The following is a 60,948-nucleotide window of genomic DNA, read 5'->3' as shown; positions in this document are numbered from 1 at the left end:
TGTTTGTTTAATGTTATAATTATTTGCATACACGCTTTTGATTTAAATAAGATATACTGCGCACGTGTATGTTTACTTTCACTGTTAAATTTATTTTACATACACGCGTGTACATTGAATAAGACATGATATGTGGTGAATCAGCGTAAATGTTTAATTTAGTCGAAAAGTTTTTAAAACCCAATTCACCCCCTTCTTGGGATCACACAAATTCCAAAAATTGATATCAAAGCCTCGTTGCAAAAGGCTTAACCGCTTATGCTAAAGATCGCTACGGCTCAACTTTTCGGTGTATCTTAATTTTGAGGGTCAACACTTTGCAAATCTTCCATTGTTTTCACTGTGTAAATTTTACTATGTGTTTATTGAAAATATTGTTGTTCGATTGATTGGAGGTTTTGGAATGAGCTTCGTACACGAAACCATATCCCATGGAAAAATGATTTTGAAAAATGCATTGTTCCTATATTTGAAAAAGAAATGAATGTGCATGACATAGTTTTTAATACATATCATATGAGTGCCATGCATATTTCATATTGTGCCTTAGTTACTAATGGTTTTTATTAGATCATGTTTAGTACTAGTACAAAGGAGTTTTGGGAACCATAAGAATTTTGAAAAATCAAGAGAGAAAAAGACACCACTCAAAGCTTACACATCTAAGAAGGAGTAAAGCATAAAAGTATATCTATCCTCCTTCTAATTTATTGAATGATTCATGTTTTGATTCACATGATATATTTTGTGTTTGATTTTTGTTATGAATCATACAATAATATTGTGATAATTGCATATCATCTTATGAGGTGTATTTTAAAAGATTTTTTTTAATACTCATAGGATCTTTATTAGAATATAATATATAAAGGGAATATAATGCTTTAAATGTCTAAATAGTGTTTTGTGCTTAAAATTTCAAATTTTAGAATACACTATTGCTTTATTAAGATCCGTAGAATAGCATGCCAATATGAAAACTAAAGTGATATGTCCAATCTATGCTTAATATATATCATCATGATTGGTCAATTTTAGAAAATGCATGCTTGAGTGAATCCCCTTCAAATAGACAAAATATTTTTAATTGCTATAAGATTCATGATACTATATATGCTTAAAATTTAAAACTCTTGAATATAGCATGATTTGTCCATCAGCCCTAAATTTACAATGGAACTTAAAGCTCATCCCCATTTTGAAATTTTTGTTATGCCAAATATTGTTATTGAATATAAAATTCTTTGATTGCATAACTACGGGGGAGCAAATAATTTTTATTTAAATCTGTTGTTTGAGCTGAATGCTACTATCCACTGTGTTTGCTAAATATTATATGATTTGATGGATAGTTTATATTTAATTGAACTGCTGAACTACTGGATTGCATGCTTGTACTGGATGCCACCTACATGGCTGATGCAGTGATGAGAATTGCATGCTGGTAGTGAATATAGGTTCTCACATGCCCTATTTATATTGCTTGCTTGAATCTATCATGTTTAAGGTACATGGGAAAATGGGAAAAAGTCCAATTTACAAACGAAATGCTGCCGAAATTTTGGTAGAACTTTTTCGAAAAATAAAACCATGTATCAAGATAATTAGTTATTGCATGCCCAAATATTTTTGAAAGGATGAGTGAATGATAAATGAATATTTATTCTCATTCGTAGTTAAAAACGCATGCATAATAACATATAGGGAAGACTATACTGAACATATGATAAAATGCCTTAACAGATAACCAATATAATTGCATTAAAAGGACTGCTTATACTGTCTAGTATACTTAATGAAATCAATTTTTGATTAGTATAAGCAACACATTTCCCTTCTTAGGATGCACAGTAATTGCATAGGTTAGTACATGTAAAATCCAAACCGCTATATATTTTGAAGACATGTACACATGTAGTTTGTGTCTTAGGATGAACTTAGTTTATGGACACCATTTGATCAAATTCTTTGGGTTATGTACTTTCACTCCGGACCCAAATGGTAGAGCATCATCCCTTTTAAATTGAACGTCCCATATTTTGATGATGGTCCATTGACTAAGGAATTTGCATGACTTAGGGGGAGTTTTTCATTTTGCACATACTCATTGTGTTTTGAGTTGTGTCATCCTTTTTGAACTCCTATTGCATACTTTTGAGTATAGTCTTGATTAACTATCGTGCTTTTAAAATGAAATGCAATATGTCATGCATATGCGCTGATGATTAATATTCGCTGCATGCTGAAATCCCCAGAGAAGGATGAATATTAAGGAATGGTTTTAAATGACTATCATCCTTGAACTTAATGCAAGTATGTATACATGCAAATATATAGGGGGAGCTTAAGCCCAACTTTTAAGAAAAATGAACTTAATGCCTATAATCTCTTCCATGCTAAGTAATATTTAGAAGGATGAACATGTGATGAATGTACTTGAATGAAATTCATCCTTGAGCATAAATAAACCTATGTGTGTGTGAGACTATACCGGGGAGTTTAAGCCCCATCCTAGAAAAAAGATTTGAATCACCTGACCCATGGACTCATATTTTTCATTGCTTCTACTTTTTGAGTCTATTTTTTTTTTTTTTTGTAGCATGAATATCATATCTTGTCTCTATTGAATCATTCTTTGATATGAATTGTTCACGATATGGATGAACACCATGCAAGACCTATTGCTTGATATTTAGCGCATATGTGTTTAAGGACATTTTACTGGTGAGATTCATTTATCCAGTAAAATCTGAAAAAAGTACTCATACTGTTTAAACTCTTAAACTTTCAAAAATTTGTTTCAATATAAGTTGCTAACAGATTCTAAGCACGTATTCAAAATTGATGGGGGAGCATATTTTCTCTAGATCTCTATCTTGTTATGCTCACCAAATTTTCTGCTTAGATCTGTGTTAGTTTTTTTTTTTTTTTTGGTGGCATGTGCTTTACTGTAATGTTTTATTGAATATCATAAATGAAAATATTGTTTTGCCACAAGTTCGTTGGATTTGCCATATGATCCTTGCTTTAAATTTACTTTATTTCTTTGGATTTATATGGTTGTGTTTATTTTTCTGGTCATACTTTGTGTTGTGTTTAAATGCTTAACCAGGAAAATGATGCTTGCTTGAGTTTGAATTAAAGTTTCTTTTTCAACAAGCATAAGCCCCTAGTATTTATTGAAAATTTTAAGGGGGTATACTTTTATACATACATATATTTATACATATTCATTTATAAAGGAAGAATTGAACTCATATAGAATATTTCTATATCTTGCTTATGTGTTTTATGCTTCATGACTTGTGCTATCTTGTTTTAAAATTATTTATCATGAAATTTCTTTTAAGGGTGTTGCATAACTGATTCATGGATCTTACATGAAATGCATGTGAACTAGTTAGACAATTCTTATGCTCAAACCTATTTTTTATATATGCCACATGCTTCAAATTCAAATCTTTTGCAGGTCTTATGAAATGATTAAATTGCCATGGTTTGTGTATATTTTTTGCCTAACTTTGTTTTTCATGTCATTTTCATTTTGAATAACCAGTTATTGTTTTATGAAAAATAAATGCCAAAAACATAAAGGGAGAGTGTTTTCTAAACAAATTGATTTTTTTTTTTCAAAAAATGAGAGTTCTCTTTGCTAAGCCTGTTTTAAATAATAAAATTTTTTCTACTTAACTTAACCTTTTTTACTGATGCTAAAAGGGGGAGAATATTTTGAACAAAATGATAATGATAAAAATATAGGAGGTAAAATTTTTGAGCATGTGCTTTAATGCAAAAATTTAAATGTATGATCTTTTGTAATGTCTTCTTTCATGAATATGCTTGAGTTATTATGTTTATTTTTAGATTATGCATATTCTTAAGGGGAGTCTTTTCAAGTTGTACCCATTTTACTCTTGGGTGTTTGTCATCATAAAAAGGGGGGAGATTGTTGGCTTTTTGAGTCCGATCCCTGTTTTGATGTTGACAAACTTGTAACGACTTGCTATTTAATTGAGTTTTTTTTTTCTTTTTTTTTTCCTCATACTATATACTATAACATTTATAATACTCTGATACCAACTGAATTAAACCCAACCATCAACCTAAGCAGCGAGAAGTAGAAATCAAGTATACATACCATATATAATTATATATAATACTAGAATGCTAACATGTTTCCCAAAATATACATATATAACTGTTCCCCAAAATACCCTCAACTGGCTAAGGCTATACAAAAATACTCCCAACAATACTCACTCTACTGTTAGGGCAATACTAGGGCCCTTCTATCTGCGAGCCTGATCTGCTCGTCTATTTGGATCACTTGAAAAATGTTAAAGTAATGGGATGAGCCAACACTCAATAAGACGAAATATGCTATTGCTGGTGTGTGGCAATTGAGTTACAATACTATGAAAATCTATTACTATATAATCATGTATCACTGAATCTGTGAAATACAATACTAGTAATATAACCAATCACCTTTCTCCTGTTGCTTAACATTTATGTATTTTAGGTTTCTACTCAAAATACTTCTAATATATATATATATATATATATATATATATATTATGTTTCTATAAATTTGTATAAACATAGTAATAACTGTAAATTTCCCTGTGGATAACTGTGTCTCATGATTTAACCCGTAATGATTTGGTTGTGCAGCCCGTAAGCGGGATCTATCCTGGCTGGCCGTCCAGGATAAATCACTATACTCCATAGGTTTGATTAGCCCTCCTCAACCCATATATGATGGGGAGCCTGTCTATTAGTGGACTCTATACGATTGACCTTTATACCACGTATTATCTGAATAGGTGGTTGCACTCTATATGTAGTGACCCGAAGAATAATAGTATTTTAGTAATAAAAAGGGAGAAAAATGGAAACAGGAACAGAAGGAGGCAGTAGACTTCGTAAACGAATGCTCTGTGTTCATCGACGACATCGCTCTTTGGAGATAATAATAATTTCAAGAAATTTCCAGGCCTCGTCGACAAACATAGGGGTTTTGTCGACGAGGGTTCTTCAGGACCTCGTCAACAAGGTCCCATCTCATCGACGAGAAAATACCAAGAGGATAATTTGGGCTACTCTAAATTTCGTCAATAAAGCCCACAGTATAAATAGTCATAAACTCATTTTAATCACAGAAAATCAGCGCCGCTCTCTCCTCTCTTTCTCTCTCTCTATCTCTCTCTCTCTCTCTCTCTCTCTCTCTCTCTCTCTCTCTCTCTCCTACTACCTCTCCCTCTTTTCTCTTTGATTATGGTCCCATTAGTCGCCAGATCGACGATCTGAGGCCACCACGACGTTCCTGTCGGAGTTCTCTTCAAGTCTGTCAGAGCAGATCGTTGGTGAAATGAAGTTGGAATTCATCCCAAATCCAGGGTAAGGTCTTTCATTCGGAATTTGCTTTTCTAGCAATTGTAGAAAATGCTATAGACGTAGAAATAATGACATTTTGTTCTGACGAAAATTATTTTCAGGGTGTCAAGTAGGAAATCCTGCGGGTGTAGGACCCGTCTCAGTAGGGGATTTTAGCAGGAGTCAGGTAAGGGAAATATGCTATGCTAGGAAATTTTACTATGTTTCAGTAATAAACTATACGTTTTTATTAGATGATTATTCACGATAGAAATTTATACAGTTATCATTTATGTATAATATGTTTAAAATTACTGTGTGGCTTGAGAATATGGATATAGTAAAGAAACATGTTTTACAGTATTTTTAGGATATGTTTTACAGAATAAACATCCAATGGTTACGTTTTATAGTAATTACAGAATACCATGATTATACAGTTTTCAGTACCATAATTATACAGTTTCCAGTACCATGACTTACAGATTATAGTTCAGTTTAGAAATACAGACAGTTACAGTTTATTTCATTGTCATGGTAAATACAGTTATTTCAGAATCATGGTAAATCATATAATTGTATATAGAGATGTACTATATAGTATCAGACCCTGTTGGACCATACAGTTACAGAGCACGGTACTGTAGCTACAGATATTTCAGTTCAGAGTGCAACCACCTATTTAGATAATATGTGGTAGTAGGTCGATCGCGCCCAGACGTGGACAGGCTCCATCAGATATGGGTTGAGGAGTGACCGATATGACTAAGGGAGTATAGTGGTTTATCCTGGTCGGCTAGCCAAGGTAGATCCCGCCTACGGGCTGCGCAATCCTGTCATGAGGGGTTAAATCATGACACACAGTTATCCACAGATAATTTTTCAGTTATTATTATGTATATACAGATTTGCAAAGATAGAGAATATATTTATGTATATTAGAAGTATTTTGACTAGTAACCTAAAATTACAGATATGTTAAGTAATATGGAATTGGTAGTGGTTTCTGTTATTTGTATATTATTCATAGATCTAGTTATACATGATTATATAGAAACAGATTTTCATAGTATTGTAACTCATTTGCCACACACTAGCAATAACATATTTTGTCTTACTGAGCGTTGACTCATCCCAATTACTTTAACGTTTTTTAGGTGATCTAGGTAGGCGAGCAGATCAAGCTCGCAGATAGAGGGGCCTTAGTATTGCCCTGATATTAGAGTGAGTATTTTGGGAGTATTTTTGTATAACCCTAGCCAATTGAGGATATTTCTGGGGAACAGTTATATATGTATATTTTGGGAAACAATTTAGCACTCTGGTATTGTATATAATTACATATGGTTATGTTTATTTGATTTTTGTTTCTCGCTGCTTAGATTGATGATTGGGTTTAATCTAGTATGGTATCGGAGCATGTTAAATGTCATAGTATAAAAAAAAAAAAAACCTATTTAAATAGCAGGTCGTTACACTATATATTATATGTAGTTACGGTACCGTGCTCTGTAATCTGTAACGGTCCAACAAGGTTTGATACTATATAATAAATCTCTATATACAACTATCTGTTTTACCATGATTCTGTAATAACTGTATAAACCATGACGCTATGATAAACTGTATTTGTATTAACTGTATTTCTGAAATGAACTGTAAAACTGTATGTCATGGTGCTGTAAACTGTATCTGTATCAATTATATAATCATGGTATTCTGTAATTACTATAAAATATTTCCTCTGTCTGTATACTCTGTAAAATATAACTCTGAAAAATACTGTAAAACATGTTTCTGTACAATATCTATATTCTCAAGCCACACAGTAATTTAAAACATAATATTCATAATCAATAAACTGTATAAAATTCTGCTGTGAATAATAACCTGGTAAAAATATATATTTCATACTGAAAATCATTTTAGAATTGTCTAGCATAGCATATTTCCCTTACCTGATTTTTGCTAAAACCCCCCTAGTAAGATGGGTCCTACACCCACAGGGTTCTTCACTCAACACCTTGAAAATCATATATTCCAAAACAAAACGTCACTATTTCTACGTCTACAGCATTTCCTACAACTGCTAGAAAGTCAAATTCTGAATAAAAGACCTTACCCTGAATTTGGGATGAATTCCAACTTCATCTCACTGACGATCCGTTCTGGTAGACTTGTAAAGAACTCCGCCAGAAGCATCGTGGTGGCCTCAGATCATCGATCCGGTGACTAACAGGGCCGAAATCGAAGAGAGATGGAGGAGGAGCCGTAGAGGGGAGAGAGAGAGAGGGTTTCGACTGAAATTTCTACGATTAAAATCAGTTTAGGGCTATTTATATTGCGAGATTCGTCGATGAGCCACGTCACCTTGTCGACGAGTCCTGTAGAAAGTTTGTCGACGAACCTGCACCCTTGTCGACGAATTTCAGGCTTCCAAAAATCCTCTCTTGGCATCTTTTCGTCAATGAAACTTGCCCTCGTCGACGAAGTCGACTGCCTCCTGCTATTACTGTTTCCATTTCTCTTCCTCTTTATTATTTAAATACCATTATTCTTCGGGTCATTACAAAACCACTAGTATATTATGTGTGCATTTAGTGTGTGAACATGTTTTCATTTCAGCATGAACAGAAGATACCGAAAAATAGAAGCCTAGACGGGACTTAAAGCATACACACAGCTTGACGTATCCCATGAAGAAAGAGCAAAAAATGAAGACATTTATTGTATTTGTAATGCGTTTAAATTTTTTATTACTTTGGTCTGTAATAATGTATGCATTTACATTATATGAATTGAATGCTCAGACAAAACCGTAGACAGACCCTAGGGCCGGTCAACCGACGCCAGATTTTTGACTCTAAAAAGACCTTAGGTCCTTATACAAATCCACAAAATAGTTCCCATAATCACTTATAATATCAGAGGAACAAATTGAAGTGTAAATGAACTTAATAAGCAAAAATGTGAGAGGTCGGGCGACCGAACCCGTTGTGTTCAAATCACTTCGGTCGCCCGAACGACTGAGAAGTCAGCGGGTTGACCTGGTTTCGGGCGACCGAACCAAAAATGAGCGTATGGTCTCCGGGCGACCGAACTCTTAAAAGGACACTTTTCACCAACTCGGGCAGCCGAACCTTCGCATTCAAAAAGGCCTCGAGCGATCGAACTTAGCTTCGAGCACCCAAACTGCGGACATAATGTTTCTAACTTTTGTTCAGCCATTCGAACATAGACTCGGGCTACCGAACCTTTTAAAATGCCTTTTGAGCTGAGTCTATTCGGGCGACCAAACTAAAGTTCAGCCACTCGAAACCTTTCGGGTTGGAAATTTTTTAAGGGCTAAAACATCATTAATTTTCAATTAATCTTTTCCAAAATGCTGAGCGTGTCCCCAATGGTCATAATTTTTAGAAAATCTATAAATACCCCCTTATTACTTCAAATTAGTAACTTTGATTAACTTTAAAAACCTCTTAAATTATTTCTTAATCAAAGTTCTCCCAAACTGATTTCATTACAAAGAATCTTTTCCTTGGGAGAAATTTTTATACTCTCCAACTCTCTTTATTATTTTTGAAAATCGTTTTGAAGAGAATATTTTACTTTGGACATTTATTTTACACTCATTTATATTTACTCTCATTTGCAACCTCATTTATTTAAATCATTTTTGAGAGCAACTTTAATATTTCTTCCGGTTATTTTTTCTTCATAAACAATTTTTTTGGAAGAAATTTTTTATTACACAAATATCTTCTTGAACTTGAACTCTAGTTTCTCCAAACATTTTTATTAGCAAAAATCTTTGTTGGAGAACATAATAATCATTTTGATGTTTTCATTTGTGCATTAATTATTTAGATAGACACTCTTACTCTATTGAACACATATTTCATATCATATTGGAGTGCATATATTTGAGCTTTGTTGTGTACATTTTCGCTTGTATGTTTTAGAAGTATTTTCATGTACAAAAATAATTTTCATGTACTCGTTGGGTTCAGCCTGTTAATTGAATTAGGGAGTTGTAGCCCCGTAAGTGAGACTGGTTCAGTTCAGCCCGAAATTGAACTGGGGAGTCTCAGCCTCGTAAATGAAACTAGTTCGGCTCAGCCTAATAATTAAGCTGAAGTTTTCTTCGCCCTGTAAGGAGATGATGTAAACGACTTTTGATCTACCTGGTTAAGTGAGCAAGTTTAGTGGAATCCTTGGGGGGTATGCCCAAGGCAAGGACGTAGGCATTATTGGTCGAACGTCGTTAACAAATCTGTGTGTCATTCTCTCTCTATCTTATTTAAATTCCTGTACTTAAATTTCAGCATGTGTATGAATGTTTGTTTAATATTATAATTATTTGCATACACGCTTTTAATTTAAATAATATATACTGCGCACGTGTATGTTTACTTTCACTGTTAAAATTATTTTACATACACGTGTGTACATTGAATGAGACATGATATGTGGTGAATTGGCGTAAATATTTAATTTAGTCGAAAAAATTTTAAAACCCAATTCACCCCTTCTTTTGGGATTACACAAATTCCAACACCCTTACATTGTTATCCTGTGACAGTTGGAAAGCATATATATTGAACTGCATTTGTGTAAAGTTGTACTTTAAGGTTTAATTCATATTCCTCATATGTGCTAGGATAATGGACATGAATATTTTAATTGTTGAAGTCTCTTAAATTGTCAAGATAACTAAACAAGCCATTTGACTAGATTTGCTTCTTTTGATTGATTTACAATTTAATATAATAATTTAATTAGTTTGGGATGAAAATAATTTAATAGTTACTGTATTGAAGGTCGAATCTGAACATGCATGCTTCTCCTCATTACTATGTTGCACTAAATATGCTTGAAAGACTAGTTATCCCTTGGTTCATCGAAATAATCATTTCTTGGAATAAAATAGAATATAATTTAAATTTTAAAAATTAAGAAAATAATTATTCCTAATACATTTTCTAATTATTTTATTCAACGTGTAAAAAGAATTTCACATTATTATTTCTCTAATCTATTATTTGTTATAGATGCCAAAAATTTTACATTGTTATTTGTTTTATGGTAATAACATAATTTCGTCTATAATTAATTATAATTAGCCTATTTTAACTAAATTATTTTTATGAATAAGCGGGAAATAAATATAACCCTAAATTGTTATTCTGTCTTAAATACTACCCATGTATGTGTGTATACGGAAAAATAAATATTATTCATTTAGATTTTTAATTTCAAATAGAAATGTTAGACTACACATCTCAAACAATAGACATTTCATATATAAAAATGTTATGCGAATTATGTGATATTTAATGTACTATGTATTTAACAATTCATAATAAAATATTACATTAAAAAAATATAAAGTTTCGCAGCTATACGGTCCAATAATACATAATGAACGAGGGGAGGGTAGTTTTGTAATGCAGCAGCTGTATGTCCTGCCCGGGCTTGAATCCGTGAGCAAGCTTTTCTTTGCTGCTACGCAAAAGAATCATCCTGGACTTGGGCCTGCAGAGTTGGAGCAATGACCGATGGAGAAGACGTAGCGCGGCGCCGCACGGCGGTGGCGGAGTACCGTAAAAAACTCCTACAGCACAAAGAACTCGAGTCCAGAGTACGATCAGGTCGGTCTCTCCCATACGCACACCAGTTCGAAAACTCTAATTTCTTCAACTGGAAACCCTAATTCAATTCTCCTTCTTTACTTCGAATTTTTATTTTACGGATTTTTTTTCTATGTTTGCATTTCTGCGCGACTGGAAATCTGGATTTTCCGTCGAGCCTTCATTTCATATGGATATAATGTGTTTGATTTGGACACAATTTTGGCTGTAATGGCGGGGCTTGTGAAGGAAAACGTTGTTGATGTTTTAAGGAGGATTTGTGTAGTCGTGCTTGGCAGAGATTTGTAACTCGCATAACATGGGACTTAAGAAATTCTGTTGGGGTTTTTGGGAAGTGAGGGAGAGGATGGGAAGAGTGATGTGCTCATTGCATTATCGCTTTCATATCTCTCATGGTATTCAGGGAAACAACTAGAGCTTTGGATTGTGAGCTTAAGGTATTATGTTCACTTCAGATGAGAACTTAAGAAATTGTTCTATTAATCATTTTATGCAAATCAATTTCTATACAATCCTTGAGATGGTTGGTTCCACGTGCATCTTGGGTGGAGTTCATGAGGACTTTTTTCCCTAATTTCTGGAGATTGAAAATGTGAGTAATATTTGAAATCGCACTGTGTTTTCTTATTAACGGTATTTTACTGGTCGGAAATTGTTCTTGAATGAAGGGTTTATTCATTTTTTATTTGGTTGAGGTGAATTCCAAATTATTTGAATTGTGTAATCATCAATTACTAACATTGGCGATGGCAAACAACCCATAGAAACTTGATTATAATTTGATTTGTGACAATCACAAGTACAAATTTTCATATTCTTCATATATCTTGAGGCTATTGGAAATAATTCTTGTGGCATAGAGTATTATATCTTGCTCTACCCTAAAATTATCACTTGCATGTGGATCCTTTAGTTCTCCTTGAACAGCAGGGATGTCAATTGGAAGTGCACACAAGCCCAATACCTGTACCTAAATCTGTGTAATGTAAAAATTAATGTCAACTATATTAACTCCCATTGGACTTTGATGACAACAACAACAACAACGAACCAAGCCTTAAGCATCACTAGGTGGGGTCAGTTACATGAATCCTTTTCCACCAATTTTCATAATCGTGGACAATTTTCTCTAATAATTTAAGTCTATTAAATCCTTTCTATCTCATTCCAAGTTATTTTAGGTATACCCAGTAACTAGCTCACTCCTAACTGAAACACTATTAGCATGTTCAAATCATTTGAATTGGCCCTCTTTTATCTCTTCTTCTTTAGGTGTTATGCCTAACTCACCACGAATATATTCATTCGTTAAATTATCTTTTAACATTATACCACCTATCCACTTAGGATTCGCATTTTGACACTTTTACTTTTTGGATATGTTGTTTTTTTAGTGTTTAACATTTTGATTCACATAGCATAGCTAGTCTTATAGCCACCTTTTTTTTTTTTTTTTTTTTAATTTTATGGGTATTTTACAATCACACAACATGCGTGAAGCACTTCTCCATTTTACCCATCTTGTCTCAAGTCTTTTTATAGATATTTGAATTCTTCTTCAGGTTGCATACAAGGTATCGAAATCTAGTAGTGCTCTTGACCATCAATTTAATCTCTTTTCCATATCCCTCCTACCATGAGTTTATATTTCATACATTCTGTCTTATTTTTGTTTATCCTAAAACTTTTAGATTCTAAAGTTTCTCTCCATTATTCTAACTTGTATTTTACTACCTCCCTAGTTTCATCAATCATGACTATATCACATGCAAACGACATGTATCATGGAAGCTGATTTTGGATTCACCTTGTAAGTTCATCTATCTATTATGATTGAAAATTCTCTAGATTCTCCACATATAGTTCTAGTGCTAGTCATTATTCTATCGTACATATTCGTAGACTGTAATGACATCATCATACCTTCTGCATACTCCTCTCTTTTCCCTAAAAACCCGCCATTGAACTTCTCTAGCTACCTATCATAGGCCTTATCTAAGTCAATAAAAACCATATACAAGTCCCTCTTCTTTTTCCTAAACGTTTTCATTAATGTTGCTAAAAAATATATAGCTTCTATAGTTGATATCAGAGGCATAAAACCAACCCAATTTTCTAAAACCTCATTTCTAATTTTAGTATTTGTTTAGTTACTCTTTCCCTTAGTTTCATTGTATGACTCATAAGTTTCACTAAACTTTAGTTATTATAATTTTGAATATCTCTTTTATTTTTGTACATAGGTATTAAAGTGCTTTCCTCCACTGGTCTGGCTTTTTTTTTTTTTTTGGTGTGTTAGATAATTAGTTAGTTATCCATAGAATTTTGTTATCTCCTAGGCATTTCCAAACTTCAATGGGGATGTCATTAGCCTGGAGCTTTTCCATTTTCATCCTTTTTAATGCGAATTTAACTTCATCAACTCTAACTTTGCTAATAAATCTCAAAATTTTAGCTTTTTCCTCATTTTTTCAATTCTGAATTTAAGCCTCCTACTTGGTTTTCATTCATCCCATTGGAGTTGGCATACTATTTTTCATTTCATACTATTTTTGTCAAAATTTGTTTTTCTTAGTTGCAATGCATTCATGCTGCTTTAACATTCTGTGAAGAATTGTTGGGTATTTTGATTAACTTGAAATAGTTGACTGGTTTGTGGTGTTCATTTACCCTGAAATTTAGCAATTATACATGTAAGGCTACAATAACTTTATATTAGTGCAGTGCGAGAGAATTTGAGATCCTCTAAGAAAGAGTTCAACAAAACAGAAGATGATTTGAAGTCTCTCCAAAGCGTTGGACAGATCATCGGAGAAGTACTCAGGCCTCTTGACAATGAACGATGTAATTGCTCTTCAAATCTTTTCTTTTCAGTGAAATTTTGAGGAATGATTTTGTGGTTTTGAGCCTTCCATGGTTATATATGTATTGTCATTGCCTCGCCCTTCTTTTCTTTTAATTAAGGTCCCCTGTTTTTTTTTTAGTTATTATTTATTTATTTATTTATTTTTAGCTACTGAGCTCTTTACAGCACTGTGCATATTACAAGTTGTGAATTCAAACCATTACTTGGAATGATTCATGATGCATCTATATACTTTGCCTTCTTGGCTTGCCCAATGGGCTTGGCCAATTCAACTTGGGCTGGGTGTGGCCCATCCCCCACCCAAACCTGACCTGACTGCTTTTCAAGCTTTGAACTTGAAACCTCCAACACAAATGTCCCATGATCAAACCATTGGGCTGTCTCCTAGAAGATTTATTGTTATGTTGAGTAACTGGCCTTTTGTTTCCAGGGTTTTTTTTTTTTTTTTCCCTGATTTATTTCTTTGGGTTGTGATAATCATAAAATGTAAAAGAAAGCTCACAAACAATTGTTTTGACTGTTTGGTTGCATGTTCTATATTTTAGTGATTGTCAAAGCAAGCAGTGGCCCCAGGTATGTTGTTGGGTGCCGCAATAAAGTGGATAAAGAAAAGCTGACTGCTGGAACTAGAGTGGTTCTTGATATGACAACTCTTACAATCATGCGGGCTCTTCCACGTGAAGTAAGTTATTGTGGTGTTTTGATTGGATTATAATGCTTGAATCTGAAATAAATTTGACCATTGATGTTCATCCTGTCAATCATGCTTTTGTTATTTAGTTATGATAGATAAATTTCAAGAAGAGAAACTTTCATGGTTAATGTTGACTATTGTGGTCTAATGTGGCTTCACAGGTTGATCCCGTTGTTTATAACATGTTGCATGAAGATCCTGGCAATGTCAGTTATTCTGCTGTGGGTGGTTTATCAGATCAAATCCGAGAACTCAGGGAATCTATTGAACTTCCTCTCATGAATCCTGAGCTCTTCCTTAGAGTGGGAATTAAACCTCCCAAGGTGATTGATGCATGATTTTATTTTTCTTTTGACTTGGTCTGTCCTTGTGTGTGTGTGTGTGTGTGTGTGTGTGCACGCGCACGTGTGTGGTACCATGCGTGCGTTTCTGAGAAGAGGGTTGGTTTATGGGTGGCATTATCATTAAGAAAATATCCATGTTATATGTCTGGATAAATCTTGTTTAAGAAGCCTTCAAAATTTTTTGTATCAGGGTGTTCTTCTTTATGGGCCTCCTGGTACTGGGAAGACATTGCTAGCTAGAGCCATTGCCAGTAATATAGATGCCAACTTCTTAAAGGTTAGACTGTATATCGAATCGAACTTCTGAGTTGTCTAACTGTATTATTGACCTCTAAAATTCCATATACTTGGATTCTCATCTGATTGCAGGTTGTTTCAAGTGCCATTATTGATAAATACATCGGAGAAAGTGCGAGGCTGATACGAGAAATGTTTGGATATGCACGTGATCACCAAGTAAGAGCTGAAATGCCATAAAATAATAATCTCTTTGTAGTGTTTTATGATTCTATAAAATTAAATTCTGATATCATGATTCTATTTATCAAGCCCTGCATTATTTTTATGGATGAGATTGATGCCATTGGTGGACGCCGCTTTACTGAAGGAACAAGTGCTGACCGTGAGATTCAAAGAACGTTGATGGAGCTACTTAATCAGCTAGATGGATTTGATCAGCTGGGGAAGGTACTTTTTGGTTGATCACCACTAGATGGTTACTAGAAACATGCATGTGCATTTGCTTTCACATGCATGAAAGTGTGTGATCAGCAATATTTGAACTTATTGTGACCATGTAGAAGATAGCATTAATGTTGCAAGTCACTGTTGATGACTTCTAACTACATTAAGTGGTGAGTTTGACACATTTGACATGATTTGAAAAATTTTACTTGCAAATGTGCAGGCGGCCATCTAAGTGGTGAATGATCTGAATTAGCCTTGGCATTTGTCCATGTGGCTATAAGCCCTAGAAAACACCACTATCGTGTTTTTCATTCATATAATGTTGCTTGTGTTAGCTGTGCTTTTAGTAGTATGGAATTTTTCTCTCTGATAAGAAAAAAAAAACAAAAGAAAAAAAAAAGGAATTTTTCTCACACCGATGTGAAAGAGAGAGAATGGGAGCCTAGGTGCAATGATAGAGTTGTGGCTGTGTGACCTGTAGGCCACAGGTTTGAGGCATGGAAACTTCCCCTTGCAAAAATGCATGGTAAGGTCGTGTAGTATAGACCCATCATGGTCCGCCCCTTCCCTGGACCCTGTGTTGGAGCTTTGTGCATCAAGCTGGCCTTTTGTTGTGAAAGAGAGTGCTTTTGCTTATTTCAAGGTTGTGCATCCATTAGGCATGTGTGTGATGTGCCTTATTTCTCTCCTAACATACTAACACTTATTTTGAGTGAAATTGTTTGCTCAATTTAATTTTACCTATTGACGTGAAATCTGTATGGTAGGTGAAAATGATAATGGCGACAAATCGGCCTGATGTTCTTGATCCTGCACTTCTTCGTCCAGGACGGCTGGATAGGAAGATAGAGATTCCATTGCCAAATGAGCAATCAAGAATGGAAATCCTTAAGATCCATGCTGCTGGGATTGCGAAGCATGGGGAGATTGACTATGAGGCTGTTGTGAAGCTTGCAGAGGTTAGTCATAGAGACATGAGTTTGTATGAGCTATTTGTTGCAACTTTCATGGCAAGAAATGTGTTACGTGCTTCAATCGTTTCAGGGCTTTAATGGGGCCGACCTTCGTAATGTTTGCACGGAAGCTGGAATGTCTGCTATTCGTGCTGAGCGCGATTATGTTATTCATGAAGATTTTATGAAGGTAAGCTCTTTCCTTCTTTCTCAATATTGAACTTCGTGTTTATGCTGCTCTATACATGGAGGCCTTGTCTGTCTCTGCAACTGGTTTAGTGCTTTATAGATTGTACTTTATGTAACCAACACCCCCACATGCACCTCTCATCTGGACTCTTAGCATTTTGAAATGATCAATATTTCTATGGTTAATCATCTTCTTGTAAATTTCAGGCTGTTAGGAAACTGAATGAAGCGAAGAAACTTGAGTCGACTGCTCACTACAATGCTGATTTTGGGAAAGAGTAAGTCTCATGTCTTCACAGTACGAGCCACAGATTTTCTTGGCAGTGCTCTCATAAGCTCTCCACATACACCTTTGGATTTTAGAGAAGTCTATCTGCTTTAGAGCAGCCAATTATGTGCACAGTATGCCTTGTTTGGGTGAATCAACCAACGGCAAGGAAGGGGAAAATTTGTACTGAAATAGCATGACTGAAATCTCTCAATTTATTCAGATTTTAATTTCATATCATTATTTATTGGAAGTGTTTGTGTTTAATTTCCATTCCAATGCGACCTATGCAACCTAGTTGTAATGATTGGAGACGAGCATTCAGGCAAGCACTATGGAATCAACCCATTACCAGACAAACCATGTAACAAATGTTCTTGTTTTAATGTGAAAATAGGAACACTTACTACCAAACATATACCTATTTGCTTAGGAGCTTTATTATTATTCATAGTTACTCCAAGGAATAGGGGTCAAGCACCCAACTTCTGGTACATGGGCATTTGGTCGGTATGAATCAATCTTATGCTTGCGCTGATGATTCAAGTAGTTTCATTGGAGTTTATTTTGTCTGTATATGGTAGCTTGAGGTGATAGTTTTTGGTGGAATCCTCTTGAACAGTTTGTGCTTCACCATCCTCACAATCTTGTAGAACCAGAAAGCACTGATTAGCTGCAATCCCAGTGCCATTGCCTGAATCAAATAAAAAGGGGAATCATATTGTTATAAATCAAAGATAAATTCTAGAGAAAATGTTTGCTTAAGAGAAAGGAATATATTAAAGAGAATACCTTTAAGAGCGGTGGATTGCAGCTAGTAGATAACATTGCATAAGTTAAAAATGGTCCGATGACCATCCTCGCAAATGAGAATATTACTGCAAATAAAATCTTCCCCCCCACCCCCCCCCCCCCCAAAAAAAAAAAAAACATTAGTATGAATTGAAAAATGTGGCATATCTAATACAAATTCCTACTATAAAATTAATAGAATTTTCATTTCAATATATTATGTGCATTTCAAGTCCCCAATGACCATATTTCATTAGGATAAAAAGTATTTGCCTTCTCTTAGAATTGCTAAAAAGATCTTTCCTTGTATATGGTAGAAAAATATATTTTTTGAGGGGTGTATGTAGCGCCCCAAACCCGGTCGGGCCCGAAGTGCTATTTTGCCTAGTTTTATCTCTGATACCATAATCATAATAACCCGAACTCGAGGTGGGGAACCGGGTACACTTGTCAATAATTCATACTAAAATACTTAGGCTTTCTTTTTAGGAACTTTCCTCACACCAACAAACAATTTGACGTCCAAGTTTCCCCTTTCAAGTTTTTGTCTCACTGCTCAGAAACAAAAATCGTCAATGGTTTGCCATAACTTTCCTGAAATCGTCGTCTCAAAAAAATCACAGAAGACCGTCAATGGAATTCTGCCTCCAGGTTGCAAAACCAAAACCCAAGATCCTGTTTAACTTCCAATAGTGACTTGCTACACTCCAAATCTACCTATTTTCAACTCTCATAAGAATTTATTCCTATACTTTGGTATTGTTAGTTGCTAGAGTCAGCAGAACCTACCAACCTAGGCCCTGATACCACAATTGTAGCGACCATTAAAATAATAACATTATAAATACTAACTCTAATATCATATCTAAAACGCCCCGAATCTGGTGGGGCCTGAAGTGCCATTCCCCATATATAATCTCTGATACCACAACTAGAAGATCCTATTACTCGAGGTGGGTTTTAGGATCACCTGTCCATAACTAATATCATAAAACTTAGCGGAAGCATAACTATAAATAAATCCCAATCACAATACCAGAGTTCTAATGTCATCATACTTATATACATAAATCCCCATATAACATTCATAACACATCTTTGAACACATGAAGTCTATCCATATACATATCTGTGTCTTACAAATACTTACCCTAAATAAAACACTATCCAACCCTACATCAGAGACTCTAAGCTTGGTTCCTCGGATTTCCTGAAAGGTTAGAAATTATAAGAGTGAAACACATCTCAGTAAGACGGAACATATTATTATCAGTGTGTGATAACATGAGTTTTACTATAGTAAAAACACATCCATTAATTAACTTTTCTTTCACTGTGAAATCATATAAAACTGTACTCATACCTTTATATATATATATCAAGATACTTACTTTCTTCCCAAAACATTTTTTCACATATAAATTTCTTTGTATACGTAAATACACATATATGCATAAAAGAACTTTCCTGGATGGATAAACATACAACGTCATGAATTAACCCCGCATGACCAAGTTGTGCGGTCCAAAGAATGAACTTAGTCATGGCTGACCTACCACCAGGTTAAGTCAAACTGTATCTGTATCTGTACCTATAACTGTAAGTATGATTTGCCTACCCAACTGGTCCAGACTCCAGGGGGTAACTCTACTCTTCATTGGCCAAATCGACTATATACCACCGACACTCTCACGACAATGTGACTGCACTAGTATCTATGAAGTTATGGTACCGTGCTTAGCTCTGATCCATCAGAGTTCTTAAACCATATAATGCGATTTATAAAACGATACAATACCATGATTTCATTTCCACAATTTAATATATAAAATGCTGTAATACTGTAACTCTGTATAAAACACTATTATACTGTAGTTTTGAATAGAAGACTTGTCATTCTGTGGCTCTATATAAAATGCTGTCATACTATAGTTTTATATAGAACAATGTCATTCTGTAACTCTATATAAATTACTATTACTCTGTATTAAACACTGACATATCATTATTTTGTATTAATCTCATGCCATACACTGTCATATCATCTAATTCCAGGCAGATTATTTTATTATGAATTAGTAATTCAAATTGTGTGGCATGAGATTAATACAGAATAATAATATGACAGTATTTTATACAGAATAATAGTATGACAATGTTTTATATAGAATTATGATATGACAGAGTTTTTGCACACAGTTACAGTATGATAGTATTCTATATAGAAGTGTAGTACAATAGAGTTACAAAATGACAGTGTTCTATATAGAACTATAGTATAACAACATTTTATACAGAGTCACAGAATAACAAGTGTTCTATACAGAACTATAGTATAATAGTGTTTTATACAGAGTTATAGTATTACCACATCTTACATACCGAATTGTGGAAATAAAATCATGGTATCGTATCGTTTTATAAATTGCATTATATGGTTTAGGAACCCTGATGGACTAGAGTTAAGTACGGTACCGTAGCTCCATGGATACTAGTGCAGCCACACTATTGTGAGAGTGTTGGTGGTATATAGTCGATTTGGCTAGAGTAGAGTTACCCTCTAGAGTCTGGACCAATTGGATAGGCAAATCATACTTACAATTACAGATACAAATACGGATACAGTTTGACTTAGCCTGGTGGTAGGCCATCCGTTGCTAAGTCCAGTCTTTGGACCGCACAATCTGGTCATGCGGGGTTAATTCATGACGTTGTATGTTTATCCATCCAGGGAAGTTCTTTTATGCATATATGTGTATTTACGTATACAAAGAAATTTATATGCCAGAATATGTTTTGGGAAGAAAGTAAGTATTTTGAAATATATATAAAGGTATGAGTATAATTTTATATGATTTCACAGTGAAAGAAAATTTAATTAATGAATGTGTTTTGACTACTATAAAACTCATGTTGCCACACACTAATAATAATCTGCTCCATCTTAGTGAGATGTGTCTTACTCTTATAATAACTAACCTTTCAGGAAATCTGAGGAACCAAGCTTAGAGTCTTTGAGGCAGGGTTGAATAGTGTTTTATTTAGGGTAAGTGTAAGGACCCGATCCCGAGTGGGTTCCTACATATAAATTTTTCAGCAGATACACATAAATCTATATTATTTTTATTACCAGAGCACTAATTAACTTTATTACAAATATATGTCTCAACTATTAAAATGAAAATTTCTAAAATTCTAAAATACACAAACATATTCTAAATTGTGTTATGCTAAATTTTTATTCTACTCTGCTCTTTCTACTCCCACCCATGCACTTGCTATGCCAGATTTCTGGTATACTCTTTAAAATTATTTGAAATGTAAAATAACGATTGGGGTGAGACGATGCTCAGTAAGTAAATAAGATTATTATTAGTGTGTGACCAAAATGAGTTTTCATAATATTATACTTTCATAAAATAATATTTAATACTATAACTTAAAAAATGCTTTTAAAATAAATGTAAATTTACAAATTTCTATATAAAACTTTTACCATCAACTACAACAGTAAAATTTTATAACCACATATTGTAATTGTTAAATTAAAATTTTAACTTTAAAACTGTAACTATAATATTTAATTATATACGTATATACTTTTCCGTATACATTTCATTTAGATCATCATTTAGGCACAAAAATGACCCTATTCACATAAACATATACTTTTTCATTCAAATCATCAATAGTTCTGTACACGTAATTAAATATGTATGATACTGTAAAAAAAATCACCCTTAGGCCTGTTAGCCGTAGGTCATGTTCTGTTAGCCATAAGTTATGTTTACCCCATGACTGTGTTGTGCGGTTTGAAAAATGGATTTAGCTGGTTGATCGGCCAAACCAAATCAACGTACATCATCATTAAGTGAGATTTTCCCTATTAAGCATTGGTCTGACCCAAGTGTGCACTCAGGAGAAATCCACTGTCATATAAAACCACTCTGTAAACACTGTGGGTGCACTCTGATTCGTTTAAACTTTAAGCCGTAGTAACGAGCATTCGTAATTTCTGTATCGTCTAAGCCATAATGGGGTTTTGAAAATATCTTATTATATAATTTATACAATTAAAAAAATATCATGAAAATCTCATTTTTACTCATATTTTCGTGAAATACGCAACATAAAAATAAACTCATGTCATCTTTACTTATATTTTCGTAAAATATGCAACGTAGAAATAAACTCATACCACACGATTTTCATGTTAAAAATATTTTCTTGAATAGAAAGTAATGTTGTAAAAATACCCGAGGGGTTTAGAAGATTTCTTAACTAAAAAATAAACGCAAGTATATTAAAGATAAAACAGGTATAATTAAATAAGCATAAAAATAAACATGAAAAAATTTTATGAAAAATAACTAACATAATCAAAATTTACTTATAAATAAACTCCAGTATAAATTTTAATAAAAATATAATATAATCAAATTTACTTACCTCTTATTTAACCTTGTCATACGGTCACAATGAATATCTCTAAAAATAAGATCGGAAAGAGTGAGTGAGTGAGAATTTAATTATAGCAAAAATTTTCCCTCGACCACTAATTCTTTCACTCACTAATCCGTTTTTTCCTTTTTGAAAAATTTTTGTGAAAATAAAGGTTGAAAGCTTACTATTTATAGGAAAATTTTGGGGAAGAAAATGAAATTTGTAAAAGTGTGGGGAGAGGGGTGAAATTATAATTTTTTTTAAAATAAAGGATGGGTAAGGAATGGGCATGGGATGGGAGGTATGGGATGAGCATGGGGGTACATGTGGAGAAAATAAGAGTGCTTGCCGACACTCCTGTTGACTTTTTGAGTCCGTCTCCTACTTTGATTATGACAAACCACAGTATCTCATTTGTGTGCTAAGTGTATGAACATGTTTACTTTTCTAAGCACGGATAATAGATGAGAAATGGAAGCCGAGAAGCAATTAAAGGAGCACATCTTTCGGCGCATTTCATGAAAATTTAGAGGAGCAAAACATGAAGTTTTCGTTTATTTTAAGTTGTATTTTTATATTTATCATTCGGGTCTGTAATAATAATTTAAGGTCTGTAATATTTAATACATGACATGCATGGTAAGAACTATAAGCTCAAAGACCTTACACAAGACTTCGGTTGACCGACACTAGGTTTTTAGGCCAAATTTAAAAGCTTAGGCCGTAGACAGACCATAGGTCCCTTTCACATTCACTTAAGAAAATTCCTTATATCTTACAATCCATAACTATGCAAACAGGGGTAAACCATACTAAAAAATAGGACCAAATTCTTAAGTTTAAAAGGGTTTAGGGCAACCGAACCGTGCGTGTTGAAAACGTCTCAGTCGACCGAATAGTTGAAAAGTCAAACTGTTGACCATGGCTCGGGCAATCGAACAAATTTGAACTGAATGTCTACGGTCGACCGAACCTTAAAGCGGTCACTTTTCACCTTTCACGGACGCCCGAACTTTGAGTTCATTTTTACTCCGGGCAACCGAATCCTTAAGTTAGCTATTTGTTAGGCGACCGAACCTCGAGCAGTTTGGAAATCACCTTAGACTCGACCACCCGAACCGCTCACTGGGCATCCAAACCCAAAAATCAACTTTTCTGTATATGTCTATTCGGGCGATCGAAACTCTCGGGTTGTTCAATTTTTTAACTGCTGTAACTCGGGTTAATTGAGGATAAATTGGTTTTAAAATTCATTAAATGGTTTTAAGAATTCTTTATGTGTCCTAACAACCATATTTTTTTTTAAGAAGCTATATATATGAGTTCATTTGCAAAGATTAAGAGGGGATTAGAGATTAGATTAAAATTTTTTTTGTAAGAACCCAACTCGAGATAAGTGTATTAAATAAATGAGGAAAAGATAAGAAAAATTTAAAAGGTAAAAATCTGCAGGGCTCGTCGACGAAGCCTTTTGTTTAGCTAGGTGACAAGATTTAGTAGCTCGTCGACGAGGAGATGCTAAGAGATTTTGGAAAATTCTGAAATCTCAAGCCCATCGACGAGGCCACCTTGGCATCGACGAACTTCCTTTTGCGGCTCGTCAACAAGGACGCCGTCTCGTCAACAAGGCTGGCCGGGTCAGGGGGTTATAAATATCTTTTTCACTTGCTTAATGGTTAAGAAACCAAAAACCTCTCTCTCTCTCTCTCTCTCATTAGAACTCGAATCCTCCCTCCCTCTCTATAGGATTTCGGGGTGCGTGTTGCCAGAATCAACGATCTGACGTTACCACACGGATTAGGAGGAGAAGTTTTACGTTTATAGAGGATCGAAAATTCGTTTCGAGAATTTTTGAGTTTTGACCCAAAATCGAGGTAAGGGTCCGATTCCATTTCCGTTTTGGTAGATCTGTAGAGAATAGTATTGTAAGAAATTCTTCGTTATTTAGGTTTTGGTGCCTCGATTTGTTGTTTTGGAGCCGTTGAGCTTGTGTTTTGGTATTCGGAAAAAGGTAAGGGGATTCTTTTTATATTAGTTGTTTTTTAAAATCAGAATTAGTAAATATGTAGTTTACGATTGTATGTATGTTTTGGCTACTTATTTGGAAAAATCTATTGGGTGAAAATGCGGAATTTTTGGGTTATTGTTTTGGGAAAAATTGGAGGTTTCGGATATCATCTCTATTTCTATTGGAAAATCGTATGTCGTATAAAACTGTAGTAACGAGATGACCGTACTTGTATTTGTATTAAACTGTATTCTCGAATTGAAAATGATATAATTGTTGTATACTAAAATAAGTGTGGATGAACTGTTATATGTAAAATGTTCTAGGTTTCGTAAAACAACAGTGATGACTAATTACCGTAAGCTAATGGGTATAGGAACATGAGGTCCAAAATTGTTCCAAGTTTTGTGAAATTTGCCACGTCTCGACTAATTACCATGGGCAAACGCCATGTCTTGGCTAAATACCGTGGGCGAGAGTGTCCAGTTCTATATCCGAGGGTGTGAAATATCGCCTGTTTGTTCCGGCTGGTCACCGATGGGTGTAAGTGGACACCGTATTAGCACGATATCGATGTGAGGCTTCGGTTATTGCAGGATATCGGGTGCTTGAGTGTAACGACACTGACCGTATGTTTGGTATCATATGTACTGGAACTAGATTGTGAAAATACTGGAACTGTATCGTGTTATATTTTATGTCGAAATAACACTTGTATGTCACACACTGATATAACATGTTTTCTTCCTTATTGAGAGGTGTCTCACCCCAAATATACAAATATTTTTTAGGTCCTTCGAGTAGTCGAAACTAGAATCATAGCGTTTGGGAGCGTAAGTGTCAATTAGCTACGTAAAGTACTTGAGCAAGTACTGATTTTTGTAATCGGGTAGTCTTTGTTGGGTTTTGTAGACACCCGGGGTATGTACTGTATTTTGGAGCGTAGACTCTAGTGATGTATAGACTTTGGTATGGTACGTTGTATGTATTAGAAAGAATAATTCCGCTGCGTATTTGATGTGTATGGATATGTATGTGAATGTGTATAGGGCGTACATGTACCCCATGGGGTCGGACCCTCATTTAGTATAGTATCGTGTATGTTTTAATTGATATAGAGACAGGTTAGGTTACTAAATTCACACCTGGGGCCCATCCGTGGGTTCGGGGAATTTCAACTTGGTATTAGAGCTAACGAGGTTGTTAGGTCTTGTAGACTTGGTTAGGCATAGCTATGTGTACATACCAGAGTATAGGATGTAAGAAATGGGTAGAGTAGGTCGAGGATTGTCTTGTTGCTAAACAGGGAATCATTGGCGGTGTTTTGTGTTTTTCCTGGAATGACGATTTCAGTAAAATCACGGCAAACCATTGATGGTTTCGTGTTGGTGTGGTAGGACAGACCTGGACCCATGGGAGTAGTAGTTGACATGATTATCTTTCAATGATCGTGTTAACTGTGTATGATATAGGAATTCTAACCGATTCCTATCTGACTTTCAGAATGGAGCCCAAGGATAACAACTTGGATAGTGGTTTCGAGGGGATTGTGAGTGATGAGTCTCCGTCTGTGCCTTAGGGTTTGATGAGGCAGATTATGCGAGAAATCGGGCATAGTGTTAGGAGGCGTGAGCACGTGAGCACTCTCCTACTGCCACGGGTTGTACCATAGAAAGATTCACCCTCATGCACCCTCCGACATTTACGGGAGGACTTGATCTGATAGTAGCAGAGAACTGGGTGCAGAAGATCGAGAAGATATTGGAAGTTCTGCACTGCACTGATTAGCGGAAGGTTTTCTATTCTACCTTTCAGCTGGCAGGAGAAGCGAAAAGATGGTGGATGGTTGTGAGTTTGCTTGAGAAGTAGAGAGCTAGTCCATTTGGCATGACTTGGAGCCGCTTCAAGGAGGTATTTTTTTAGAGATACTTCCCGGATTCCACTCATGATGCGAAGGCTAATGAGTTCTCGAGCGTGACTCAGGGAACCCTGACGGTGCAGAGATAAGCTGCCAGATATATTGAGTTATCTCGATTCGCGCCGTATTTGATATCAAAAGAGTTTGAGAAGACTCGGAGGTTCGAGAAGGGTCTGAGGAAGGACATCCACAGGCTTGTGGGTATGCTGCAGATTCGAGAGTTTTTTGTTCTGGTGGATAAAGCCACCGTAGTTGAGGCTGACCTTCAGGGGGATGAGGTGGTAGAGGAATAGAAGAAGAGGCCAGTATCTTCTGGTTCTCAAACTAGTCCTCGACAGGGACAGTGGAAGAAGAAGAAGAACTATAGTTCGGGTTATCGCTAGAATACTGAATGGCAGAGTTCTCAAGGGGATCCATCTTCTGCACTATGCGCTAAGTGTCGTAAATGGCATTACGGTGAATGCCAATCGTTTTGGGGTAACTGCTACAACTGTGGCAAACTGGGCCAGATATCACGAAACTGTCAGGCACAGAGAAGCGATATGCCTACACATAGCCAGAACCGTGGAAGTAATCAGATGCCTCAGGGAAAATATGAGGTAAACAAGGCTCCGGAGATGGTGTACTCCCTTACTCCAGCTGATGCGGAACACGCTGGGAACGTGGTGATAGGTACCATATTATTACTTTCGAATAGAGCTGTTGTTTTATTTGATTTAGGAGTAACTCATTCTTTTATATCTGCAAGTTTTGTGAAACTCTGTGGGGTTGAAACCCAAGTGATGGATGAATGGTTGTCTATGGCTACACCGATTGGGAGTGTAACAATCTGTTGTAAGATGTTAGGAAGCTTCCAAGTGGTTATTCAGGGAAGGCTGCTACCGGGGAACCTAGTAGTGTATGACATTTGCGGATTTGATGTCATACTAGGGATGAATTGGTTATTTTCTAGTTATGCGGTGATTGATTGTCGTAAGAAGGTAGTAGTGTTCAGACCTCCTAGGGAGCAGGAGTATAAGTTTGTGGGATCGTGTGTGCGTTCGATGCCACAAATTTTGTCAGCTATACAGGCGAGAAGGTTACTCTTGGACTGTTGTCAGGGGTACCTAGCTTGTGTGAAGGAACCACCACGGGATGATCTGAAACTTGAAAATATCCGAGTGGTTAACGAATTTTTGGATGTATTCCCGGAAGACTTACTCGGTTTACCTCCTGATCGGGAGGTGGAGTTCTCTATTGATCTACTGCCAGGTAAGGCACTGATTTGTAAAGTTCCATACCAGATGGCTCCAACTGAACATAGAGAGTTGAAGGAGAAGTTGCAGGAACTACTGGACAAAAGCTTTATCTAACTTAGTGTTTCGCTCTAGGGAGCTCCAGTATTGTTCGTGAAGAAGAAGGACGGGTCGATGCGAATGTGCATTGATTATTGGGAGATTAACAAGGTAACAATGAAGAACTAATATTTGTTGCCTCGTATAGATGATTTGTTTGACTAACTGTAGGGAACGCAGGTCTTTTTCGAAGATCGATCTACAGTTAGGGTATCATCAGGTGAAAGTTAGGACTGAGGATGTTGTGAAAACTGCTTTTCGAACCAGATATGGTCAGTACGAGTTGATGGTCATGCCTTTCGGGTTGACTAACGATCCGGCGGTATTTATGGACCTAATGAACATGGTTTTCCATGAATATCTAGATCAGTTTGTAGTGGTGTTCATCGATGATATTCTGGTATGCTCTAGGAGTTCAGAAGAGCATGAAAATCATCTAAGATTAGTACTTCAGGTTCTACGGGAGAAGAAATTGTATGCTAAGCTCAAAAAATGCAAGTTCTGGCTGAATCAGGTCGCGTTTCTAGGTCATGTCGTGTCCAAGGGTGGTATCTTAGTTGATCCTGATAAGATAGAAGCAGTGGTTGACTAGGTGAAACCGAGGAGCATGCAGGATGTTCAGATTTTCTTAGGACTGGCTGGGCATTACCGACGATTCGGGGAGGGATTCTCTAAGTTATCCGGCTCTCTGACACAGTTGATGAGGAAGGGTGTGAGATTTGATTGGAACGACGAGTGCGAGCAGAGTTTCCAAGAGTTGAAACACCGACTGGTCACTGCTTCGGTTTTAACCATCCCATCTGGGGATTGTGGTTTTGGGATTTACAGCGACGCATCACTGAAGGATTTGGGATGTGTGCTGATGCAATAGGGGAAAGTAATTGCTTATGCTTCTCGGCAACTCAAGGAGCACGAGAAGAATTACCCCACGCATGATCTGGAGTTGGCGGCGGTAGTTTATACGTTGAAGATCTGGAGACACTATTTATACGATGAATAGTGTGAGATCTTCACGGACCACAAGAACCTCAGATACTTTTTCACACAGAAGGAGTTGAACATAAGTCAGATGAGGTGGTTGGAACTAATCAAGGACTATGATTGCACCAGTAGCTATCATTTGAAGAAAGCTAACGTGGTAGTTGATGCGTTGAGTCGGAAGTCAGAGCATGCGTCAGTATCTGCAGTAGTAAATCAACATCATATCAAATAGGATCTGGAGAGTTTTGGCGTGGAGCTAGTGGATGGTAATCAACAGGCTTTCATTGTTAGCTTGGTGATCCAGCCGACCTTATTTGAGAGGATTAAAGTCGTGCAGGCTAATGATGCGGAGTTAGTCGAGGTTGTTGAGAAAGTGCAGCAAGGGTTGGCTGTAGATTTTAACATCTCTGAGGGAGGTGTGCTGAGGTTTGGGACCAGGTTGTGTGTTCTGAACGACGAGGGGATAAAAAGGACGCTTCTGGAAGAGGCGCATTGTTCTTTGTATATGGTACATCTGGGTAGTACGAAAATGTATCGGGATTTACGCGAATCTTTCTGGTGGAGTGGCATAAAAATGGAGATTGCTCGATTTGTGGAGCAATGTTTGACGTGTTAGTAGGTAAAGGCTGAACATCAGAGGTTGATAGGGCCGTTGCAACCATTGAGCATTCCGGAGTGGAAATGGGAGTGCATCTCCATGGACTTTGTCACTGGGTTACCACCAGCACTATAAGGGCAGAATGTCATTTGGAAAATCATGGACAGGTTAACCAAATCTACTCACTTCGTACTGATGAAGGTTAGCTACTCTTTGAGTAGACTAGCAGATTTGTACGTGCAAGAGATAGTCAGAATGCATAGGGTACCGGTGTCCATTGTTTCAGATCGAGACTCGAGATTCACTTCTCGATTCTGGAAGAGCTTGCAGGAAGCACTGGGGACAAAGCTTACTTTTAGCACATCGTTCCACCCCCAGACTGATGGACAGTCAAAGAGGATGATACAGATCTTGGAGGATATGTGACGGGCTTGCATGTTAGATTTCAGTGGTAGTTGGATTCAGTTTCTATCGTTAATGGAATTTTCCTATAACAAGAGCTTCCAGGCTAGTATCGGGATGACACCGTTCGAGGCATTGTATGGTCGGAGGTGTCGATCTCCTCTATATTGGGATGAGATCGATGAACGACAGATATTGGGTCCCGAACTCGTACAACAGGCTTTTGAGAAGGTCAGATTAATCAGGGATAAGATTAAATCAGCTCAGAGTCGGCAGAAGAGTTACACGGATGTTCGCCATCGTGAGTTGGAATTCAAGGTTGGGGGTAAGATATTCTTGAGAATCGCTCCGATGAAAGGGGTGATGAGATTCGGGAAAAAGGGCAAGCTGATCTCGAGGTATATCAGACCATTCGAGGTATTGGAATGAGTGGGTCCGGTGGCCTACAGAATTGCACTAACCCCAGTGCTCTTGAGGATCCATGATGCGTTTCACATATCCATGTTGAGGAGGTACGTGTTGGATCCGTCACACGTGATTAGTTACAAATATTTAGAGATTGGGGATGCTTTGGCGTATGAGGAGATACCCATTCAGATTCTGGACCGTAAAGTTCAGGAGTTGCGTACCAAGGAGATACCGTTAGTGAAGGTACTGTGGCGAAATCACGCGGTTGAGGAAGTTTCTTGGGAGTTAGAGAAGGAAATACGTCGGAAATACCCACAGTTGTTCTGAGCAGTAGTTTTGATAGCAGGATCGGTATGGGTATGTATGTATGTAATATTTTGCTATTGTAGTAATGAAGTGTGGTTAGTCTCTAGGAGAGTTTTGTAATATTGTGAGCTCCCAAGACAGTGTATGTATGTAACCACGATATTCCTCCACCATAAGTGAGGGTATGTATGTATTTGGGACGGGGCTACTATGTGGGTGGCCGTCGGCTCTTTCTAGTGTCGATTATGCGTTTGGGTATGTAGTTGAATTGGTAAATGAGAGATTAAAATTTCAAGGACGAAATTTTGTAAGGAGGGGAGGTTGTAAGAACCTGACTCGAGATAAGTGTATTAAATAAATGAGGAAAAGGGAAGGAAAATTTAAAAGGTAAAAATTTGCAGGGCTTGTCGATGAGGCTTCTTTGCTCATCAACAAAGCCTCTTGTTTAGCTCAGCGACGAGATTCAGTAGCTCATTGACGAGGAGATGCCGAGAGATTTTAGGAAATTATAAAATCTCAGACTCGTCGATGAGGTCACCTTGGTGTCGACGAACTTCTGTTTGCGGCTCATCGACGAGGATACCGTCTTGTCGACGAGGCTAGCTAGGAAAGGGTTATAAGTATCTTTTTCACTTGCTTAATGGTTAAGAAACCAAAAACCTCTCTCTCTCTCTCTAGAACTCGAATCCTCCCTCCCTCTCTCTAGGATTTCAGGGCGCGTGTTGCCAGAATCAATGATCCGACGTTATCACGTGGATCAGAAGAAGAAGCTCTACGTTTATAGCGGATTGAAAATTCGTTTCGAGAACTTTTGGGTTTTTACCCAAAATCAAGGTAAGGGTTCGATTTCGTTTTCGTTTCAGTAGATCTGTAGAAAATAGTATTGTAAGGAAGTATCGTTCTTCGTTGTTTAGGTTTTAGTGCCTCGGTTCGTTGTTTTGGAGCCGTTGAGCTCGTGTTTTGATATTTGGGAAAAGGTAAGGGGATTCTTCTTATATCAGTTATTTTTTAAATAAGAATCGGTAAACATGTAGTTTATGATTGTATATATGTTTTGGCTACTTATTTGGGAAAATCTATCAGGTGAAATGCGGGATTTTCGGGTTATAGTTTTGGAAAAAATTGGGGGTTTCGTGTATCATCTCTATTTCTATTGGAAAATCGTATGTTGTATAAAAATGTAGTAACGAGATGACCGTACCTGTATTTGTATTAAATTGTATTCTCGAATTGAAAATTATATGATTGTTGTATACTGAAATAAGTGTGGAATGAACTGTTGTATGAAAAATGTTCCAGGTTTTGTAAAACAACTGTGACGGCTAATTACCGTAAGTTGATGGGTATAGGAACATGAGTTCCGAAATTATTTCAGGTTTTGTGAAATTTGCCACGTCTTGGCTAATTACCATGGGCAAACGCAATATCTCAGCTAAATACCGTGGGCGAGAGTGTCCAGTTCTATATTCGAGGGTGTGAAATATCGCCTATTTGTTCTGGCTGGTCACTGATGGGTGTGAGTAGACACCGTATTAGCACGATATCGCTATGAGATTTCGGTTATTGCAGGATATCAGGTGCTTAAGTGTGACGACACTGACCGTATGTTTGGTATCGTATGTATTGAAACTGGATTGTGAAAATACTGGAGCTGTATCGTGTTATGTTTTATGTTGAAATAACACTTGTATGTCACACATTGATATAACCTGTTTTCTTCCTTACTGAGAGGTGTCTCACCCCGAATATACAAATGTTTTTCAGGTCCTTCAAGTAGCCGAAACTAGCATCCTAGCGTTCGGGAGTGTGGGTTTCGGTTAGTTACATAGAGTACTTGAGTAAGTATTGATTTTTGTAACTGGGCGGTCTTTGTTGGGTTTTGTAGACACCCGGGTATATACTGTATTTTGGAGCGTAGACTTTTGGATGTATAGACTCTGGTATAGTATGTTTTATGTATTAGAAAGAATATTCCCGTTGCGTATTTGATGTGCATGGATATGTATGTGAATGTGTATAGGGTGTATGTGTACCCCACGGGGTCGGATCCTCATTTAGTGTAGTATCGTGTATGTTTTAATTGATATAGAGACATGTTAGGCTACTAAATTCACACCTAAGGCCGATCCGCGGATTCGAGGCATGACATTTTCTCTCTAAAATTCCTTGAGCTTTCAAGCCTATATACCTCACATATACTCATTCCCTTGCAAAATCTTATTGGGTGAGAGTATCTTTGAGATCACCCACACTTCCTATACAAGCTTATACTCTCTTGGTTGTGATTGCTTGTTTTTTTTATTGAGAGTTAAGCCCAAAAGTCTTTCCCCTTGATTTAATCCATAAATTATTTTGTGGGGAAAATTTTGTAAGGTTGTGAGTCTTTGCACTCTTATTGCAAGACTCTTGAGCTTGTCTAGTGTTTTTGTAGAAAATATTTTTTGACAAGCATGCTTTACAAATATCTCTTGTGCTTGAGTTTCCGGAAATCTTTTTGAGATATTTGATTATACTTTGAAATCATTGAAACTGTATTTGTGGTTGATATATATATCACACTCTCACACTCTAATTGCCTATTGACATTATCTTGAGAGTTGTAGATTTACATATCTTCGCTGAGCTTAGAGATCTTATCATTTGGAAGTGCATTGGTTATACTGGTACAAATCTGCTTATTGGAGAAGCGCATATTTTGGTACACAAAAGTTGTATTGATTATTTGCTGTATTACAAGCGTGACCTGAAAGGGTGTTAGTCCAGCCCGGAAGGATTGTATGTAAAGGTTGAGGTCAACCTTGGTAATTTTACCTGGTTGTAATTGGTGCAGCTCCACCTTCAAGTAAGCATTAGTGGTCATCCTTGGGCTTGCGAGCTGAGGCGGGGAGGTATGCAGTATTGGCCGAACTCCGATAACATATCGTGTGTGCACTGTTTTATATCTCTGCAATTTAATTTGCAGCACTTTATATTCTTACACATGTATATTATATTTAATATATTGTAAATGTTGTGCATGATTTAATTTTCGTATATCATTATATGCGCAATTGGTATATGATTAGAAAGACCCTACGTTGTGTATTATTAATATCTGATTAAATCTTGGAAGAAATTTTTTAAAATTCCAATTCACCCCCCTCTTGGGAATACACCAATTCCAACAACTCCCATTTAATTAATTTTTAATTAATTTACTTAATTAATTAATTAACTAATTATTATTTTTTTGAAATTATTATTATTATCATTGTTATTATTTTTAAGCTATGTTTTATTATTATTATTATTATTATTATTATTATTATTATTTTTGGAAAGAGAATTAAGTTCTAATTTCGAAAATTCATGTGGGCCCCACACAACTTCGAGACCCAAATAGGTTTTACGCAACTTCAATAGTCCTCACACGGTTTTATGAGCCCTGTACAGTTTCGGGACTCATGCGGATCCCACACAACTTCATGACTCGAGGGTCCTACACGGTCATGTGGGCCCTGCATAGGATACCTATATTATTGTTATTATTTTATCATACATTTTTTCAAATTATGTTAGTCAAAATATTATTTTATATATATGTAATTATTTATGTGTACAAGTAGTGTCTATTTTATTTATCTTATGAAATTCTATTTTGATTAGGCCGACCTCGAGAGAGCGACTAAGCTGCAATGATTTCTGAGCACTCGCTAAGACAAGGTCTTTCTTAGGCATCAAATATGAAATCAAGAATGTCTTTCTTAGGCATCAAATATGAAATCAAGAATCTTACAAAAAAGCACCTCTATATTGATATTAACTTAATGATCATTTTTATTATTTTATTATTATTATTATACTTTAATTGTATATATATTTTTGGGATCATTACAGTAAGTATTTGTGAGACACAGATATGTATATGGATAGACTTCATGTGTTCATGGATGTGTTATGAATGTTATATGAGGATTCACGTATATAAGTATGATGACATTAGAACTTTGGTATTGTGATTGAGAATTATTTATAGTTATGCTTCCGCTAAGTTTTTTATATGAGTTATTGACAAGTGATCTTGGAACCCACCTCGGGTAACAGGATGTTCTAGTTGTGGTATCAGAGATTATGTATGGAGAATGACACTTCGGGCCTCACCGAGTTCGGGGCGTTTTAGATATGATATCAGAGCTTATATTTATAATGTTATTATTTTTAGGATCGTCTCAGTGTAAGTGTCCAAAAATCAAATATCAAAATAAACAAACTGTGAACTTACATCAGCTGCCAAATTAAGGTCAGTGTCCCTGTAACCAAGCTCTTTCAGAATCTCCCTAAGGTGGAGGAAAGGGGTGGACACCTCTGCCACGCATAGCGTCACAACCGTCCCAGATCCGCGCTGCAAAAACATACATCAAGAAATTAATACTCATCTTCCAGATACAATCAACATCAAGAGATCTCCTCCACTTAAAACTCAAAAGGCTAGATCACTCTTTCAAAAATCACCAACTATATTGCTTGGTATGTAAGAATGAAAAAGAACTAATCAAATTTATCACTCAATCTGTACACATCTTTCATTTAATTTTTCATTTCATTCCATTCGGTGAACCAAACTTCACCATAGTGTGCAAGAGCAGAATAGTTAAAAGACAAGATGAGATGATTATATACCAACCAGATCATAGGAAAGGGCTGCCCAAATCCCAACAATTCCCACTGAATGGTGGATTAAATTGTCAAGCTCAACTTTCTTGTGGAAGGCGCAGCATACCAAATCATAGATGAGATAAGCCATGCTCACTGCTAGTGTCTGCGCCTGCTTAGTTACCATATATTTAAAATCCAAGTAACCATTAATAAAGGATAGGTTATTTACCAAAAAGAGTAGTAGATTTAAGTACTTTAAAGCATATACCTGCTGACGAGATGATCTTGAAGCAAGATCACACAGTGAGCAGGTCCAATCTTCCACAGAGATGATAGCAAGAGCTACAGCTAAGGATGCATGGGTCGTGGAAACAATGCGACTGCAGAAATCAAAGGAACGTTTTGGGAAGATTTTTCTGACGAGTAGGAAAGCAGTTGTCCATGAAACCACTCCAAACACGACCATATTTATGATATAATCTTCCATGGATTTACTTTCAATGGACAAATACTAATTCATGGAGATTCAGAATGCCCAGAACAAGACCAAGGACTAGCCGAAAGTAGTTCTCTGGGACAAAAGCATTTCGATCGGTTTCATTGTTCATAATGAGTTGAGATTTATTGCAGCTAGCTGCAAAGTTAAAACGTGTTCAAAGACACTTGCGGTCTGTTTTTGGTTGAACATTAATTAATTTCTGGGTAGGGTATGGTCGTTTTAATTGCGGGTGGTTGGAGCAGCTGGCTTGGATGCATCTTTCATTCATTAATTCTCACTTTTATCTTAGCCAGATCGAATTTCTGTAAAAATTTTTAGTTTGCTACTACTTTCAGCTCATCCATGGTTTTAATGAATGCCGGTCTATGAAAATTGATGATAATGTATCACAAAAATAAAAGTACTGACTTGTGCCAAACACTAATGCTATTGAATATATAAAAAACTAAAGTAATGTAAAAACTAATAATAAAAGATAGTAAAAAGAATAGAACAAGGATTTAACGAGATTTGGTATAAAATTATCTACGTCTTTGGGCGCCGACGATCATTCTACTACTTCTTGACAAAGTACAACTTTGATCTGTATTTTACAAATGGAGAGTTGAACTCTTTATATAACTTCAACCTCAAGTTCAAAAAGGACAAAAAAAAATTTAAAACAACTTTTTCTACAAATGTGGAATTATTCTACCAATGTGAGACAAAAAATAATAAATCTCCACCTTGACGATAAATTCAACAAATTTTTCAGTCACCAATATTTTCTGGAGTTCCACATCACCGACGCTTTCCAAAAAATATTTAGACTTGTAGGATATTGATCAAGTCCAAACAATATTTGAACTTGATTGTTATCACAATCTTGGTCAACATATCTACGAGATTTTCAACTATAGCAATCTTCTAAAAAAGTATCTTGCTTCCATCAATAATATCCCGCATAAAATGAAACCGAACGTCAATGTGCTTCGTTCGTGCATGGTAAATTTGGTTCTTTGCCAAATGAATAACACTCTGACTATCACAGAATACAACAATGTGCTTCTGAACAACTCCCAAATTTTCAAGTAAACCCTGCAACCAAATAGCTTCCATAACAACCTTTGAAGGTGTCATGTACTCTACTTATATTATAGACAAGGCAATGGTAGACTGTAAGGTAGACCTCCAACTCATTGGACCATTAGCAAATGTAAAAATATATCCAGTAGTTGATCAACGTTTATCCAAATCTCTTGCAAAATCAAAATCCACATATCCAACAACTCTTTGATCAAAAGTATTATTTTTCTCAAATATTATACCAACATCAATCGTTTTCATAATATATCTCAAAATTCATTTCACAGCTTGCCAATGTCTATCCGAATCTACATGTAACGACCCGAAAATCTATACCATTTTATTTTTTTTTTGCCAAATAGACTTATTATATATTGAAACTTTATTTGCTTCGAAACTCTTGGATTATCTACTATAACATCTCAGGTCCCAAATGAGCACTGAGGAAACCCTGTTCATTTTGTACATCTACGCAACGGAAAACATAAAACTGTACATCCATATTTACAATACCAGAATTCTAAAATTCCTCAAAATACACATATACAAAAACACATCTCCCAGTAACATCCCCCAAAACCTTGAAAAATTACCCAAGAACACGTCTCCTTGAAAACACTTACCCCAACCTAGGGCAGTGCAACAATCCCTCTATCGGCGAGCCTGATCTGCTCGTCTAGTTGGATCACCTAAAAAAATGTTAAATCATTGGGATGAGACAATGCTCAGTAAGAGGAAATATGCTATTACTAGTGTGTGGCAACTGAGCTTCATAAAAATTATACTAATAAATATCTAAAACTGTAAAAGCTGGTAAAACAATATACAGTACAACTTGCATATATTATAGTTTAAAATATAACTGTAATATCTGAGTTTTCTACTTTTCAGACTTCTAGTATCATAATATATCTGCTGATGTTCTTTAAAATTGTATACATATATATAACTATGATATTTACCCTAGAAAACTATACGTCATGATATAACCCCTCATAATAGGGTTGTGCGACCCGTAGGCGGGACTTAAATCTGGTTGGCCTACCAGAATAAGTCAACTATAACTCTACCAATCCTCAGCCCAACCATCTACAATCACTCCAAGACACAGTACTAGTATCTACCTCATCAAATCGGCCACCTCAACTCAGTCTCTAGGCAGCCTATAATCTCTCCAAGCATGGTTGACGGAAACCTCCACACACTATCTGAGATGTGTGGTTGCACTCTAATATGTAATAACAACGATACCATGCTCTACTGATATCTGAACTAATTCATCAGGGTCTGATACTGTATAATACTATTTTCTATATATACATCTTACTATTTCATCATGATTCCAAAATAACCATAACACCAAAAACTGTTCTGAAAATACTTTAATATCTGAATTGTGATGGCTGTAATAATTGATCTGTAAAGCCTGGACTGTATAAATTGTATATCATAGTATTATGACATTAAAATTTTGGGAATCATGGTAATTTGTAAATGCTATAAAATATCTATCTGTGAAATGTCTATCTGTAAAATATATCTGTCTGTATAATATCTATTTGTAAAATATATCCGTCTGTATAATATCTGTCTGTAAAATATATCTGACTGCATATACCTTGTAATTCATAATACGGTAAATCATAATAATCTAAAAACTGTAGAATTTTTGTACTGATCTGATAAGGTCTCATGCCACACAACTAAATAAATATTTCATATTCTGAAAACTATATCTTCTGATATTCAAATAATTTATGTGTTGGATAATAATCTGAAAAAACATATAATTTACTGATAAACATTCCAAGATTCCTAGCATAGCATATTTCCCTTACCCATCTGACTGAGAGGCTTGCCTCCAATTCAACCTTCATGCCCTCAGCGTACCAACCTCAGAATCCTGTAATTACATATATACAAATTCCCCAGTAAAACATTGAATTTCCTAGAAAATCATTATACTCACATTTCTTGAATCAACCTATTCGTAATTTCCTAAACTATAATTTACCTGAGTTCCTGGAAAAATAACCGCTGAGGTCCTCAACTCATGCTTGCAAGGTCCCAAAAACACTCTAACCCTGAAATTATAACACCCTAATTTTACTCCACAAAATACCAAAATATTCTCATACAACACAAAATCTGGACTCAAATAAACTTGGTAATACTAGAAATACCTAAATAATCTACTTACCCTAAAATTGGGATGGTGCCCAAGCTTCTCAAATCAACACTCCGCTCTGGTTAGGTTGTAGAGAATCTCCTCAGGATCACCGTGATAGCTTCTGATCGTCAAACTGGGGAGAATCGGAACTAGAAGTCTAAAGAGAAGGTGGAGGGTTCATTTTCTAGAGAGAGAAAGTGAAATGGGATGAATTTCTTCGCTGAAAAGTGAATTTTTGGCTATATATAGATGGCTGGCCATGTCACCTTGTTGATGAGACTAAGAAGGAGGTTTGTCGACGAACACATAACCCTCGTCGATGAATCTCACGCTCTGAAATTGCCCCTCTCGATATATTTTCGTCGACAAGACACAAGTCCTTGTCGACGTGTCTAAAAAGGCCGTTTGTCGATGAACGCTCTGCATTCGTCAACGAGACCCTACTGAAGCCCCATTTGAAAATTATTTTTCCTGTCCCTTCTTTATTATTTAATTTTTATAATTATCCGGGTTACTATAATGCATATACCTGCTCACCATACTAACAGCTTGTGAAATATCAGGTCTAGTACAAACCATTGCATACATCAAACTACCAACAATACTTGCATAAGGAACTTGTGACATATACTTACGTTCCTCATCGTATTTAGGAGATAAAGTCACACTAAGTTTGAAATGAGAAGTAATAGGAGTGCTTACTGGTTTTGACTGCTCAGACATGCCAAAACTCTGTACTACCTTCTTCAAATACTGTTTCTGAGACAAACTAACTTTTCCTCTCATTCTGTCTCTGCGAATCTCCATGCCAAGTATCTTCTTTGCTTCACTAAGATCTTTCATCTCAAACTCTTAATTTAACTGACTTTTCAACTTGTTGATTTCTTCACTATTCTTTAAAGTTATCAACATATCATCAACATACAAGAGTAAATATATAAAAGATCCATTTTGTAGTCTGCGAAAATAAACACAATGATCATGTTTATTTCTGATGTACTTCTGACCCAACATAAATTGATGAAATCGTTTGTACCACTATCTTGGAGACTATTTTAAATCATACAACAATTTACCCAGTTTACATAGCCAATTTTCTTTTCCAATAACCTGAAATCCATTTGGCTGAGTCATATAGATTTCCTCTTCCAAATCACCATGTAAAAATGCAGTTATTACATTGAGCTGAACTAATTCAAGATCAAATTGTGCTACCAAAGCCACAAAATTCGAATGAAAGAATGTTTAACAACTAAAGAAAATACCTCATTATAATTAATGCCTTCCTTCTGTGCGTAGCCCTTAGCTATCGATCTAGCTTGAAGCGAACATTATTTGCATCTAGAAATCTGTCTTTCTTTACATAAGCCCATGTGCAACTAATTTCTTTATTACCCTTTGTAATAGCCCGGAAAATTTAATACAGGGCCTCGTCGATGAACACAGGGAGTTCGTCGACAAGGGCATAAGGAGGCCCCGTCGACGAAGCCACGTCTCGTCGACAAGGAGATACCAAGAAAGGGTTTAAGGTTGACTGAAACTCGTCAACGAGGGAGTAGGTTCGTCGACGAAATTTCTACAGGACTCGTTGACGAGGTGACGTGTCTCGTCGACGAATCCGGCTTTATAAATAGTTGAAACCCAGATTTTTTTTTATGAAAATTCAGCGCAAAGTCTCTCTCTCTCTCTCTCTCTCTCTCTCTAAAATGTCGTTCCCTCCTTCTCTCTTCGATCCTGGCCCCATTTCTCACCAGATTGAAGATCTGAGGCCACCATGATGCTCCTGGCGAAGTATAAAGAGCACGGTACCGTTGCTATATATAGATAGAGTGCAACCACATATCTCAAATAGTGTGTGGGTACCGTCAATAGTGCTCAGAGAGTTTGAGCTCCCCATTTCGCTGGCTTGAGGGGGCCGGTTTGACGAGGTAGCAGTTAGTACTGCGCCTAGAAGAGTATGCAGTTTGGCTGGGCTGAGGTAGTGTAGAGTATATTGACTTATCTAGAGGGCCGACTATATTAAGTCCCGCCTACGGACCGCACAATCCTGTCATGAGAGGTCAAATCATAACATATAGAGTTCCAGTGATAAAGAGCACAGTTATTTATACGTATACAGTTTTACAGCTCTTGTTGTATACAATATGATATTAGCAGTATGGATGATAGAAAGTTCAAATGATACATATATTTTAAGCTAGTATACATGTGATATATGTGTTTTTATAAATTTACCAGATCATGCAGTTTTACATACTATTATTATATTTTTATGACTCGGTCACCACACACTAGTAATAGCATATTTCCACTTACTGAGCGTCGTCTCACCCCATTACTTTATCATTTTTGTGAGCCAGCTAGGCAAGCAGATCAGGCTCGCGGATAGGGAGTTTATTTGATCACCTTGGTTGTAGGGTGAGTTTTTGACAGAGTTTTGTATTTTTGGGGTAGATGATACTCAAGGGAATTATTTTGTATGACTATGGTCTATATATACTGGATTTTGGTATTGTATAGTATATATGGTTATATGATTTATGTTTCCGCTGTGTAGGTATGAATATTGTATACAGGATTACCCCGGTGCCTGGTAAGGCCCGAGTTTCATAGTAAAGGGTATCAAACCAGTTAATATATATAAAATAGTGGTGATGATGATGTAAATTTTGATGATTTTACAATTTGGTATCAGAGCCTAGGTTGTTAGGTTCTGTGGACTCTAGAGTGCAGCGGGAAACAATACCAGAATATAAGAAAAGATTTGAGGTTTTGTTCTGTGATCTGGATATAGGATTTCATGGTAGTTTCTGTGTTTTTCCTAAGGTGACGACTTCAGGAAAGTCATAGTAAACTATCGACGAGTTATGTATTTAGGTTATGGGATGTGATTTGGGGTTAGGATCAAGAAGGAAGGTTAATAAAGAATTTGGAGTATTAGTTAAATAAGTTGGGTATGTAGGGAAATAGGATTCTGAAACGGTGTTTTATATGGTTGCAGGATGGACCAAGGAGGCAGTAACGCTCATGTCAGTGGTGATGATGGAGTGGGTTCTTCTGGAGCAGGAGGTGGAGATTCAGATATTGTACTACGTAGTGTGGCTTAGCAGGTTATGGATAAGATAGTGCAGAGCTCTAGAGAGCAGGGAGGTCCATCTCTAGTTCAGGGGTGTACCATAAAGAAATTCATGAAGATGAATCTGCCAGCTTTTTCTTGGGCGACTAACCCTACAGTTGCTGAGAATTGGGTGCAAGAGATAGAGAAGATTCTGTTAGTACTTCACTACACCGACGAGCAGAGAGTCTTATATGCTACGTATAGACTGGAAGGGGAGGCCGAGAGATGGTGGGTAGCCACCAGATTGTTGGATGAGTAGAGGACGATTCCAGTACTGATGACTTGGGCTCGATTAAAGGATGTGTTCTTTGATAGATACTATCCTGCCTCAGTTAGAGAGGCTCGAGTACAGGAGTTTCTGAGTCCGTCCCAGGGGTCATTGACTTTCAAGCAGTACGCGGCGAGATTTATTGAGCTCTCATGTTTCTGCCCATATATCATTCCAAATGAAGTAAAGAAGGTGAGAATGTTCAAGAGGAACCTGAGACGTGATATTTACAGGCAGGTGGCAGTACTGAGGATTCAGGATTTCTCAGAGTTGGTTGACAGGGCTAGTATAGCAGAGGAGAGTCTATCTAGAGAGACGAAGACACAGAGTCAGAGGAAGAGAATTACGCCCTCAAATTTTCAGGCGGGTCCCAGCCAAGGCCCTTGGAGAGGAGGTAGATTTGGCCGAGGCCAGAGACAGATGGTGGCGGACAGCTTCCTACCATTTGTCCTAGATGCGGACGGAGACATCCTAGTAAGTGCCGATTGGGGGAGAATATTTGTTATCGTTGCGGGAGGCCTGGTCATATGGCTCGATCGTGTCAGATGCCGTCGAATTATGCATAGGCTCCCAAACCATTTCAAGGTGGATATCAGGCGTCTCGTGGAGGTCTGCAAAGAAATACTGCGCTGGCGAGAGTCTATGCGTTGACATCGGGAGATGCTGAGACGGTTGGAGACGTGGTCACAAGTACCCTTACTGCTTTATCATATAAAATTATTGTTTTGTTTGATACAGGTGCCACACACTCTTTCATATCGGTGAGGTATGTCAGAATAACTAGGGTAGAGACTCAGCTACTAGATGAAGAATTATCTACGGGTACGCCGATGGGATAAGTGGTAAAATGCAGGAAGGTGCTACAGAATTTTCCAGTAAGTATTCAGGGGAGGGTGTTGTTAGTCGATCTAGTGATCCTTGATATGTAGGGGTTTGATGTGATATTTGGAATGGACTGGCTAGCTACTCATTACGCTAGCATAGAGTGCCATCAGAAAGAAGTGATTTTTAGACCCCCGAGCGAGCAAGAATACAGATTCGTGGGTTCACGTGTACGTGCCACGCCACGGCTAGTGTCGGCTATTCAGGTGAGGAGACTGCTATAGGATGGTTGTCAAGGGTATGTCGTATAAATAAAATATTTTCCAAAAGAAGAATCGAAACAAGCTGACATACCAGTAGTGATGAAGTTTCTAAATCTCTTTTCAGAAGAATTGTCTGTTTTGCTGTCTAGCCGTGAGATTAAGTTTACTATAGACTTGTTGTAGGGATCTACACCAATATCTAAAGCACTGTACCGTATGGCTCCAGTTGAGTTGAAAGAATTGAAAGATCAGCTACAGGAATTTCTGGATAAGGGTTTTATTAGGCCCAGCATGTCACCCTGGGGTGCGCCAGTTCTGTTCGTGAAAAAGAAGGATGGGACCATAAGACTGTGTATCGATTATAGGGAGATCAATAAACTGACGATCAAGAATAAATATCCTCTCCCTAGGATCGATGACTTGTTTGATTAGCTTCAGGGGACCCAAGTTTATTCTAAAATTGACCTGCAGTCGGGTTACCATCAGGCGAAAGTTAGAGTAGAGGATATTTCAAAAATCGCATTTCGAATCAGATATGGGCATTATGAGTTTCTGGTGATACCGTTTGGACTTACTAACGCACCAGCAGTATTCATGGATTTGATGAATCAGGTGTTCCATCAATATTTAGATTAGTTTGTGGTTGTGTTCATCGATGATATACTGGTCTATTCAAGGAGTTTTGAGGAGCACGAGCATCATTTGAGACTAGTGTTGTAGGTATTAAGGGAAAGGAAATTATATGCAAAATTCAAGAAATGTGAGTTCTAGTTAAAGGAGGTTACTTTTCTCGGCCATGTGATCTCTGAAGCAGGTGTATCAGTTGATCAAAGTAAAATAGAGGCAGTGGTGAGTTGGGAAAGGCCGAGAAACGTTCATAAGGTCAGGAGTTTTATTGGATTAGTAGGCTATTACTGGCGCTTCGTAGATGGCTTTTCTAGACTATCAGGTCCATTAACATGGCTTACGAGGAAAAATGTGAAGTTTGATTGGACCAATGATTGTGAGCAGAGTTTTCAATAATTAAAACAGCGGTTGGTCTCGGTGCCAGTTCTAGCTATTCCATCAGGGGAGGATGATTTTGTAATATGCAGTGATGCCTTTTTGAAGGGTCTTGGTTGCGTGTTGATGCAGCACGACAAGGTTATTGCGTATGCGTTTAGACAGCTTAAAGAGTATGAGAAGAATTATCCCGTGCATGATTTAGAGTTAGCTACTATGGTGTACGCACTTAAGATCTGGAGGCATTACCTATATGGTGGAAAGTGCGAGATTTTCACGAATCGCAAGAGCTTGAAATATTTCTTTTCCCAGAAAGAGCTAAATATGAGACAAAGAAGGTGGCTAAAACTCATTAAAGATTATGATTGCACGATTAGTTACCATCCCGGGAAGGCAAATGTGGTGGCAGATGCTTTGAGCAGGAAGTCAGTGGGACCCGTACTGGCAGGTATGGAGATTCAGCACTCAATTTTGATGGATTTGGAAAGGCTCGGTATAGAGTTAATAGAAGAGAGTTCTCAGGAAGTCATTGCCAGCCTAGTGATTCAGTCTACGCTATACGAGAGGATTAAAGCAGCTCAGGGTGATGATACAAAGTTGGCGTAGGTGATGGCTAGAGTGCGGTATGGCCAGGGAGAGGAATTCAGCATATCAGATGACGGAGCTCTGCGATTCCATACTAGGCTATGTGTTCCTACAGATACTAAGATCAGGAGAACTATATTGGAGGAGACTCATAGATCCCTATACACGGTTCATCTCGGTAGTACTAAAATGTATCGGGATCTGCGAGACTATTTCAGGTGGAGAGGAATGAAGAGGGAGATAGTTGAATTTGTTCAGCAATTATTGACGTGTTTGCAGGTTAAAGTTGAGCACCAGAGACCGGCATGACAGTTGCAACCATTGTTTATTCCCATGTGGAAATGGCATCACGTTTCGATGGATTTCGTTACGGGATTACCATCAGCACGACAGGGGTTGAATGCGATTTCGGGATTGTAGATCGTTTGACGAAGACCGCTCATTTCATTCTGATTAAAGTCAGCTAGTCCATGGATAGACTGACAGAGATATATATTCAGGAGATAGTTCGTGTTCATGGAGTGCCAATATCCATAGTCTCGGACAGAGATCCTCGGCTTACTTCACGATTTCAGAAAAGTTTTCAGGAGACTATGGGTACACAGTTAGCATTTAGCACTGCTTTCCATCCCTAGATAGATGGAAATACTGAGAGGACAATCCAGATATTAGAAGATATGCTTCGTGCGTGTGTGCTGGATTTTGGGGGTAGCTGGACTCAATTTTTACCGCTAGTTGAATTTGCATATAATAACAGCTACCAAGCTAATATTGGCATGGCTCCATACGAGGCATTGTATGGTAAGAGATGACGTTCTCCTTTCTTTTGGGATGAAGTAGGCAAAAGGCAAGTATTGGGTCCAAAGATGGTGCAGAAGGCTTGTGACAAGGTCCGACTAATTAAAGAAAGAATCAGTACCGCGCAGAGTCGGCAGAAAAGCTACACGGACACTCGCCGCCAAGAGTTAGAATTTGATGTGGGAGATCGAGTATTTTTGAAGATAGCTCATCTGAAAGGAGTTATGAGGTTTGGAAATAAGGGCAAGTTGAGCCCTAGGTATATTGGCCGTTTTGAGCTACTAAAGAGCATAGGGTCAATTGCCTATATGCTAGCTTTGTCGCCAACTTTGGCTCGAATTCATGACGTATTTCATGTTACTATATTAAGGAAATACGTCCTAAACCCGTCCCACATAATCAGCTATGCAGAGATAGAACTCAAGGATTCACTAGCTTATGAAGAGACGCCAAAACAAATTTTAGATAGAAAGACACAAGAACTGCGTACTAAAGAAATTTAGCTAGTGAAGATTTTGTGGAGGAACCATGCTATAGAAGAAGCCTCATGGGAACTTGAGTATGAAATTAAAAAGAAATACCCACATTTGTTCCAAGAGTAAGCAGATAATGTAAATAGTTAGGTAATGTATCTTTTGCAGGTACATGTACTATTTAGTTAGTAAGTAGTTTTTAATTTTATTTGTGTAATCTCCCAGAACATAAAATGTAACCACGGTATTCCTCTGCCATAAGTGAGGGTAGGTAATAAAATAAGTAGATTGTTTTGCCTTTAAAGAATGATGAGTTATATGAATAGTAAATTTCGAGAACGAAATTTTATAAAGAGGGAAGAATGTAATAGCCCGAAAAATTTTATACAGGGCCTCGTCGACGAACACAGGGAGTTCATCGACGAGGCATAAGGAGGCCTCGTCGACGAAGCCACGTCTCGTCGACGAGGAGTTACCGAGAAAGGGTTTAAGGCTGACTGAAACTCGTCGACGAGGGAATAGGTTTGTCGACGAAATTTCTACAGGACTCATCGACGAGGTGACGTGTCTTATCGACGAATCTGGCCTTATAAATAGTTGAAACTCGGATTTTTTTTATAAAAATTCAGTGCAAACTCTCTCTCTCTCTCTCTCTAAAACGCCTCTCCCTCCTTCTCTCTTCGATCTTGGCTCCATTTCTCGCCGGATTGAAGATCTGAGGCCACCACGACGCTCCTGACGAAGTTCTCTACAAGTCTGCTAGAGCTGATCGTGGGAGAAGTTGGTTTGGAATTCATCCCAAATCTAGGGTAAGGTATTTTATTTAGATTATACCTTCCTCATAGTTATAAGAAATGTTGTAGGTAAGAAAATACTGATGTTTTGTTCTGGGGGATGTTGTTTTCAGGGTATTGAGTGGAGAACCCTGCGGAAGTAGGGCTAGAGTTCAGTGAGAGGCTTTTTAGATTTAAGGTAAGGGAAATATTCTATACTAGGAATTTTTATAATGTTATCAGAGATTTTACACATATGTATATACCTGCTTATTACCCAGTTTTACAGAATATGAGTTTTAAATGCTTGTGTGGCCTGAGTAGATATTTATGTGATGAAGAACTTATATAGATTTTACAGTGTATCATACTATACGGAATACACAGATATAGACAGTATATTACAGATATTTATCAAGAACAGTATATTACAGTTTTACTCAGATCAGTATGTTATAATTTTATACAGATCAATATATCACAGATATTTATCCAGAATAGTATATTACAGTTTTACTTATATCAGTATCTTATAGTTTTATACAGATCAGTATATCACAGATATTTATCCAAAATAGTATATTACAGTTTTAATCAGATCAGTATGTTATAGTTTTATACAGATCAGTATATCACAGATATTTATCCAGAATAGTATATTACAGTTTTACTCTGATCAGTATATTACAGCTTTATTCAGAATAGTATATACAGTATTTACAGTATGCCATGTTTCCTATTACCATAACATTCAGAGTATACAGATTGAGTATATAGATAGAGTATACATACAGATATATAGAGATAGCATCAAGATGCTACAGATACAGAATACAAAGATTACAGTATTTACAGTACAAAAGATAGCGTTATGGTAATTTTAGAAACATGATGAAAACAGTAAAAGAGTATATATGTATATATATATATATATATATATATATATATATATATATATATATATAGTATCAGTTCCCTGAGGAATGAATACAGACAGATACAGATAAAGAATAAAGAGCACGGTACCGTTGCTATATACAAATAGAGTGCAACCACATATCTCAGATAGTGTGTGGGTACCGTCAACCGTTCTCGAAGAGTATGCAGCTCCTTATTTCACTGGGTTGAGGGGGCTGATTTGACGAGGTAGCGGCCAGTCCCGTGCTTAGGAGAGTATATAGTTTGGCCGGGCTGAGTTAGTGTAGAGTACATTGACTTATTTGGAGGGCCGACTAGATTAAGTCCCGCCTACGGGCCGCACAACCTTATCATGAGGGGTCAAATCATGACATACAGAGTTCCAAGGATAAAGAGACAGTTATGTATACGTATACAGTTTTACAGCTCTTGTTGTAAGTAATATGATATTAGCAGTATGAATGATAGAAAGTTCAGATGATACATATATTTTAAGCTACTATACATGTGATATGTGTGTTTTTACATATTTACTAGATCATGTAGTTTTACATACTATTATTATAGTTTTACGACTCGATTGCCACACACTAGTAATAGAATATTTCCACTTATTGAGCCTCGTCTCACCCCATTATTTTATCATTTTTTAGGTGAGCCAACTAAACGAGTAGATCAGGCTTACGGAAAGGGAGTTTATTTGATTACCATAGTTGTAGGGTGAGTTTTTGACACAGTTTCGTATTTTTGGGGTAAATGATACTCAAGGGAATTATTTTGTATGGCTATGGTCTATATATACTGGATTCTGGTATTGTATAGTATATATGGTTATATGATTTATGTTTCCGCTGCGTAGGTATGAATATTGTATATAGAATTACCCCGGTGCCTGCTAAGGCCCCAGTTTCATAGTAGAGGGTGCAGAAAAATTAATATATATATATATAAAATAGTGGTGATGATGATGTAAATTTTGAGGATGTTACACCCTTGGGCAGTTAGGCTAGCTCCCAAGTTTGATTTTGATGAAGAGACTGCATTTCTTCATTCATCGCTCTTTTCCACTTGTCTGATTCAAAGTTCCTCATTGCTTCTTTGAAAGTGCAAGGAACACATCATCTACAACTGGAAGTGCATAGGCCACCATATCAGTATACCAAGCAGGATACTGCATTTGTTCATTCATCGCTTTTTTCCACTTGTCTGATTTAAAGTTCCTCATTGCTTCTTTGGAAGTGCAAGGAACACCATCATCTACAACTGGAAGTGCATAGGCCACCACATCAGTATACTGAGCAGGTTTTCAAATTTCTTGTCTTGACCTCTGAGAAACAATTGATTCTTGTTGCTGTGAAGATTCTCATATTGAAATCTCCTCTTCTTGCACACTATTCCCGACCGTAACTGGAGAGTTACCTTGTGTAGTCTCATTTCTCACTGCGTTTCCCAAAATTGTCTCAACCTCCACCTGTTGTTGAGTATCACTAGTTTTCTCTTCAACTCATGACTCATTGCGTATTGTTTTCTTCATCATCACAAGTTCATTAAAAGTCACATCCTAACTTAAAATCATTTTTTTTCGTCTCTAGACACCAAAGACAGTATGTAACAACCTGCCTATTTTATAATTTTTTAATATTTAATAATATTTAATATAATAGTCCTGTACCATTGAATAATATAATCAATTTGGACCCATGGGTGCCAGTAATATACCCAAAATACAACTCAAATACCTAAGCAGCTAGAAACGTAAAATCATATACATATCAAATCACCCAACCAACACAACACCAGAGTTTTACTAAAACTGTTATATACATGTACATATCCCAAAAGACCAAAAAGTGCTCTAGATTTATAACCCAAAAATCTATTAGACCCTAGCATAATGACTTACCTTTCTGACAGGGTAGAACAGTCAACCTCTAACGTTGCGGAGCTCTATCAACTCTTCTATCTGAGGCTCCTAAAATATTTATATAACTGGAGTGAGACACCTCTCAGTAAGGGAAATAAACTAACATCAGTATGTGGCAACATAAGTATTTTCGAGTTATACATATAACATTACATAAATCATATCTAGTAAAACTGTCTGTATCATATCTGTTTAAAACATAGTTTATCATCACATGATATAACATACTGAGTTTCTATACATGAAATCATCATATATAACTATACATGAAATAACACCCTGGATGGATAGCTAGCTGGTGTCGTGTCTTACCCCTTCATGATTAGGTTGTGCGGCCCGAAGGCGAGACCTAGCAATGGCTAACCGACCATGTTAGATTAACATAAGTCTATAAGTACGATGGGTCTACCCCTCCTGGCTCGGACACTAGAGGGACGCCTGCACTGCCATAAAACCACATCAACTGCCAATCTCCCACTGCCCCTTACGACAAGTGGTAGCACTAACATATACATGATCGTGATCATATAGCTATGGTACCGTGCTTTGTGAATGTAACACCCTCAAAATTTCTCCATTTCCTTTTTTTTATATCTATATATCTATATCCATACCTAAGCAGCGGAACACAAATCACATAACAATATATATATATATATATATATATATGTATACACTATATAATACCAGAATCCAGTACATACCGACCATAGCCATACAAAACAAATCCCTCCAGCATCATCTACCCCAAAAACACAAAACTCTGTCAAAAACTCACCCTATAACCAGGGTAATCAAAATACTCTCTATCCGCGAGCCTGATATGCTCGCCCGGCTGGCTCACCTGAAAAATGTTAAAGTCATGGGGTGAGTCGACGCTCAGTAAGTGGAAATATGCTATTACTAGTGTGTGGCGACCGAATCATAAAACTATAACATTAATATATATATATATATATATATATATATATATATATATAACTGCGTGATCTAGCAAATCTGTAAAACATATGTATAGTAGTTTAAAATATTTATATCATCTGAACTTTCTATCATTCATATTGCTATATCATACTATATACAACAGAAGCTGTAAAACTGTATACATATAAATAACTGTGCTCATTCCCTGGGACTCTATATGTCATGATTTGACCCCTCATGACAGGGTTGTGCGGCCCGTAGGCGGGACTTAATCTGGTCGGCCCTCCAGATAAGTCAATATACTCTACACTACCTCAGCCTAGCCAAACTGCATACTCTCCTAGGCGCGGGGCTGGCTGCTACCTCGTCAAACCGGCCCCCTCAACCTAGCGAACTGGGGAGCTGCATACTTTCTGAGCAAGATTGACGGTACCCACACACTATCTGAGATATGTGGTTGCACTCTATCTGTATCTAGCAACAGTACCGTGCTTTATATTCTGTATCTATACTGTATCTGTCTGTAATCTTTCGTCAGGGATCTGATACTATATATATACATATATACTCTTTTACTATTTTCTTCATGTTTCTAAAATTACCATAATGTTATCTTTTGTACTATAAATACTGTAATCTCTGTCTGTTGTATCTGTAGCATCTTGATGCTATCTTTGTATATCTGTCTGTGTACTCTGTTTATATACTATGTCTGTATACTTTGTATGTTATGGTAATAGGAAACATGACATACTATAAATATTGTATATATACCGTTCTGAATAAAACTGTAATATACTAATCTGAGTAAAATTGTAATATACTATTTTGGATAAATATCTATGATATAATGATCTGTATAAAATTATAACATATTGATCTGAGTAAAACTATAATATACTTTCTATATTTGTGTAATCAGTATAGTACGATATATTGTACAAACTATATAAGTTTTTCATCACATGAAAATCTACTCAGGCCACACAAGTATTTAAAACTCATATTCTGTAAAATTGGGTAATAAGCTGGTATATACATATGTGTAAAATCTCTGATAACATTATAAAAATTCCTAGCATAACATATTTCCCTTACCTTAACTCTGAAAAGCCCTTACGAAATTCTGACCCTATACCCGCAGGATTTTTAGTTCAACATCCTGAAAACCACATCCCCCAGAACAAAACATCAGTATTTTCTTACCTACAATATTTTTTATAACTATGAGAAATGCATAATATGAATAAAATGTCTTACCTTGAATTTGGGATGATTTTCAAACCAACTTCTCCCATGATCAGCTCCGGCAAACATGTAGAGAAACAGAGTCGGAATCGAAGAGAGAAGGGGAGAGGGGCGTAGAGAGAGAAAATGGAGGTTTCTTGCGCCAAAATTCTGCTAAAAATCTAGGTTTTGGCAATTTATAGCCCTAGATTCATCGACAAGACATGTCATCTCTTCGATGAGTCTTTAAGGAATTTCGTCGACAAACTTCCTCCCTTGTCGATGAATTTCAGACTGCCCCAAAACCTCTCTCAGTATTTTCTCATCGACGAGGCATGGCTTCGTTGACGAGGTCCCCTTATGAGCTCGTCAACGAGTTACCTATGTTCGTCGATAAAGCCTGTTGCCTCCTTCTGTCTCTGTTTCCATTTACCTCCCTCTTTATTATTTAAAAACCATTATTTTTCGGGTCGTTATAGTGAAAGTCTAAACCAAGCCATCCAGGTTCAGATAATATATAGTATATTTCAAAATAATGATACATGACTATTTCATAATAATATCTATCATGATAATATTTTCATAAAATTTTGCATAACATATCATATAAAATTCACGGCCCTAACGCCGGTATTTTGTATCTTGTAAATCACGGCCCTTACGCCGGCATAGCATGTCATATAAAACCCACGGCCCTTACGCCGACATATCATATAAAACCATGGTCCTTACGCCGGCATATCATATAAAATCTCGGCCCTTACGTCGGCATATCATATAAAATTCATAATTTGAAATCCCTGTACCATTTTAATATCTTCGTAAAAAAACCGTAACAACATGCTTATTCTAAAAACATAATATTCTGATATTACATAAATTCATAGAATTTCATACTCATGCCACATAAAAGTGAATATTGTTCCATTCATAAAATTTACACAAAATCATAATCTTGTTGAACTGTGTTAAAATTGTTTTCCTGTTAACAGCAGTATTTCCAAACTCAATTCTATAACCTACATAATTTCTTTGAAAATAAAAGCTAAACATTAATAAATAATTTCATGGATATACTGATTTAGTTTATCCCCTTAGCTGACTCATGAAAAAGTCTACAAATTACTCCAAAATTATACCCGTGTGGTCCTTAGCTCAACACCCTGAAATTGATATTTTCCAAAAAAAAACTTCAGTATTATCTTCCCTAATATATTCTCCTCATTCCAGAAACACCAAAAACGTAGCAAAACTGAAATTAACTAACTTACCCAAAATTTGGGGCGGTTTCCAAGTTGGCCTAACCTATAAATCACTCTAACAGATGTGAAAAGAATCTTCCCAGGAGTGACGTGGTAGCTTTGGATTGTCGAACCAGTGAAGAACCAGCCCAGAATCCTAGAGAGAAGGTGGGGAGATAGAAGTAAGAGAGAAAGGATGTTTTCTCGCTAAAAATCTGAATTAGAGCTATTTATACACCTGCCTTTGTCGACGAGACACGTCACTTCGTCGACGAGGTCAAGTAGAGAATTCATCGATGAACACTTGTTCATCATCGATGAATTTCAGGCCCAAAAATAGCCCCTCTCAGTAATTCCACGTCGACGAGACACAAGTCCTCATCGACGATCTCAATAAGCCGCTTCGTCGACGAACTCTTTGCGTTCATCAACGAGATCCTGCTGTGACCCCTTTAAAATTTCCTTTTCCTTCCTCTTTTATTATTTAAATACTATAATTCTTCGGGTCTCTACATTCTTCCCTCCTTATAAAATTTCGTCCTCGAAATTTAATTCCCGTATTGACATAATTCTTAAAAGAAAATTAGCTACTTATTTTATTACTTACCCTCATTTGTGACGAAGGAATACCGTGGTTACATTCAAGGTCTTGGAAGATTACAATACATAAACAAAATTCTCCCAAAACTAAAAGACTACCTATTCTATATCCTACAATACTACTCGTGCATATATCATCTTACTTTTCATAAAATTAAACCATACTACATTTACTTTACTTGTATACCTAGTGCTGATTTCCATTGAATAAATGTGGGTATTTCTGTCGTATTTGCTCCTCGAGCTCCCATGAGACTTCCTCTATCGCATGATTTCTCCATAAGACTTTTACTAAAGGTATCTTCTTATTGCGCAATTCCTATTCTTTCCTGTCCAGAATCTGCGCTAGTACCTCCTCATATGCCAGAGTATCTCTAAGCTCTATCTCACCATAACTGATCATATAGGATGGGTCTGGGACGTATTTCCTTAACATGGAAACATGAAATGCGTCGTGTATTTTGGACAAAATGGGTGGTAAGGGTAGCCTGTATGTAACTGACCCCATCTCTCAAGGATCTCAAACGGGCCAATAAACCTAGAGCTAAGCTTACCCTTCTTTCCAAATCTCATAGGTCCCTTTAATGGAGCTATTTTCAAAAACACGTGATCTCCAACATCAAACTCTAGTTTCTTGCGACGAGTATCAACGTAATTCTTCTATCGGCTTTGAGCTACATTGATTCAGTCTCTGATGAGCCGAACTTTATCATATGCCTGCTGCACTAGCTCTAGCCTCACAACTCGCTGCTCACCTAATTCATCCCAATATAGAGGAGAACGATATCTCCTACCATAGAGTGCTTTATAGGGTGCCATGCCAATGCTGGCCTGATAGTTGTTATTATATGCAAACTCTACCAGCGGCATAAATTGGGTCCAACTACTCTAAAAATCCATCACGCACACCTGCAACATATCTTCTAATATGTGAATCACCCTCTCAGTCTGGCCATCCGTTTGAGAATGAAATGTCGTACTGAAAGATAACTGAGACCCTAGAGCCTCCTGCAAGCTCCTCCAAAATCGTGACGTGAAACATGGGTCTCGGTCGGACACTATAGACACTGGCACACCATGAGAACGGACTATCTCCTAAACATAAATCTTTGTCAGCCTGTCCATGGAGTAGTTGACTTTAATAGGAATAAAGTGAGCGGTCTTTGTCAATCTATCAACGACCATCCAAATAGCATTCTGACCATGCGGTGCCGGTGGTAAACCCGTCACAAAGTCTATAGTTACATGATCCCACTTCCACTCTAGGATGTAAAGTGGCTGCAACTGGCCCACCAACCTCTGGTGCTCAGTCTTTACCTGCTGGCACGTCAAATACTGTTGTACGAACTCGGCAATTTCCCTCTTCATGTCGCTTCACCAGTAAGACCCTCGCAGATCCCTATACATTTTAGTACCACCTGGATGAACCGTGTACAAGGACCTCTGAGCCTTTTCTAAAATAGTCCTTCTGATATCAGCATCTTCAAACACACATAATCTGGTACGGAACCGCAAAGTTTCGTCATCTGAAATACTAAACTTCTCCCCCTGTCCGTCCTGTACCTTAGTTATCAGCTCTGCTAATTCTGCGTCATCTCTCTAAGCTGTCTTAATCCTTTCCTGTAGAGTAGGCTGCACTACCATGCTGGTAATAAATGCCTGAGGATCACTCTCTACCAACTCTACACCGAGTCTCTCTAGATCCATCCAGATCGAATGCTGAACCTCCATAGCTACCAGTGCTAGTCCTACTGATTTCCTGCTCAGAGCATTAGCTACCACGTCTGCTTTCCCTAGGTGGTAACTAATGGTGCAGTCATAATCTTTAATAAGTTCCAACCACCTTCTGTGTCTCATGTTCAGCTCCTTTTGAGTGAAAAAGTACTTCAAACTTTTGTGATCGGAGAATATCTTGCATCTCTCACCGTACAAGTAATGCCTCTAAATATTTAACGCGTGCACCACTACAATCAATTCCAAATCATGGGTAGGGTAGTTCTTTTCATACTCTTTTAACTGTCGAGATGCATAAGTTACAACCCTACCATGCTACTTCAATACACAGTTGAGCCCTTTCAAAGATGCGTCACTATGAATTACGTAACCATCACCCCCTGACGGAATGATCAACGTTGGTGCGGTGACATGCTTTTGTTTCAGTTCCTTGAAGCTCTAGTTGCAATCCTCATCCCATTCAAACCTGACATTCTTCCTGGTTAGCCGTGTAAGAGGTTCTGATAAAGTTGAAAATCGCTCTACAAACCAACTGTAATAACCCACCAATCCTAAGAAACTCATAATTTCCTGAATGTTCTTCGGCCTTTCCCATTTCACCACTGTCTCAATCTTTCTAGGATAGACTGAAATACCATCCCCTGAAATTACATGCCCTAGAAACGACACTTTCTCTGGCCAAAATTCACATTTACTAAACTTGGCATACAACTTCTTTTCCCTGAGCATCTGAAGTATCAATCGTAAATGCGTCTCATGCTCCTCAAAACTCCTCGAGTAGACCAATATATCATCAACGAAAACTACAACGAACTGGTCCAAATTCTGGTTAAAGACTCTGTTCATCAAGTCTATGAATATAGCAGGAGCATTCGTCAAACCAAAAGGCATAATGAGAAATTCATAATGCATATACCTGGTCCTGAAAGCTATCTTTGAGACATCTTCTGCTTTTACTTTCACCTGATGGTAGCCTGATCTGAGGTCAATCTTGGAATAGACCCACGTACCCTAAAGCTGGTCAAATAAATCATCTATATGGGGTAGAGGATACATGTTCTTGATTGTCACCTTATTAATTTCCCTGTAATCTATACACATCCTCATAGACTCAACCTTTTTTCTTTACAAATAACACTGGAGCTCCCCACGGCGATACACTGGGCTGAATAAAACCCTTATCCAGTAAGTCTTGCGACTGTTCCTTTAACTCTCTTAACTCTACTAGAGCCATTCTGTAAGGAGCTTTGGAGATCGGTGTCGTCCTAGGAAGTAGATTAATAGCGAAATTTACCTTGCGGTCGGGAGGTAACCTAGGTAAATCTTCTAAAAAAACGTATGTAAATTCCTTAACCACTGGTGTGTTGCCCAGCTTCAATTCATTTTTTGACACCTCCTTTACAAAGGCCTTAAACCCCTGACAACCATCCAAGAGTAATCTCCTTGCCTGTATAGCTGATACTAACTGTGGCAGGGATTGCACACATGACCCTATTAACCTGAATTCTGGTCTTCCTAGAGGTCTAAATATTAATTCTTTCAAATGATAGTCTATATTGGCGTAATTGGCTGCCAACCAGTCCATTCCAAAAATTACATTGAACCCATGCATGTCCAATACTATCAAATCAGTTGGAAAGACTTTCCTCTGAATATCAACTGGACAACCTCAAAGCACCCTACTACATCTTACTACTGACCCAAACTGTAACAACCTACCTTTTTTTTTTTTTTTTTTACATTTAATAAGATTTAATACAATAATCCTATACCACTGAATAACATAATCAACCTGCACCCATGGGTACCATGGATATACCCAAAATATAAATTAGATACCTAAGCAGCTGGAAACGTAAATCATATAGATATCAAATCACCCAACCAACACAATACCAAAGTTTTACTAAAATTGTTGTATACATGTAGAAACGTAAAATCATATACATATCAAATCACCCAACCAACACAATACCAAAGTTTTACTAAAATTGTTATATACATGTACATATCCTAAAAGACCAAAAAGTGCTCTAGGGTCATAACCCAAAAATCCATCAGACCCTAGCATAACGACTTACCCTTCTAACAGGGTAGAACAGTCAACCTTTAACGCTGCGGAACTCTATCCGCTCTTCTATATGGGGCTCCTAAAATGCTTATATAGCTGGAGTGAGACACCTCTCTGTAAGGAAAATAAACTAATATCATTGTGTGGCAACATTAGTATTTTCATATTATACATATAACAATACATAAATCATATCTAGTAAAATTGTCTGTGTCATATCTGTTTAAAACATAGTTTATCATAACATGATATAACATACTGAGTTTCTATACATGAAATCATCATATATAACTATACATAAAATAACACCCTGGGTGGATAGCTGGTTGGTGTCATGTCTTACCCCCACATGACTAGGTTGTGCGGCTCGAAGGTGGGACCTAGCAATGGCTGGCAGACCATACTTGATCAACATAAGTCTGTAAGTACGATGGGTCTGCCCCTCCTGGTCTGGACACCAGAGGGACGCCTGCAATACCATAAAACCACATCGACTGCAGATCTCCCACTTCCCTTTACAACAAGTGGTAGCACTAACATATACATGATCGTGATCATATAACTACGGTACCATGCTTCGTGAAAGCCTAAACCAAGTCATCCAGGTTCTGTTAACATATAGTATGTTTCCAAATAATGGTACGTGGCTATTTCATAATAATATTTGTCATGATAATATTTTCATAAGATTTTGCATAACATATCATATAAAATTCACGGCCCTTATGCCGGCATTTTGTATCTTGTAAATCACGGCCCTTACGCCGGCATAGCATGTCATATAAAACCAACGGCCCTTACGCCGACATATCATATAAAATTCATAATTTGAAATCCATGTACCATTTTAATATCTTTCTGAAAAACTGTAATAACATGCTTATTCTGAAAATATAATATTCTGATATTACATAAATTCATAGAATTTCATACTCATGCCACACAAAAGTGAATATTGTTCCATTCCTAAAATTTACACAAAATTATAATCCTGTTGAACTGTGTTAAAATTGTTTTCCTATTAACAGCAGCATTTCCAAACTCTGTTCTATAACATACATAATTTCCTTGAAAATAAAAGTTGAATATTAATAAATAATTTCATGGATATACTGATTTAGTTTATCCCCTTACTTGACTTATGGAAAAGCCTACAAATTACTCCAAAATTACACCCATGTGGTCCCCAGCTCAATAACCTGAACTTGATATTTTCCCAACAAAACTTCAGTATTATCTTCCCTAACATATTCTCCTCAGTCCAGAAACACCAACAACCTAACAAAACTAAAATTAACTAACTTACCCAAATTTTGGGGTGGTTCCCAAGTTGGTTTGACGTACAAATCACTCCAAAAGATGTGAAGAGAATCTTCCCAGGAGTGATGTGGCAGCTTCGGATCATTGAATCGGTGAAGAACCAACCTAGAATCCTAGAGAGAAGGTGGGGAGACTAAAGTGAGAGAGAGAGAGAGAGAGAGAGAGGAAGGATTTGCATGTTGTTTTCTCGCTGAAAATCCGAATTAGAGTTATTTATACACCTGCCTTCGTCGACGAGGCCAAGTAGAGATTTCGTTGATGAACACTTGTTCATCATCGACGAATTTCAGGCCCTGAAATAACCCCTCTCGGTAATTCCTCATCGACGAGATACACGTCCTCGTCAACGATCTCAATAAGTCGATTCGTCGACGAACTCTTTGCATTCGTTGATGAGATCCTGTTGTGACCCCTTTAAAATTTCCTTTTCCTCCCTCTTTCATTATTTAAATACTATAATTCTTCGGGTCTCTACACGGTATCCTTTTACTTTTGTACTAATTCCTAAGAATATTGCTTTCTTTGCTCTTGGATCCAACTTAGATTCTTTAACATGATAATAAGTCATCATACCAAAAACATGTAAAAAATCATAATCACTAGCAGACTTTCTAGACCATACCTCATAAGGCGTTTTTCCCCCCTATTGCAGATGATGGTAGATGGTTGATGAGATGACAAGCATATCTAACAGTCTCAACCCAAAACCTTTTGTCTAACCCAAAATTAGGCAACATACATCGAACTTTCTCCAGCAAAGTTCGATTCATGTGCTCTGCCACCCTATTCTACTGTGGTGTATCTCTAACTATGAAGTGTTGAGCAATACCTTTATCCTGACATACCTTCATAAATGGGTCACTCGTGTATTCACCACCATTATCTGATATGAGCCGTTTAATCTTTCTACCAGTTTGAGTTTCAACTAATTTTTTCCACTAAAGAAAAATATCACACACTTCATTTTTATGCTTTATAGAATACACCCAAACTCTTCTAGAAAAATTATCAACAAAAGTAACAAAATAGTGCATACCACCCAATGAAGCCGTTTTTGTGGCCCCCCATACATATGTACGGATGTAGTCTAAAACACTTTTAGTCTAATGGATTGCAGTGCCAAATTTCACTATAGTCTATTTTCCTAGAATGCAATGCTCACAAAATTCAAGTTTGTACACCTTTGCACCCTTCAACAAATCTCGCTTAGCTAATTGTTGCAAGCATTTTTCTCCTGCATGTGCCAATCGCATATGTCATAACCTGGTTGTATCTAAACCTGCATTTTTCTTAGAAACAACAACTGCTGAGCCAATAAATGTACTACCTTGTAAATAATACAAGTTATTTTTCCTTATTCTTTTCATCACCACCAGCGCACCTAATTTAATCTTTAAGGTTTCATCTTTCAAAGTAATGATAAACCCTTCAGATTCTAAGGCACCCAATGAAATCAGATTTTTCTTTAGGTTTGGAATGTACCTAACATCAGTCAAGGTTTTAATAGTTCCATCTTGACATTTCAACTGTATTGATCCTATTCCAATTGTTTTACAGGTATTATCATTGCCCATAAAAACAACTCCATCATCTAATTCTTCAAAATTAGAAAATCATTCTTTATTGGGACACTTGTGATAGAAACAACCTAAATCCAAAATCTACTCACCAAAATAATGTAACTAATATGTTCCAACAAGAGAAAAGTCTGTCTCACTTCCATCATCATTGGCTATATATACATTAGAATGTGTTTTGCTCTTATTCTTCTGCTGTAATTTAGGGCAATCTTTCTTCCAATGCCCTCTCTCATGACAAAAGGCACATTCATCTTTAGCAGGTCTCCCATGAGATTTACTCCTCCCATGAGATTTACTTCTCCTTCCAGGCTTACGATTCTAAGAATGCCCCCTTATTGTTAGTGCTTCTGCTGTTTCCTTATGGACCCTCTGATCCTTCTTTTTGCATTCAGTACTAATCAATGTAGTACAAACAACATCAAAATTAACTTTATCTTTCCCATACAATAAAGTGGTTGTCAGATGTTTATAATCATTAGGGAGAGAATTCAGTAACAATATGACTTTATCCTCATCTTTCACCTTTTCATCTAAATTTAAAAAATTGGCCAAAATTTTATTGAAAGAATTTATGTGGTCATTAATCGAAATACCTGGTTGATACTGGAAGCGAAAAAATTTCTTTTTCAAATAGAGCCGCTTTTTCAGACTCTTGGTCATAAATGTATCTTCCGATGTCTTCCACAATTTCTTTGCAGATGTCTCCCTTATAACACAATA

General features: G+C 36.8%; 2 protein-coding genes across 3 annotated transcripts; one reads left to right on the top strand and one right to left on the bottom strand.

The window, feature by feature from the left end:
* Positions 1–10,794: 10,794 nt before the first annotated feature.
* On the top strand, positions 10,795–17,281 carry LOC131163083 (26S proteasome regulatory subunit S10B homolog B). Its single transcript, XM_058119790.1, has 10 exons — positions 10,795–11,027; positions 13,752–13,871; positions 14,439–14,575; positions 14,749–14,910; positions 15,122–15,208; positions 15,301–15,387; positions 15,481–15,618; positions 16,386–16,577; positions 16,663–16,761; positions 16,968–17,281. The coding sequence occupies exons 1-10, from the start codon at positions 10,928–10,930 to the stop codon at positions 17,040–17,042; spliced, it is 1,197 nt and encodes a 398-aa protein (XP_057975773.1). The 5' UTR covers positions 10,795–10,927; the 3' UTR covers positions 17,043–17,281.
* A 67-nt stretch (positions 17,282–17,348) lies between these two features.
* LOC131163084 (uncharacterized) lies at positions 17,349–35,524 on the bottom strand. Of its 2 annotated transcripts, XM_058119792.1 has the most exons (5): positions 35,122–35,524; positions 34,882–35,022; positions 34,480–34,599; positions 17,821–17,919; positions 17,349–17,722 (listed from the first exon to the last, which is right to left on the bottom strand). In XM_058119792.1, the coding sequence occupies exons 1-5, from the start codon at positions 35,338–35,340 to the stop codon at positions 17,591–17,593; spliced, it is 711 nt and encodes a 236-aa protein (XP_057975775.1). In that variant the 5' UTR covers positions 35,341–35,524; the 3' UTR covers positions 17,349–17,590. The 2 variants fall into 2 exon arrangements, with proteins under 2 accessions (XP_057975775.1, XP_057975774.1); XM_058119791.1 differs by having other exon boundaries at positions 34,882–35,440.
* Positions 35,525–60,948: the final 25,424 nt, after the last annotated feature.

This window comes from Malania oleifera, chromosome 8 (assembly GCF_029873635.1).
Source record: "Malania oleifera isolate guangnan ecotype guangnan chromosome 8, ASM2987363v1, whole genome shotgun sequence".
NCBI lineage: Eukaryota > Viridiplantae > Streptophyta > Magnoliopsida > Santalales > Ximeniaceae > Malania > Malania oleifera.
The sequence above is the reverse complement of the archived record's forward strand: the minus strand, read 5'-3'. Positions and strand labels throughout refer to the sequence as shown.

Excerpts from the sequence above, each read along its gene's own strand:
- LOC131163083 (XM_058119790.1), top strand. The coding sequence starts at position 10,928 with ATGACCGATGGAGAAGACGTAGCGCGGCGCCGCACGGCGGTGGCGGAG. Across the intron at positions 11,028-13,751 it reads CGAGTCCAGAGTACGATCAG|TGCGAGAGAATTTGAGATCC; the intron begins GTCGGTCTCTCC and ends ATATTAGTGCAG. Across the intron at positions 15,619-16,385 it reads GATTTGATCAGCTGGGGAAG|GTGAAAATGATAATGGCGAC; the intron begins GTACTTTTTGGT and ends TCTGTATGGTAG.
- LOC131163084 (XM_058119791.1), bottom strand. The coding sequence starts at position 35,340 with ATGGAAGATTATATCATAAATATGGTCGTGTTTGGAGTGGTTTCATGG. Across the intron at positions 17,920-34,479 it reads ACCTTAATTTGGCAGCTGAT|ATTTTATTTGCAGTAATATT; the intron begins GTAAGTTCACAG and ends GTGGGGGGGAAG. Across the intron at positions 17,723-17,820 it reads GCAATCCACCGCTCTTAAAG|GCAATGGCACTGGGATTGCA; the intron begins GTATTCTCTTTA and ends TATTTGATTCAG.